This window comes from Hordeum vulgare, chromosome 3H (genome assembly GCF_904849725.1).
Source record: "Hordeum vulgare subsp. vulgare chromosome 3H, MorexV3_pseudomolecules_assembly, whole genome shotgun sequence".
Lineage (NCBI taxonomy): Eukaryota > Viridiplantae > Streptophyta > Magnoliopsida > Poales > Poaceae > Hordeum > Hordeum vulgare.
In genome coordinates this window covers 210,506,731-210,578,819 of record NC_058520.1, presented here as the reverse complement: position 1 = coordinate 210,578,819, position 72,089 = coordinate 210,506,731, and the positions used below count along the sequence as shown (strand labels likewise).

The window sequence follows — 72,089 nt, the reverse complement described above, 5'->3', positions numbered from 1 at the left end:
AAGATCATAAGAAAAATCATTACTCCAATCATGATCATTGCAACAAGTAGTGGACATAGCAAAACTAGCATCCCCAAGCTTAGGGTTTTGCATATTTTTAGCATGATTGACATTAATAGAATTCATAGTGAAACCATTGCAATCATTCTTTTCATTCTAGGAGCCCTCGTGAATCACTTCATAAATTTCTGCATCACGATTTTCAGATTCACGCATCTCAAGCAAAAATCCATAGAGAAAGTCAAGTGCACTCAACTCACTAGCAAATGGTTCAACATAATTGGATCTCTTAAAGAGATTAGCAAGTGGATGAGGATCCATATCAATAGATTTTCAGCAAGCGAAGATGCAAGAATATTGAAGGCACATAGCACACAAGCAAAGGAAAGGCAAACAAAAAGGCAAATATTTTTGTAATTTTTTTCAGAAGTGGGGGAGAGGAAAACAAGAGACAAAAAAACTAAATGCAAGAGATGAGTTTGTGACACTTACTTGGATGAGCTTCACCTAGAACTTGATCCTCCCTGGCAAAGGCGCCAAAAATCCTTCTGCTACGGCGCCAGAAATCGGCACGTTGACGGGAGACTATTCTTGACTCGATACTCCACGGCAACGACGCCAAAAATCTCTCGCGGCCTCTTGAGCTTGCGTTGGTTTTTCCCTTGAAGAGGAAAGGGTGATGCAGCACAGGAGCAGTAAGTATTTCCCTTAGTTGAGAACCAAGGTATCAATCCAGTAGGAGAATCAAGCCAAGTGTCCAGAGTACCTGCGCAAACACAAACGAGCTTGCACCCAACGTTATAAAGGGGTTGTCAATCCCTTCAAGATTGATTGCAAAGTGAGATCTGAAGGCGGAAAGTTCAACGAAGTAAAAGTGTAAGGCTGAAAATATGAAGTGCAGTAGACCCGGGGTCCATAGTGTTCACTAGAGACTTCTCTCGAAATAATAAATATTACGGTGGGTGAACAAATTATTGTCAAGCAATTGATAGAACCGCGCAAAGTCATGACGATATCTAAGGCAATGATCATACATATAGGCATCACGTCCGAGACAAGTAGACCGATACTTTCTGCATATACTACTATTACTCCACACATCAGTCGCTATCCAGCATGCATCTAGTGTATTGATTTCATGACGAACAGAGTAACGCCTTAAGCAAGATAACATGATTTAGAGGGCTAAACTCAAACCAATGATGTAAACCCCATATTTTTACCCTTGATGGCAACAACACGATGTGTGCCTCGCTACCCCTTCTGTCACCCAAAACCAAGCACTTCTCCATTGCAAGAATCATAGATCAAGTTGGCCAAACAAAACCACAACTCGAAGAGAATTACAAGGATATGAAATCATGCATATAAGAGATCAGAAGAAACTCAAATAAGATTCATAGATAATATGATCATAAATCCACAATTCATCGGATCTCGACAAACACACCGCAAAAGAAGATTACATCGGATAGATCTACATGAAGATCGTGGAGAACTTTGTATTGAAGATCCAAGAGAGAGAAGAAGCCATCTAGTTACTAGCTATGGACCCGTAGGTCTATGGTGAACTACTCACGCATCATCGGAGAGATCATGGTGTTGATGAAGAAGCCCTTCGTATCCGAATCTCCCTCCGGCAGCGCACCAGAACGTGCCCCAGATGCGATCTTGCGGAGACAGAAGCTTGCGGCGGCGGAAGAGTATTTTCGTGGATCTCTCCTGTGGTTTCAGATTTTTAGGGAATTTGTAGGCTGAAGAAGTAGGGCAGGGGAGCCACGGGGAGCTCACAAGCCTGCTAGCCCCACCCCTGGGCTGGGCCTGGTGGGCTTGTGACCTCCTCCGAGGTCCCGTGCCTTTGTTCTCAAGTCTCCTGCGTGTCTTCTGTTATGGAAAAAATCATTCCGCGGGTTTTATTCTGTTTGGACTCCGTTCAAAATTCTCCTCTGAAAAAGGTCAAAAACACAGAAAAACAAGAACTGGCACTGGGCACTGAGTTAATAGGTTAGTCCCAAAAAAGATATAAAAGGCATACAAAACATCCAAAGTTTGACAAGATAATAGCATGGAACCATCAAAAATTATAGATACGTTGGAGACGTATCACCAGCTTAATTCTCAAAATCATATAAGGCGCCCATGTTTGAACCGTGCAACGTGGCGACTGGTCCTATTTGGCTTACCAGTGCCCAGTTTTGAAATAAGCGCAGCATGGCGACTTATGCTCTTTGGCCCTCATAGCGTCCATGTTTGGACGACTCATAGAACAATAAAGACTCATGCTTTCCAGAAGCTGAAACGGCAAAGAACCCTGAAGTTCGTGGGTGCCGGCTTTGTTGCTTTATAAATAAAATATTACAAGTTCTGAGGTTTGTAAAAAAGAAAGGAGCCCATGGCTCTAGGTGTAGTAAGGCCGCAGGTGGGCTATATTCTAGGGGCGAGTTGTCCCAACCTCTGTAGTTGGCCTATCTGGGCGAAGATCCACCAAGTAGTATGAGCCATTCCGGAGATTCTTCCTGATGACAAATGGTCCTTCCCATGGAGGTGATAACTTATGCATACTAGTGTGATCCTGAATCAACTGGAGCACTTAGTCGCCCTCTTGGAAAGTACGGCTCTTGACACGGCGACTGTGGTAGCGTCGCAAGTCTTGTTGGTAGATCGCCGACCGTGGCGCAGCCAAGTCACGCTCTTCCTCCAAAGTATCCAACGAATTTTTTCGTGCCAACTCGTTGTCCTCTTCTACATAGGCGGCGACTCGTGGTGAATCGTGTCAGATGTCGCTTGGCAACATCGCCTCTGCCCTGTAGACCAGAAAGAAAGGAGTAAAACCCGTGGAACGGTTGGGAGTGGTCCTGATGCTCCATAATACTGAGGGCAACTCTTCCACCCAACATCCTAGAGTACTTTCCAAAGGCACCATAAGCCGGGGCTTGATCCCCCGCAGTATTTCCTGATTCGCCCTTTCTGCCTGCCCATTAGACTGGGGATGTGCGACTGCAGAAACGTCGAGCCGCATATGCTCTCGACCGCAAAACTCTTGCATTGCGCCCTTCGACAGATTAGTACCATTGTCAATAATGATACTATGAGGATATCCAAACCGGAAAATCATTTTTTTTCAAGAATTTGTCGGTCGTATCAGTATCACAGCTACTAACGGGCTCTACCTCGACCCACTTAGTAAACTTGTCAACCGCCACCAATGGGTGAGTCTTTTCATTGGACGACATCTTGAAAGGGCCAACCATGTCCAGCCCCCAGACTGCAAACGGCCAAGTGATTGGGATCATCCGCAATTCCTGAGCCGGTACATGCATCCGACGTCCAAATTTCTGGCAACCATCACATCGGTGAACTATTTCTTCCGCGTCTGCATGAGTCGTCAACCAATAAAACCCATGTCTAAAGGCCTTAGAAACCAAGGATCGTGACCCGGCATGATGACCACAATCGCTCCTCAGAAGAAACACACCTTTGAAATACCCCTAAGGTGCTTCGCTTGTGCAACTCGCCATTGTGTATGACCATGGATTTGCACCAACCGACGATTTGGCGAGCCAATAATTCATCTGCGGGTAACTCGGCTCGGGTGAGATACGCCATATAGGGAGTCGTCCAATCCGGAGTGGCACCAAGAACCGCCACGAGTTGAGACTCGGGGTCCAGCACCGCCAAGTCTTCCACTGAAGACAGTCTCACCGAAGGGTTATGTAATACATCCAAAAAGACATTGGGAGGAATTGGCTTACGCTGTGAACCAAGACGGGAAAGAGCATCTGCTGCTTCATTAAGTCGTCGGTCGATGTAATCCACTTGATAGCCATGAAAGTGACCCGCTACATCTGACACAGCTCGCCTGTAAGCCGCCATCAAGGGATCTCTTGAATCCCAGGTGCCAGAAACCTGTTGTGCCACCAAATCTGAGTAGCCCAAACATCTGACTTGCGTGAGGTTCATCTCTTTGGCGAGTCGCAATCCATGGAGCAAGGCTTCATACTCTGCTGCATTGTTGATACACGGAAACATGAGCCGGAGGACATAGCAAAATTTGTCACCCTGAGGCGAGGATATCACCACACCAGCCCCCGAGCCTTCCAACTGCCTCGATACGTCGAAAAAGATGGTACAATAGGTATGATCGGGCCTATCCTCTGGGATTTGCAACTCGGTCCAATCATTGATGAAGTCCACTAGTGCTTGAGACATAATGGCCGTACGGGGAATATACCGCACGTGATGGGGCCCTAACTCAATGGCCCACTTAGCAATCCGTCCTGTTGCTTCTCGATTTCGTATAATGTCGCCAAGGGGGGCAAAACTGACAACCGTGATGGGATGTTCCTGGAAGTAGTGCTTCAGCTTCTGACTTGCCATAAACACCCCAAAGACCAGCTTCTGCAAATGCGGGTAGCGTTGTTTGGAGAGGGTCAGGACCTCGCTGATAAAATAAACTGGTCGCTGGACCGGGTATTCCTTTCCTTCTTCCTTCCGCTCGACAACCACTGCCACACTCACTGCCTTGGAATTGGCCGCAATGTACAAAAGCATAGGCTCCTTGTTCGTCGGAGCCGCCAATACTGGCGGCTTAACCAATTGTCACTTCAAGGCTTGAAAGGCTTCGTTGGCTTCGTCTGTCCATACGAATTGATTAGTTTTGTTGAGAAGCTGATAGAGAGGGATGGCCTTCTCCCCGAGGCGACTTATAAAGCGGCTTAGAGCCGCGATACGACCCGCCATACGCTGGACTTGGTTAATATTAGCCGGCTTTCCTAGCGAAGTAATCGCTTCGATTTTGTCCGGGTTAGCTTCAATACCGCGTTCTGACACCAGAAAACCCAATAACTTTCCTGCAGGAACACCAAACACACACTTGGTGGGATTAAGCCTCATGTGGTAGACGCGCAAGTTGTCAAAAGTCTCCTTGAGATCCTCCAAGAGCGACTCTTTCTTTTGAGATTTGACTACAATGTCGTCCACATAAGCGTGGACATTACGACCGATCTGGTTATGCAAACAATTTAGGATGCAACGCTGATAAGTCGCCCCCGCACTCTTGAGCCCGAACGGCATAGACACGTAATAGAAGGCTCCGAAGGGGGTTATGAAGGATGTTTTCTCCTGGTCTGCCACCACCATCTTGATCCGGTGGTACCCTGAATAAGCATACAAGAAACACAAATGCTCGCAACCCACCGTCGAGTCAATGATTTGATCAATGCGGGGAAGCGAAGGGATCCTTCGGATAGGCTCTGCTGAGGTCAGTGTAGTCGATGCACATGCGAAAAGTGCCGTTCTTTTTTAGCACCAGGACCGGGTTAGCCAACCATTCAGGATGGAAAACCTCGTTGATGAACCCGGTGTCCAAAAGCAGGGCGACTTCCTCTCCGATCGCCTTATGATGCTCTTCATTAAACCTGCGCAGGTACTACCAGACTGGCTTTACTTTGGGGTCAGTATTAAGATGGTGCTCAGCGAATTCTCTCGGTACACCTGGCATGTCAGAAGGTTTCCACGCGAAGATGTCCCGATTCTCATGGATGAATTCGATGAGCACGCTTTCCTATTTGGGATCCAGACCCGTCCCAATAGTGAACTGCTTGGTTGAGTCGCCACGCGTGAAGTCTATGACCTTGGTGTCGTCCGTTGGTTTAAACTTGAGGGCGGGTCAGAGTCGATTGTTGGCCTCTTGAGCAGCGTCATGTCTACCGGATCAACATTGGCTTGGTGAAACTTGAGCTCTTCGGCCGCGCAAGCCGACTCGGCATAAGCTACGTCTCCCTCTTCGCAATCTTGGGCTATCTTCCTGTCTCCGCTGATTGTAATAGGTCCCTTAGGACCAGGCATCTTGAGCTTGAGGTAAACATAACATGGACGGGCCATGAATCGGGCGTAAGCCGGCCTTCCAAACAACGTGTGGTAGGGACTCTTGATCTTGACCACCTCAAACATGAGAGACTCGCTCCTGTAATTGGACTCTGTGCCAAAAGCCACGTTAAGTTTAATCCACCCAATTGGATACGCCGACTTACCGGGAACGATGTTGTGGAAGACCGTGGATGATGGCATCAAGTCTTTCTCCAAGAGATTCATCCTTCGAAATGTATCGAAGTATTGGATGTTAATGTTGCTGCCTCCGTCCATGAGGACCTTGGAAAGGGTGTATCCTCCGACTTGGGGAGCCACGACCAAATCCAAGTTGCTAGGGTTATCCACTCGCGGCGGGTGATCCTCCCTGCTCCAGGTTATGGGTTGTTCAGACCAGTGAAGGTACCTGGGGAGCGCCGGCTCAACCACGCTGAAGGTTCTATGCTTCACCTTCTCATCCCTTTTGCAGGTGATGGTGGTAAACACATGATACTACCCGCTATTCAGTTGTTTGGGGTTATTCTGGAAACCGCCACGATCATGGTGTCGCTGGAGATCCCCTTGCGGGGGCGGTTGCTGAAACACTCCTGGCACGTTGTACTGTTGTTGGTTGTGAACTTGGTACTGTCCACTTTTGGGTTGTGACCCGCCCTATGGACCCGGGTTAGGAAAACCGCTGAACGGGCTCTGGCGTGACCCGGGTGCGCCGAACTGTTCCTGTCGCTGGCCCTAATCACCACCCTAGCCTTTCTTGAGCGCCTCAGCCCGGAACTCCTGCATCACGTAGCAATCCTCCCAAGAGTGAGTCATCTACCCCTCAGTCATAGCATGCTATGGACAGGAGCCTTTGAGCATATCATGATAATTGCACGGCTTCTTCCCACTAAAACCTCGCTTCTTCTGGTGCTCGTTCCCGTTACCAGTATTGGTATTAGCAACGAAATATGTGGGACCTTCCTGTTGTCTCTTTTTGCCTTGCCCACCATGGTGGTGGTTGCTCCGGCCCTGAAACTGAGAATTACCCTTTGACGACTCACCCCTCCTGGTGGTGCTAGCCTTGTCGTCGTCCTCTCCAAGATCCTTGGTGTCATCTGACTCGGCATATCTGGTGAGGGTATCCATCAACTCGCCCATGTCTTGCTCTTTTCGCTTTAGCCGCCCCAGCTTCAGCACCAGAGGCTCGTAATGGCAGTTTTTATCCAAGATCAACACTGCCTGAGCCGTCGAGATGCCATCTGATGAATGAATAACTTCCGCAACTTGCCGAGTCCAGTGATGGACTGACTCGTCCAGCCGCTGGATGCAGTGTAGTAGGTCGACAATGGTCATCGGGCGTTTGCAAGTCCCTCTGAAATTCTTGATGAAGCGCTCCTTTAACTCTGCCCAAGTGTTGATGGAGTTAGGCGGCAAGTTTTTCAACCACGCGCGCGCCGTTCCTTCAAGCATCATAGTGAAATACTTGGCGCAGACCGCCTCGTTTACGTCGAGCATGTCCATCGCAAGTTCGTAACTCTCGATCCATGATCCTGGTTCGAGATCGGGTGTGTAATTGGGCACCTTCCTTGGTCCTTTGAAGTCCTTCGGCATTCGCTCATTGCATTGAGCGGGGGTGAGACACGACACCCCAATATGCTTGCCTCCGGCATCGAGAGGTGCGGGAGGTGTCTGGGTGTAAGCCGGATAACCCTAACCCGCTGCGGCTGCCGTTTCCATCTGACGCGCGACTCGCGCTGCGTCCACAATGTCGCCGGTCAGGTTTTACTGAGGCTGTGCCGCCCCTGCCATATAGATGGCAATTTGTCGATGGGATCTCTCAAGGATCTCGGGGTCCATTGCCAGTGACAGCCCTCCGAGTTGTCCTTCGTGAAGAGGATGAACTGAATCTGTCTTGCCCATGGACGACTCGTCGTCAGAATTGACGGGGGTGACCTCCTGGGTCGCCGGTTCGTCTTGTACGCTGTCTCCCTGCGTAAAACCGACAAAATCACGGTGTCTCCTGTCCTGTCGTGTCATGGGGAGGACGTACCTGGCCGGCTTGACGATGTCGGTGGAGATGTCCGGCTCAGGCAAGGGGGTTCCAATCATGTCGATGAAGACGTTGGTCTTGCCGAAGGGGGCTCTGTAACCATATTCGACTGAATCGGCTTCTGGCCCCCACAGCGAGTTGTCGATGTAGTACCTTCTGCGGCGGCTCTTCATCATGATGCCGACCGCATAGCTTTCTGACCCTGGTAGGGCTCCCTTTGAGAACTCAACTCCACCGTGCGTTGGCCCCACGGTGAGCGCCAACTGTCGTGATTTTGTCATGGCAGATGTCCTCGTGAAAGGACTTAAGGATGGAGCCATCGCACCTTGGTGGCGACTCAAAGGGGGTGAGCGAAAGCGAGACTCAGATTTACCCAGGTTCGGCCCCTCATGTGGAGGTAAAAGCCTACGTCCTGCTTTGTGTAGATTGATGATGGTTTCGATTACAAGGAGGGTGTAACTCGCCTGCCCTAGCTCTCGATGATTTCTAAATTGCCCTATCTTCCCCAGGGACTCGCCTTTATATACAGGTCGAGGCCCAAGGATTTACAAGAATCTTGGCTATGCTACAAATCCTAGCTTTCCCTATCTCTAAGTCGTCGTGTTTTCCAAGACTGGAAACCCCCTTGACGGTCTATCTTCTGTATAGCTTCTGAATTGTCATCCGGCTCCTGGGCAAAGGCATGTATTACCAATGAATGAGTCGCCACCTTAGTGACCCGGCCCAATTAGGGCGGGTTACACCGCAGGTAACATCCCCAACACTATCTTCTCCATTTTTACCCCCTTGGTACCTACCACCATATTCTATTCCACCTTATGTTATGTCCATGGTTCACGGTCATCTATTGCGTGAAGAATAAAAAGTTGATTCACATTGAATAAGTACGATCCAATCGCCTGACTTGGACACCGTGGTGCTTGACATCTACTATTCTTAAATAGTTGCAACCCACTACCTATTTTTCCTTCTCATGCAACCATGCCACATCATCAAGTCATGCATTTAGTCATAAGTACTTATTTTTCCTCATGTACCCATGCCACATCATCAAGTCATGCACGTGGTCATAACTTATAATGTTTGCACTAATCTACACATTATTTCACTAATTTTTGTTATGGGCATAAGCGGTATATACTTTAGAGAAAATATATGTAGATCATGTTACACCTTTTTATGCATCTTTTGTCAAATGCTTCATATGAGTTATTATTCTCAAAATATAAAACGAGAGCAACCCTATTATTTTTTTAGCAAATAGTTTTTGTTTTTCAACACCTATTTATATATCCATTTATCATGTTTTCCGCAGCGATGCATGGGGCATCATCTAGTTTATATTAATGTGGTGAATACAAAGCCTTGCCTTGCTAATATTATAAGAAGAATGGGGGTAAAACATTCTTTTATGACTGTATACTATGAAAGATTGATGATTTTGTTGCTTGTGCTTATAATTATTACTATGTTGATGTTTGTTGATTCATCGTTTCTCAATGACCATATATGCAAAATATTACATATTGGGTAGCATGTCACATCAAAAATTCTATTTTTATCATTTACCTAGTAAAGGACGAGCAGGAATTAAGCTTAGGGATGCTTGATACGTCTCCAACGTATCTATAATTTTTATTGTTCCATGCTGGTATATTATCATCCTAGGATACTTTTTGGGTCATAATTCACGAGTTAATATTATTTTAGCACTAACCTATTGACCAAGTGCCTAGTGCTAGTTGTTATTTTTATGTGGTTTTTTATTTTCACGTTTACAGTACCAAACGAAGTCCAGTTGCCGTGGAATTTTTTTATGTTTTTTCTGGACCAAAAGAAGACCTGAAAGCTTCGGGAGAAGGCCGAAAGCCACACCAGGGAGGCACAAGCCAACAGGACGCGGCCAGGGGGTCGGCGTGCCCTGATGGCTTGGCCCTCCCTGGTGGCCCCACTACCTCCGTTGTGTGGCCTATAAATTAACATGTATTCCAAAAACCCTAAAAACCATCGCCAAACACTTTTTCCACCACCTCAAGTCTTTGTTCCATGGCGATCCCATTTGAAGCTCCATTCCGGCACCCAACCAGAGGGGGGAACGATCACGGAGGGCCTCTTCATCAACCTTGCTGCCCTCGTGATGATGTGTGAGTAGTTCACCACAGACCTACGGGTTCGTAGTTAGTACCTAGATGGCTATCTCCCTCTCTCTCTCTCTCTCTCTTGATCTTCAATACAATGATCATCCCATCTTCGCTTTGATCTATCCAATGTAATTCTTTTGTATGATGTGTTTGTTGGGATCCGATGAATTGTGGGTTTATGTTGAGATTATTCATGAAAAGTATTTGAGTCTTCTTTGAGTTTTATGATTCTTATTTGCATGATCATCATAGCATCGTAATTCTCTCCGATCTATTGAATTGCTTTGGTGAAGTAGTTTGGTATTTCTTCAGTGAGAGGGGTGCGTTGTAGTGGGTTCAACCTGATGAGTTTATATATCCGAGTGACAGAACGAGACAAGTTGTGTCTTTCGTTGTTGCCAGTAAGGATGAAACGATGGGGTTTATTCATATTGATTGAGTTTACTTTGTATACATCATGTCATCGTTCTCCAAGCATTACTCTGTTTGTCATGAACTTAATACGTAGAGAGGCAAGCATAGAAGCGCTCTTGAAGTGGAGAAATAGTAGTAGGTGTAGGCAGGAGTTGGCCTAATTGCTTATGGACGGGATGCCTATATACACATGATCGTTGTCATAAAATCTGATAATTATCCTCTTTTCTGTCAATTACCAAGCGTAATTTGTTTACTCACCATATGTTGCTTTCATGAGAGATGCCACTAGACAAAACTATGGCCCCTGGGTCTATTCACTTATATATTGAGAAAACTTATAATTTCCTTGTTATTCTTATTTGTCTTCTATTTTATTTTGCAAGTTACAATTTTCTATAATTATCTACACACCTCATTTGCTTGCAAGTAACGAGATCAAGGGGATTGACAACCTTCTTGACCGTGTTGGGTGCAAGTTGTTTGATCTTTTGTGTGCAGACGCTGAAGATGGTTGAGGATTGATATTCCTATTGGTTCGATAAACCTTGGTTTCTTAATTGAGGGAAATACTTACCCATATTGTGTTGCACTTACCCGTTCCTCTTCACAGGAAACCCAACGCAGATCACAAGTATCAGGTGCAACGCAAAAATGTTGGCCGTCGGAGGAGTTGGTGGAGAGGCAGACGGGCCTACTTCGAGTGAGGGTCCAACCTTCGGAGTGGTGCTCTGCACTGGAGTGGAAGCCTTAGCAGGAGAGGACCTGGTCACTCAGGTGGGAGTAGCGTCCTGCATCACGACATCCTCGACGGTTGAACGGTTTGGTGGGTCAAGCTCAATCACGTCACGCGGCCCTGCAAACCACAGGCATGTCCACACGCATGTCCACCTTGATGCGCGACAGGACGAACCTCCGAGGCTTGGCAGTCGTCGTCTTGGGCTGCTTGGAGACCTTCTCCGACAATGCTACGGGCTCACTCCGCACTCGCTTGGTTGCTTGGATCTGCAAATCGGGGCAGTTGACACGGTTGGCTTTGCGGCACTCGGGGCCTTGACGCCGCCAACAGGGGCCCCAGGATCTTGGCGGGCCTTGAAATGGGTCTCGACTGGGACACCCTCGGGCGGGGAAGACTCCGCCTCGTCCGCGTCCTCCGAGTTGTCGTCGCCCTCCTCGGACTCTTCCTCGTCATCAATATCGTCCTCGCCTCCTGAGCCTTCGGGGCGCTCAGCGTCACTCGCCATGTAGATTGGCGTGTCGTCGACTGCGGGTGATCAACCTCGTGAAGGCGTACCGAATGAAAAACCAAGTCCAAGTCAATTAAGAGAAAGACAACTTCAATGAAATCATTCGGACGAACTAAATCACGGACTACCTCATTCGACAAATTATCAAAAGCGAAAGGGGGCACCAGCCTAGTCCCCTAGGATTGTCGTGCGCTAGAGTGATAGCCATCAGCTTCGCCTCCACCGCCTTCACCCCGGGTTCCTCCGGGTGAGTTCGCATGGGCCATTCGGTCCCTCATACATCCACATGGGATGGGCCCTGGCCTGGAGGGGCTGAATCCTTCGCTGGAAGAAGACCTCCAGCAGATCCATCCTGTTGACGTCTGTCCGCACCAGTGCAACCAGTGCGATCACCAAGATATCAAAATCTACCTTCTCATTCTTCGACATGGTCAAGGAAGGGGCCAACTGCACTCGCTCCACCGAGTACGGCAGGAGGCCCGACTGAGACATCCTGGCAGTAAAATCAGGAGTCTTGCCAACCCTTGACCGAGTCTGGAAACGGCATCTGCGGGAACCTACTCTTCCTAGTGTGGATGCCTAAACCTCCGCAAAGTTGAACTACATTCGTCTTCTCCCCCGGCCGAGAAAATTTCTTCACCGTAATCACTTGACAAGTAAAAAGATGGTTGAACAACCCCTAGTGGGGATGAAAGCCGAGGAAGTTCTCACACAAAGAAACAAAAGTAGCAAAATATGAGATGGTGTTGGGGGGAAGATGATGGAGTTGTGCTCCGTAGAAGTCAAGAAAAGCATGGAAGAAAGGGTGTGGGGGCATGGAGAAACCTCGCTTGACGTGGGTGACGAGGAGCACCCGCTCGTCTCCTCACGACGAGGGCTCGTTCTCACCCTCCTCCGGCGGTTGCCAGCCCCTGGCAACGACAAGCCCCTTGCTCTCCAGCTCCTGCAGGCGGCTCTTGGTGATGCGGGACGGCAACCAGTCACCCTGGATCCACCCCATAGGCGGCGCTCCAGGGCTCGAGGAAGACCCGTGCAAGCCCTTTTTCGCCCGCTCGGCCTTCACGGTCGCGCTCCTCATCATCGTGCGCGGTGGAGTTTGGTCGGAGCGAGAGGTGGCTAGAGGCCCGTCAGGGGAACACTTGAGCAGGGTGGCGGAGAGGGCGAGGGAGGAGAAAACCAGATGTGAGATTACTCTCTCTCTCTCTCTCAAGTGGGAGATCTTCAGCCGTCAATTAGCGGTCAAGAGGACATCTGCAAGACCCCACAAAAAGTGCACGTGCTACACGTGGCAAAATTCCAAGCGTGGAAATCGAGGTGTCGTGCCACTTTGTCCACTATCCACGACGCCGTCGTCCATACACGTGTACGCATTGCCCACAATTTGAAATCTGTGAAAACCCTATGACATTTCAATCCGATTGGATTCCGCATCCACCTTCCAAAAACAAGGCGACGCGGCCCGTCGAACAGTACGTCCCTCTGAAGGACTCGAATCACTCGGATATGTGCAGATGTGATCAAGAAAGTTTCACTCGGACACGAGTGAAATCAGTCCTAACTCCCGTTTAATCACTCAGAGCCCTTGGCTTGCATGTACCCAAGTCGTCAATATGTTTCTTCGAGAGACGATCAAATGTTACCGAATGAGGACCCCCGGGTCAGTCCAATCATTTGGAATCTTCCAATCCTAAATCTGTAGTGGTTTATTTTGGACCCGAGTGGAACATCCCCGAGCAGGCCCGGGCCCAAAGTGGTGCCAACTGTGCGGCCCGCACAAGGTCCAAATTTCTAGGGGCCCTAAATTTTTATGCAAACCTAATATTAAAAAATAATATTATTGGGCCTCGGTTGTTGGAGTGGGCTGCAGGGGGATACAGGCATCGAGCGAGCAGCGAGGAGCACTGAACGGGGAATGGGGATGGGATCGGTCTCAGACTCCTCATGAGTACTGAGTTGTGACTCCTCGTGACTCCTGGATGGCTCGGTCGCTACAGATCCTAAAAAAGAAAAGAAAAAACTCAATCGCTATAGCCTATGGGCAGGAGCCAACATTCATGCATAGAGGGGGCAAGTTTATTCATGGAGGGGGCAAAGTTCATATGGAATCAATTTGTTAGGGGGGGTCTGGCCCCCCTCGTCCACCCCTAAATTCGTCCCTGCCTATGGGCAGGGAATTAGTGATCGGGATCGGGATCGTGAACGTAGCTACGAAAGATCTCGGTCGTGGGCTCGTCACTCCGGGAAAGAACATCTTGTCCCCTTGCCTCGTAGTCGTCGCCTCGTGCCCTCCTCTCGTAGTCGTCGCCTCGTCACTCGGTCCTGTCGTCTTGGTCATTATTCATTAGATTGATCTGAATTCTAATTCACGCTGGCAAGGCATCATGTCGCTGTTGTTGTTGCCTTCCTAGCCTCTTCTCTCAAATTTCAGACTCTTCGACATCGTCTTGTCAGATTGATAGGTAACCAACTCTATCCTCTAGATGTTTAGCAAGTCCTTCTTTTCAATTAACTTCAGTTTCTACTTCTAATTTTTCATTTTCTAGATAACTATTGGCAGAGATTATTACTTCGTTAGAGATTGGTTCTTACCTTCTCGATTAAAGATCACATAATCCAAAACTAGGTAAGTTAGACGGTTCGTTTAGTTGCCAAACATTGACGCGTGTTCAAATAAATAGCAATCGAAAGTTGGATAGGTGTGACTTTTTAAAATGTCTAATTGTTATATAAGACATTATATTATATACATTATATTTTTCTCCAAAATATATATACATTATACTTGCTCGTTAGTTATTTTTATGTGATAGGGCCTCATTTTTTAGTTCGGCGCATGGCCTTGGATTTTGCCGGCCCAGCCTTGTCCCCGAGCTGCTTTCCAAACGTCTTCGAGACGTCGGAGACACCATGAAGTGTCTTCACTCGATCAGTTAAACCTCAACCGATTTGGAGGCTATTGATAGGGTTACCTACTAAGGGTAGGGTCATGGACCTATCATCCAGGGGCCACCTAGGGCCCCACATAGTCATTGAAGTCCCAAAGCTACAGATGCAACTAAGGTTTCAAGCGAACATATGAAGTCACTCGGCCATCCTCAAGTCAATCGGACACACACGAGCACTCGGACCAGGGCAAGCGTGGAGGACGAAAGGGTTGTAACAGCTAAGGGACTTAACATCTCACATAAAGGACAATGAAGACTAATGTTACTAGTAACGTCACAGTTACACTACTATTACAAGTAACTTCCGTAGTTATAATAACTTAATGCGCTTGAAATGGCATGTCGTGGGCCTAGAAAACTCTATATAAGCTGCCCCGACGCTCCTGGACAAGGGTTAAGCATCTCGTGTATTCACACCCGCTATAAGCAACACTAAGCCTCTGGGCTCGAGATGTAGGGTATTTACCATTCCGGAGTGAGGCATGTACTTGTACATCTGAGCGTTACACTTGTGCCGTAGCTAGGCTCCGCCCCCTCATTCGTACCCCCTTGTACTATTGTCAGGATTGTTCCCTCGACAATAGCCACAGCCTAAACCCTAGTAACTCAGCGACATCGATATGACATTCGGTCCCACCGAAGTGCATGTGCCAACCTTCTATAGTTCATTTGTTTCACTTCGAAATCTATGAGTGAAATCGATCGAAGTTGCCGAAATGAGGAATTGCTTAGGTCATCACATTTCGGTGCTTCCGAGCGAAACCATTTGGTCACACCGAAACGTCTAATGCTCGAATCTTTTGCGCTACTCGGTGCCTTCGAGATTATTGATCGGTTCCACCGAGTTGGACATATAGTTAGTAACGCTAGACTTTTGGTGTTTGTTATATATACCCCTCCACCAACACCTACTCTCAGTGAGAGGAACCAGGACGAAGAATACACCTTTCATATCCATTTTCTGAGAGAGAACCACCTACACTTATGTTGAGATCAAGGGATTCAACTCAAACCATATGATCCTTGATTTCTAATCTCCCCAAGTTGCTTCCCACCCAATCCCTTTGTTCTACAAAGCCATATTCTGTGAGAGAGTTATTGAGTGTTGAGGAGACCATCTTTTGAAGCATAAGAGCAAGGACTTCATCATCAACACAACACCTATTATCCTTTGGAGAATGGTATCTCCTAAGTTAGGTGTCGCTTGGGAGCCTCCAAATCATGTGGAGTTGAACCAGGAAATTTGTAAGGGCAAGGAGATCGTATATTTTGTGAAGATCTACACCAAATGAGGCTAGTCCTTCGTGGACGTAAATCATGATGGCATCGACAAGGTTGCTTCTTCATGGATCCTTTGTGGGTTGAGCCCTCCATGGACTTGCGCGGCTGTTATCCTCCGTGGGTTGAAGTATCCATGAACACGGACGTACGGTAGCACCACTTATTGGAACCACGCCAAAAATCATCGTTTCTTCATTGCGTTTGATATTCATATCTCTACCCCTTTTACTTTCTTGCACTTGCATGATATTCACTTTCCTATGCTTCGCTGCAGCCCCGCGCCTGCTTCATCGACGTGCCACTACTTCCACCGCTCGACCTCAAGGTATTCGACGACTTACCCGAAGTAGATTTCCTCGACTTTTCTTGTAAACTTAGTTTAGCAGCTCATAGCTAGTGTGGATGACATAGGATTCACATTATGTGTAGTAAAGCTATTTTTGAGCAATTCATCATTGGATTCGAGCTCCAAGTCCGAGAGTTAAATCATGGATGCCCAAGATGACATGTTCTCTTGATGGTTGATGACTGGATAGCGCCAACCGGCACGAAGACGAAGCGTGCAAGATTATAAGTTGGATGTCCGAAGCGTGCCCCTATTCCCCTGTGATGCTCGCCATCAAGGTCGGAGTAGCCTCGTCTTCGTCGTCATCGACCGATTTTTGGCTTTGGCCAACATGGTTTCCGCGTATCGCTCATTCGGAGGGGCCTTGTCGGGTCGTCCGCGCTGAGTCAGAGTCGCTTGCTCGGGGAGAGGTGATGACGATGGCATTGCTGGCAATCTTGACGGTGTCCTCGCCTCGGTGATGTGTGTGGGTCTTGTAGGTGTCAGGTCGGCCGGGGTATCCTTCTCGTTTGACGTGTTGTAACGGTTTTGGCTCAGTTTTTCATAAATTAACTCGGCAACTCTCTTTTGCTTTTTAAAAAAAAAATCGAGATTTCGAGGGCCGAGTTTTAAAAAAAAACAAGTTGGCTGTACAAAATTTCACCAGAAGAGAATGAAAGGACACGAGAAGCTCATGCACGACTATTTTTTGTACCATGGATGTTCCGTCGGAAATGGATTGTATCATGGATGTTCTGTTGATTTCTAACGATATGGAAGCTAATGAACCTTTGTTCCAGGAACGGAGAAATACCGTCGGTCTTGGGTTTTCCCCGTATCATAAAGTGAATGCGGCACTTCGGATGAGTGCATCTGGCGTGCGTGCAGCTGCATTGGATGACTAACTTCAAATGACTGAAGATAAATCATAAGGGCAACACCAGGGGTCGGCGCGCCGGCCCAAAATTTAGACATGTCACGTCCTAGCCGTTGGATCTCATGTCCCTCAGCCGTAGGATCTTCCTTTATTTTATTTTAGGAGAACACTACATAGCGGCGTCGCATCTATGTCTTGCGGTGCAGCGGCCCAGCTAATCATCCTTCTAATGTAAAAATAATGTTGCTTTACTAATTAGATTACTTTAAAAAGCATTGCCTACCGCCAAACCCTTGTCATGCAAATTCAATGATGTCATCACATTTGGTCTAAAATGACCGAATTTTAACACGTTTTATCTCTTAAACCGTTAATTAAATCGATGATCCGTTTTCATCGTTGATTTTGTTTCGACGAAATCTTCAAAACTAGATCCCATGTCAATATATTTCGACAACTTTTCTTTGCTCGTACTTACCACATTTGATGCACTTACTTGTCATATTAATAACTACTTACTTGTCTGATAAAATATAACTTAATCACCATATTTTTAAAAATTGTGTATAAATATGACGTCTTGACATAATTAAACTGACAATTACAAACAACTTTTTTTGAGTGATTACGTGCAAAAATATGACAAGTCGACATATTTAAAACCGACGACCACAACAAATCTTTTTTGGTAATCGTTTGTAAATATGACAACTCGGCATAGTTAACCTAGCAAGCACACAAAATAATTTTCTAGCAAAGTTGTATGTAAATATGACAAGTTCACATATTTAAATTAGCAAAACACAACCTGTGAGAAAATTATTCACATAGCTTGCCAACAAAATTACACCAAATTACCGGAATTAGTTTTCATATTATGAGTCACTTAGTGGCCAGATTAAAAATAACTTACTTGCCTACTATTTTTACATTTTGGTTGTCTAGTGTTTAGTTGTGTCAAGTTGCCATCTTTAATTCATGTAGCTTGCCAGAAAAAGATTACACACTAGTACTTGTCATTTTTATTGTGCCGAGTTGCCATTTTTAATTCATGTAGCTTGACAGAAAAAAAAATTACACAATGGTACTTGTCATTTTCATTGTGCCGAGTTATCATTTTATTCATATAGCTTGCAAAAATAATTACATCAAATTACCAGAATTATAAGTTGTACTTGCTTAGCTAGTTAGTTATGTTTCTAAAAACTGCACATCTAGTCATATTAAAAATACCTACCTACCAGGTTTAAACCTTTGTAATCCTATACTATAGGCTATGATCGTGTGGCTGTTGCGAAGAAAAAAAGAAAAAAACAGCATTCAGTTTCATGCAAAAGAGAATAGCACTAGCCACGTGCCTGCCTGCAAACGTGTAAAGTGTAGTGCACTGTAGAAGGCTATAGGCAGCGTATTGTGTACCATTTCTCTAACGAGGTTGTTTAGAAAATAAGTACAGCTCAGATGGCACCTGCTTGCACGCAACCCGAGCGGCTGCACGGGACCGCCAGCATGCGGCGCTTCTATTTAGATTTTCCCTTTATTTTATTACTTCTTCTACCTCCCGTTGCCCCTCTATCGCTGCAAAAAAAAAACATTCACGGATGTTTTGCGTTGTAGTCTCGCTCCCCTGCACTCGTCGTCCTCCTCTCCCGTCACCCCCGCCTCCGTTCATCCTCATCGGCCACTGCCTCCTCGTTGGTCGTCCTTACCAGCTGCAAAAAGAGCTATTTGTAGCTTCCTGTAATCGCCCTTTCCAACACTGATAGCCACCCTAATCACGCTCTAGCAACCAACCATGTTCTAGCAACCGCCTGCGAGCTTGCAGCACTCGACACCGGCGGTCACTGCTCGCCGGATCGGTAGTCGCAGTTCATAGCTCTAGCCGGTCACCGGTTGCAGCATCTCACCTCCGTCCGTCGTAGCAATTTTGTTTGCCCGTTGTAGCACTTTTGGTCACTGGTTGTAGCATGTTTTGGTGTCGCCACAGAAAACACTCCGATGACGCAACAAAAATGGATGTTGGTTCCAGCCTCCGGCTTAGTCGGTTGTAGCAATTTCTGATGTTGGTTGAAGCAGCACGCATGACGCCGGTTGTAGCGACAAAAATGCGAGGGCCGTGCGATGTAGCAAAATACGGCACTGGTTGTAGCCGGTTGGGGCACCGGTTGTAGCAATTCATGACACTCGTTGTAGCATGTAAGCAAAAAAATACGTTGATTCTTGAGACGTGGCAAAACTCGACGTCGGTTGTAGCAAAATATGATGCCGGTTGTAGCAAAATATGATACCAAAACTCGACATCGGTTGTAGCAAAATATGATGCCGGTTGTAATAAAATATGATACCGGTTGTAGCAAAATGTGATACCAGTTGTAGCATGTAACAAAAAGTGTTGCTTGTGTTGCTTGTAACAGTGCCATCGTCCGATTGTAGCAAAAATGTGATACCAGTTGTAGCATGTAACAAAAAGTGTTGCTCGTGTTGCTTGTAACAGTGTCGTCGTCCTCACAGCTCACGGTCACCGTGCTCGCCGTCCATGATGGCAGCTCTCCTAGGCACCGGTTGCAACAGACCACGCAGCTCTCCTAGGCACCGGTTCCAGCTTCCGCCTAGGTCGGTTGCAACAAGTCTCACTATAGGCGCATCTTCTCCGGTGACCAGTCGCCGCTCATAGCACATGCTCGTCGGAACGTGCAGCACGACACCAGCAACAGGTGGCTGATGTGTGGTTGGGGGCCATTGCCAGTGAATGCTTGGGGAGGAAAGCCTAGATAGAGGAGAAAGAAAAGCAAAATGAGCGGCTGGAAAAAACTGCGAGAGGATAAGGGATGGGAGATGGGTCTACTAGCAGCAACAGCTAGCGAGTGCTGAAACGTTTTCCAAATCATAAAGTGCACGAAAGTGTTCGCTAAAACAATTGTGAGGGTTTATGCCTTTATGGAGAGCAATATCTCCAAGCACCTAATGTCGAGGATACGGCTAGGGTTCTATCAGTGAATGCAGCAAGACGCTGTCCTAGGATATGAAGAACAAGATTATTGGTTCTTCATGTTGAAATTTGGAGGTGGGCCTTAGGCCCATTAGAGAATTTCAGAAAATCTACAAGGGCCCATGTAGGTGGTGGCATGGCAAGGTGGTGGGAGTTTAGTCCCACCCCGCTAGTGGAGGAGAGTTTGGACCCCTTTATAAGGGTCTCTCTTCCACATGCTATTGGAGAGTGAGAAGAGAAGGTGCCCTCGCGCACTCCTCCTCCGCCGCCCGCCTCGCCACGCCACCCCTCGTCACGACGCGCCGCGGGTTGCGGGAATGAGCCGAGCCGAGCTCATACCTATGAACGATCCGAGACGTCGGATCGTGATCGTTACCGACTCGGACTCTCCACCCAGCCGCCTTTATAAGCACGCGATCGCCTACCCTAGCCGTCACGAAATCAGATCACATCTGCCTCACGCGTTCGTTCCTTGAACTGCTGCTGCCGCCGGCGACTCCGTCCCGTTTACCGCGTACACGGTCGACGGGAGAGCAGGCCTCCGAAACCTCGCCTCTCCCGTTCCTGTACGGGAGAGGGGCGATTAGGTTTTTGGGGAGCGATCACGCGACTGCTCGCCTCCGTCCGTCTGCTTCGTCTACGTCCGCGTCGCCCTCGTCATCGCCATGTCTTCACCAAGCGAAGATGATCGTCTCCGCGAGGAAGCCGAGAAGAAGACGGCAGAGGATACTGCCTCCGCCGCCGCTGCTGCTGCTACGGCCAACTGGCCGATTGGAGGGTATGACTCGTTTATCCTCTTGCTCGTATTTATTCTAGCAGTACTACTTGTTTGCATAGGTGTATCCACTATATGCGTAGTATGTGCTAGGTTAGCTCAAGATCAGTATGTCATTAGTCTAGTCAATGCCATGCTAGTTATTATTTTGTGGATTAATCTACTCGGAAAATTGTCTATTTACTCAACACTCCAAAAACCTAATGTCTGTAGGAATTTTTCGAGTAATGGTTTTGCTGCTGCACTGAAACCGGATAAGTTTACCGGTACTTTTTTCAAGCGTTGGCAAACGAGAACCACCTTATGGCTCACGGCTATGAACGTGTTCTGGGTAGCCGGTGTCACTCCTACGGAAACTATCACTCCTGAACAGGAGAAGATGTTTAAGGAGGCCACCGTCCTATTCCTTGGAGCAGTCATTAGCGTGATCGGAGATAAGCTGGTTGATGCATATTTACATATGCATGTTGCCAAGGACTTGTGGGAGGCGCTCGAATCTAAATTCGGGGCCACCGATGCTGGGAGTGAGATGTATGTTATGGAGCAGTTCCACGATTACAAGATGGTTGACAACCGTTCTGTATTGGAACAAGCTCATGAGATAATATGCATAGCTAAGGAACTTGAGGTTCTTAAGTGCAATTTGCCGGGCAAGTTTGTCGCGGGCTGTATAATTGCTAAGCTCCCTAATTCCTGGAGGAACTTTGCTACTACTCTGAAACATCAGAGGCGTGAGTTCTCAGTAGAGGACATCATCGGCCATCTGAGTGTTGAGCAGAACTCGAGAGCAAAGGACTCCAATGGAAAAGCGGTGGAAAGCTCTTCTGCTGCCAATATGGTACATCAGAGGAACTTCAATTCTCACAAGCCCAAGGGAAAGAACTCTGTCCAACAGAATACCGACTTCAAGAAGAAGGGGAAGAAGCCCTTCAAGAAGAATAAGAAGGGAGATGGCTGCTATACTTGTGGTTCAGAGGAACATTGGGCGAACAAATGCCCAAACAAGTACAAGAAGCCGGCGCAGGACTCCAAGTCTGCAAACATGATTGTGGGCAACAATGAAAGTGGTGCATCTGGGTACGGTAATTTACTTACTGTATTTACAGTTTGTCAGTCCACCGATTGGTGGGTGGACACGGGTGCAAATATTCATGTGTGTGCTGACTTGTCATTGTTCTCTTCTTATCAGGCCACCGGTCGCGGGTCCGTATTGATGGGGAATGGCGCGAGTGCTTCTGTTCTTGGTGTTGGCACGGTCGATCTGAAGTTTACTTCGGGAAGGATCGTGCAGCTGAAGAACGTGCAGCATGTCCCCGCCATCAAGAAGAATCTCGTTAGTGGCTCCCTTCTGTGTAGAGAAGGGTTTAAGTTGGTGTTCGAGTCTAATAAAGTAGTAGTTACGAAATATGGACTTTTCGTTGGAAAAGGTTATGAATGCGGAGGTCTGTTCCGCCTTTCTCTAGCAGATTTTTGTAATAAAGTCGTGAACAATATTCATTCGAGTGTTAATGAATCTGAAGTTTGGCATTCACGTCTTTGTCACATAAGTTTCGGTGTTATGTCGCGGCTAGCAAAACTGAATTTAATCCCAACTTTCACTTTAGCCAAAGGTTCTAAGTGCCACTCGTGTGTGCAAGCAAAGCAACCTCGCAAGCCTCACAAGGCTGCAGAGGAGAGACACTTGGCACCATTAGAACTCATACATTCTGATCTTTGTGAGATGAATGGTGTGTTGACTAAAGGTGGAAAGAAATACTTCATGACATTGATAGATGATTCCACTAGATTTTGCTATGTGTATCTGTTAAATACTAAAGATGAGGCTCTACACTACTTTAAAATCTATAAGGCAGAAGTTGAGAATCAACTTGAAAAGAAAATTAAACGAGTCCGGTCTGATCGTGGTGGAGAGTACTTCTCAAACGAATTTGATTCATTTTGTGCGGAACACGGCATTATTCATGAGAGGACGCCTCCCTATTCACCCCAGTCAAACGGGGTTGCCGAGCGGAAAAACCGTACTCTAACTGATTTGGTTAACGCCATGTTAGATACATCGGGTTTATCCAAGGCATGGTGGGGGGAGGCTATATTGACCGCGTGTCATGTCCTGAATAAAGTTCCTACAAAAGATAATGAGGTCACTCCCTACGAGGAGTGGTCAAAGAGAAGGACGACACTCTCGTACTTACGTACTTGGGGCTGCTTGGCGAAAGTCAATGTACCGATTCCCAAGAAGCGTAAGCTTGGACCAAAGACTGTGGATTGCGTTAATTTGGGATACGCTAAGAATAGCGTAGGCTATAGATTTCTAGTAGTGAAATCTGAGGTACCTGACGTGAAGGTCGGTACAATAATGGAGTCGAGGGATGCTACATTCTTTGAGGATATATTTCCCATGAGAGATATGCAAAGCACTTCTAGACAGGAATCTGAGATAACTCCTGAGCCTGCCATTCCTATGGACTATTATGAACAAACACATGATGAAAATCCTGAGGAGGATGACGAGGAAGCCCGTGGTAGGGGCAAGAGACAAAGGACTGCAAAGACCTTTGGTGATGATTTCTTCGTATACCTCGTGGATGATAATCCCACTTCTATTTCAGAAGCGTATGCTTCTCCAGATGCTGATTACTGGAAAGCTGCTGTCCGTAGCGAGATGGACTCCATCATGGCTAACGGGACATGGGAAATCACTGATCGTCCCTATGGTTGCAAACCATTGGGATGCAAGTGGGTGTTCAAAAAGAAGCTTAGGCCCGACGGTACTATTGAAAAGTACAAGGCTAGGCTTGTGGCCAAGGGCTATGCCCAGAAAGAAGAGGAAGATTTCTTCGATACTTATTCACCTGTGGCTAGACTGACCACCATTAGAGTACTACTCTCATTGGCGGCCTCTCATGGTCTTCTCGTTCATCAAATGGACGTTAAGACGGCTTTCCTGAATGGAGAGCTAAATGAGGAAATCTATATGCAACAGCCAGATGGCTTTGTGATAGAAGGTCAGGAAGGAAAGGTGTGTAAGTTGCTGAAATCTTTATATGGTCTGAGACAAGCACCTAAGCAATGGCATGAGAAGTTTAATACAACTCTGACATCTGTTGGCTTCGTGGTTAATGAAGCTGACAAATGTGTATACTATCGCCATGGTGGGGACGAAGGAGTTATATTGTGCTTGTATGTTGATGACATACTGATATTTGGAACCAACCTCAAAGTAATTGAGGAGGTTAAGTCTTTTCTGTCTCAAAACTTTGAGATGAAGGACCTTGGGGTGGCTGATGTTATCTTGAACATCAAGCTGTTGAGAGATGATGAGGGTGGGATTACACTTCTGCAATCCCACTATGTTGACAAGATTTTGAGTCGCTTTGGATATTCAGACTGCAAGATTTGTCAAACACCATATGATCCTAGTGTGCTTATTCGAAAGTTTAAAGGCACAGCTATAGATCAATTGAGATTCTCTCAAATTATCGGTTCACTTATGTACCTAGCTAGCGCAACGAGGCCCGACATCGCGTTTGCTGTGAGCAAACTTAGTCGGTTTGTTGCAAACCCGGGCGATGTTCATTGGCGTGCTGTTGAAAGAATTATGCGCTACTTGAAAGGTACTGTCAACCACGGGCTTCACTATACGGGATTCCCATCAGTACTTGAAGGGTATAGTGATGCAAATTGGATCTCTGATGCTGATGAGATGAAGGCCACTACTGGGTATATGTTTACTCTTGGGGGTGGTGCTGTTTCCTGGAAGTCTTGCAAGCAAACGATCTTAACAAGATCGACAATGGAAGCAGAATTAACAGCATTAGACACATCTGGTGTCGAAGCAGAATTTCTTCGAGATCTTTTGATGGACTTACCTGTGGTTGAGAAGCCGGTTCCGGCTATCCTTATGAACTGCGATAATCAGACGGTTATTGTTAAAGTGAAGAGTTCAAAGGACAATATGAAGTCCAACAAACATATAAGAATGAGATTGAAGTCTGTCAGACGTTTGAGAAACTCCGGAGTGATAGCGTTGGATTATATCCAAACGGCTAAGAATCTGGCAGATCCCTTTACTAAAGGGCTATCACGTGTTGTGATAGATAGTGCATCGAGGGAGATGGGTATGAGACCCACATGAGTTGCCATGGTAGTAACCTAACCTATATGATCGGAGATCCCGTGAAGTAGGACCTGGGAAAACAAGCCAGTGGTGAACTGAGGAGAGTAACTTTACTAACCCACTCCGTTGGAGATGCAATACTCTCGGATACTGTATGGTAGGATGATTACTGTCTTAATGTGTTCTAAAGCTTATATGTAAGCAAGATGCTGTCCTACAGAGCGATCTTTGGAGGAACACACCTATATGAGCTTGACTGCTGGTCACAGTCTATGAGATTTGGGTGATCTCTAGTAAACTCATGAATAGGCCAGGAGTGTGACTAATATGCTCCACCCGAGGGGTCACCTTCGGCAGCCTAGTACTAGTAAGACTTGTGGTGAAGCTCCTTTACGCCAAACTGACAATTCAAGGCATAGTCCATTGTTCAGTTGTGAAGGGGTGTTGCTACTTGTTCTAGGTGAAGCTCAACCTTAACAGGTCTTCACTGAAATGTTGGTATATTAAAACAGTGATTGGAACGAGGGAACACGATGTGCCCTTGAGATCTGGTGGGGGATTGTTGAAATTTGGAGGTGGGCCTTAGGCCCATTAGAGAATTTCAGAAAATCTACAAGGGCCCATGTAGGTGGTGGCATGGCAAGGTGGTGGGAGTTTAGTCCCACCCCGCTAGTGGAGGAGAGTTTGGACCCCTTTATAAGGGTCTCTCTTCCACATGCTATTGGAGAGTGAGAAGAGAAGGTGCCCTCGCGCACTCCTCCTCCGCCGCCCGCCTCGCCACGCCACGCCTCGTCACGACGCGCCGCGGGTTGCGGGAATGAGCCGAGCCGAGCTCATACCTACGCGCTTATTTTTGCCGGTCAGGAACGGAGAATAGTAACGGACAAGGAAACGATCCGAGACGTCGGATCGTGATCGTTACCGACTCGGACTCTCCACCCAGCCGCCTTTATAAGCACGCGATCGCCTACCCTAGCCGTCACGAAATCAGATCACATCTGCCTCACGCGTTCGTTCCTTGAACTGCTGCTGCCGCCGGCGACTCCGTCCCGTTTACCGCGTACACGGTCGACGGGAGAGCAGGCCTCCGAAACCTCGCCTCTCCGATTCCTGTACGGGAGAGGGGCGATTAGGTTTTTGGGGAGCGATCACGCGACTGCTCGCCTCCGTCCGTCTGCTTCGTCTACGTCCGCGTCGCCCTCGTCATCGCCATGTCTTCACCAAGCGAAGCTGATCGTCTCCGCGAGGAAGCCGAGAAGAAGACGGCAGAGGATACTGCCTCCGCCGCCGCTGCTGCTGCTACGGCCAACTGGCCGATTGGAGGGTATGACTCGTTTATCCTCTTGCTCGTATTTATTCTAGCAGTACTACTTGTTTGCATAGGTGTATCCACTATATGCGTAGTATGTGCTAGGTTAGCTCAAGATCAGTATGTCATTAGTCTAGTCAATGCCATGCTAGTTATTATTTTGTGGATTAATCTACTCGGAAAATTGTCTATTTACTCAACACTTCATATCTCTTGAATACAAATAAAATCAGAGCTCAAATACAGGCACTCTCATCCTGCATTTCTTGTCACAGAAAAAAAAATTATAACAACACTTATTTTGGGACGGAGGGACTATATCAAACAGGCATGTAGACAGATTATTTGTTCAATAATCACAAAGATAATCATAACATACAGTACAGGGTTACAGATGCATGATGTCTGAACATCTCCTTAGGAAATCAACATATTTTGTCCAGGCCGTCAATGCAGTCCATAGGTGTTAAATAATAGTATGTCACAGTATACTAACTGATAAATGCAAACTGAATGAATCATATCAACAAATGGAGAGATTGAAAGAACAGCTGGAGTATATGATACTGCAAATATATCTTCACTTTACCATCGCATACCTAAGAGTACCGATATTTTTTGCATTGCAAGTTCAGATCGGGTTGCCACCATTGGCTAATGCCATGGGCATATTTGAAGTCCGGTGAAGGGCTCACGTTTACAATCAAGTCTGCAGATGGAAGAAGGTGCAGTGGTTCTGATTCCCACCCTAATGCCTTGTAAAACAGGTCTCCGATTGAATTTTGGGTCGCAAGCTTCTCAATAAATCCAGCACCAAGATCCTCCATGTTTTGACGATGCTGGAAGTACCCAATGTACTCCGAACATACATGGTCTCCTGGATTAACAAACAGATATGGCGTCCATGATGACAAAATGTTGAATGATTCTTCAGCAACAGACCTCTGATTGTTCCCCTCGGTTTTTGATTTCATTGCAATTGTTAGTCCCGCGGTAATAACACTTCTTGCAACGCGGAAACCATGCTTTACCCTCTCATCCCTGATTCCCTCTATCGGAGCAGCGACAAAAGGTGGATTGAAGAGAAAACTATCCAAAAGAGCGCCCTTCTTAACCATGTTCCTTCCAGTAAGGATAGCCGTACCTGCACCCAGTGAATGACCAGCTAGCCAAATCGGGGATCCAGGGAAAACTGAGGCTACATTTTGAACAGCTTGCATCGCAATTGTAAATCTTGAGGTCTTATGGAGACCATTTTGAACAAGCTGGAGGTCAAGGGAAAGATCTCTAGAAATGGTTTCCTTCTCAGTTATGGTGCCTCTGAAGGCAATGACAAATCTAGGGGCACCCTTGGCAGAAGCTTCTTTACTTGAAGGAGGGTTGAATTCAAATATTACACCGAATATAGACAAGTCAACATCATCGACAAGCTTGCGGATCATCTCAAAATGGAAGAACTCCCACCAAGGAGGTGCTGCGGCGTCAATAGATTGACGATTTAGTTGCCGGTCTCTCTCCAAAACATACACAGCCTGAACTAAACAGGCAGCCACAGATCTCCTATTATTCTCGCAATTCCTTTTGGGGGTCCATAGAAAAGAGAGAAAGTTACTACCTTATGAGAACAGGACATAAAGTGCAAGCTGAGAACAGGACAACATAGGGGGGCATTTCTTTTGGGGTGTATGGCTGGCTTCTTGAATAAGCGCGCTCGGGGGCAGGGGGCAGCCAGCCATAAGCCCCAAAAGAACTGCCCCATAGTCATGTACTCCCTCCATTCCATATTAGTTGTCGCTAATTCAGTACAACGTTGTCGCTAATCAGTGACAAATTGTAGTAAATCAGTAATCAGAGACAACTAATATGGAAAAGAGGGAGTACGAGAACTCTATCAAAATGCTTCTACCCAACAAGACATCCTTCCTGAAAGGGTAGCTTACTTTATGCCATCCAAACGTAAATGCTTTCGTTTTTTTTATAACCTAACAATAAAATAAGTATGGAAATCCTTCCTTACTTTTCCAGTACTATTCGTATTGCTCAATTCTACTTCCATTTGGTTACAGTAGGCTTCCCTGTCTTGTAATCCTTTTATGGGTCAAGGTACATGATTTTATTGGTAGATAACCCATCCATCGCTAGATGTACGGCTTGGAGATTTGCTAAGCAGCCAATGGAGGCCAACAGTTAGGTACTCCCTCCGTTCCTAAATATAAGTCTTTTAAGAGATATCACTAAATGACTACATACGGAGCAACATGAGTTAATCTATATTATAAAGTATGTCTATATACATCCGTATGTAGTCCTTTAATGGAACCTCTAAAAAGACTTATATTTAGGAACGGAGGGAGTACTATTTTTTGGGTCTCACCAACCCCCAGCGGTGTAATAATATCTATGGCCCCTTACTTGATAGTAGTGGCAAGGGTTGGCATCGAGTTAGGTTGGGAAGATGGTAGAGGCACCCAGCGATTACACTGGGTGGCGGTTTGCTAGACGGAGGTGGAGGTTGAGAAGGTATGCAGATGTGAACGCAGAAGAAAACAGTGGGACAACAAGATTGCGTCGATGTGGAATAAGGTGTGTGTTGGTGCAGTGGTTAGTTATTGCAAATCATGTTCTCATGTAGCGCACCCTACAGTTAAGCCATCCATAGAGATGAAATGCAACTGAGGTAACAAAACATAACTAGTCTGTTCTAGCACTCTACATTAAGCTAAACTTGAACATACTTTTTTTAAGCTAAACTGAACTTAATTTTCAGTGCTTTTGGCATTTTTTTCTTCTCTCCTCCAAGGAGGCAACATTATTGAATTAAACAATAATTACTTGTATTCAGCAAATTCACATGTTAGCACACATCCAGATATGGAATGTTTTAGTGGAACCTAATTCAACAACTACTGCCCTGACAAACAAAACTGCTTATTCCTGAAGCATGCGTTGTGATGAATGTGTAGAGTCGTATTTGTTTTGACCGATAAACGTCAGTGCACAACTGCATATAGTAACATAAGAACCGATAATGAGGATTGCAACTGATGTTGATTGAAGGGGCAATCTCGAGGTTATAAGTATGCTGTCTACCAAGACCATGTTAAATGGTTTTCAATAAAAATGAAAGATATTCATTAGAGAAAAATAGCCTACATAAATGATGGATAATCCAAAGCCAATACTGATGAAGCTTCAGCCCAGTTCGAGTTAGCCCATAACCAGTGCGGAGTTTGCTGGAGATTGATTGTGTAGGATAGCAAATATTAATAAGCAACTAATGCCTGGCCCATTACAGCCATAGTTATGTCCTGGTGTGGATGCCATGTTAAGAACCAGCTGGTGACTTGGGCTCATTAGTGCCTCATATCATAAAATTAATTACTTAAAACCCTATGTTCTTCACTGAAATATAAGAGGTGAATATAGGTCTTGCAAAATTCTTCAATATCTTTTGCATAGTCAAATTTAGTATTAGCTGGAATAGAATGAAGAACATAATTACATAGAGATCTAAGGTGAAAATATACATGAGAAGGAAAGGAGTTTACATCACACATTCCGTTTTCTGAAATATGCTCAACGTGTACTAACTTGCACTCCTTTCTATGTTCTCAGAGGAATCATTGGCAAGAAAATAAACACCATAAACTTGAATACATCACATCTTGTGATCTACCAATTATGACTGATGACTATGATAAGTTCTGTAAACATCACTGGTTTGGTGGGATTAATTACCCGAGCAAATGCTACATTTATGTAATCAGGAAAAAAAAACATGAGATATACAACTATTGGAATCAAATTAAGCACACAAAGTGACAGAACCTTATAAATAAAAGTACACAGGTCTTTGCACCTGGACTTGTATCGGCATTAAACATAGCAAACATATTGGATTCAAATGTAAGTTCTATGCAAGTGCAATCTATCAAACACTCGCAAAACACTGTAGAAAATGTTATGTAACATACCAATTGACAGGATTAAGATATGTCGGCCCTGAGATACCAAAGATGTCTCTCTCCACAGCCATCAGGCTATACAAAGCTTTTTTTTTGCGACGTCAGGCTATACAAAGCTGCTCTTCAGTTGATTGGATTTGGTAGTGAAGAAAAACATAGCACTGAAATAAGTAGAAAAGTTCAGCACATAAAAGTACAAATCTTCAAATTGTTGAATTCTTCAGGCAAAACATATACAGATGAAACATCAGGGGGGCGTTGCGATCAAATACTAAAGAAAGGGGCAACTCTAGTCCTTAGTGTACCAAGTCTAAAACTTCTCAGTTCAGCAGAAAGGTTAAACAAACGAACATCAGTGTTCGTTCAAACTATGGATAGCAACTGACAGCTGTGACATAAGGTAACTAGCGTTCGAGCATTTCAGCCTTTTAGGGCCAATCGGGCAAGAAAAGGTATCAAAGTAGAGGAAGTTGGGAACAAATAAGGTTTTTATAGAAGGTTCAAGGGCGGTCATCAGATAGATGTAGCAGTACACAACAATGTCATTCTCAGAGAGACCCATGCAACGAAGTAAAATAAAAGGTTCAGAAGAAAAAGGTCGATTATTAACAAAATCATGAAAAAAAATTGATTGAATAAAAATCGAACAAGGTATCAACTCCATACTTTAGCAGGTCCGTGTTCTAAGTTGACAATGATGCTAGCAGCTTCAGCTTGATTGGCATGAAACTAGGGCAGTTGTGGATCAAAATCTGAATCAACCCACCTTGTAATTTTCTGACATTTTCCAATATTGAGGGGTAATTAACAATCTGTGACTCCGCCCATTGCCATGTTAGACACAAGCATTGCTGACTTTGTAGTATATATTATCCTTGATTATTTGCCACATTAATTATTCATAGTTTAATTGTTTCATATAAATCAGTTCATGTTCCAACGTGCAAAAGGCAATCTTGCCTGTTAGATTGTTTGCGTAGTTGAAGATGGTGACTGCATGATCGAACAGTGCAGCTTATATGGTTACCAAAGCATCTTTCGTGGATCTAACCTACATCGGCTGGTTGCCTGGTTGTTGTCGCAGAAAACTTCGCCAACTGGTGAGAGTAGGCCGTTGAAGCCAGCATGTGTTGCGCAAGTGGATCTGGAAGCACCGCAATGTTACCATCGTCGACAAAGTGCAGCCCAACGTCGCCGGTTTGCTTGACATGATCATGGCCAAGGCTTAGTCATGGGCAAAGGCAGACGCGCTGGGACTATACATGCTATTTCCAGTGATGTGTAGAACTTAGGCGTGTCGCGTTGTAAATTATGGTGTTGGCCGGTCTCGAGCTTGTACATGTCAGCAACCTGGGCCTCCCTGGGCTCTCAGCCACTACTAAGCCCACGAAGGAGACGTGGACTACATATACAAAGGGAGACGGCTGGGCAATTTGGCTTGGATCAGAACGGCGGCTTCGGCCGAGGCGTGTGTGTGGTTGTGCTCTCGTCTCCCCCTCCTTGTACTGTTCATCTTCCTCCTCTGCTTTTCTCCTTGGATTCCATTGATTAGCTTCCAGTTCCTCCATAGATGAGTTGTAATCTCTGAATTCAGTCTATTGAGTGAGATTGAGTAGTGAGATCCTCACAATTGGCATCAGAGCCGTTCGATTCCCCTCCAAAAATTCACCCAAAAATTCCCCAATCAATTCCATGGAGGATTCCCAGCAAACCAGTTCCGCTTCTCGACGGCGCGCGAAGCTCCTGGCCACCCTCTCGCCGGAGGGTCGGGCGACTTATGATGTTCTCCGGGCCCAGCTAGCTCGCGATGTGGATCGGAGTTTCACCGAGTCCAAGGCCAGGCTAGAGACGGTGTTCGGTGACCTCCACACCAAGTTGGACAGGACTATCCGTGACCTCCGCCAGAAGGTGCGTAGCGATGACGGCCGTAGGTGCGCCCTTGCTGCGGCGGCCTCTGTTTCATCTGCGACGAGTTCTACAACGTCTCTGCATCGCACCACCTCAAAGGACGCAACCTTTGTGCTCACGGCTGTTAGAGCTATAATATAAGTCATGTACCCTTTTGTATTTATCCCAATATATAAGGGGTTTCCTGCATATAGTCCACCACCTATACATGTATATATACTGGCCTATGGCCTCATGGGAATACAAGTTGCTTTCCTAACATGGTATCAGAGCATTAGGTTATTTTTTTCGCACGCGCAACTCGTGCTAATCCAATCCCACGCCGCCGCCGTTTTCTCTCGGCCGACGGTGTTCTCCTGCGTGACCGACCCTCTCCTCTGGTCGGCTCGCTGCGGTTTTCCCCCACCACCGCATCCGCTCGTCCTCCCAGCCGATTCCAGTGCATCGAGTCTGCCCAGATCGAGCTGCGGTTTGCTCCGTCACCCTGCCGTCTTCAGCTCGCGATTCAGCTGCGGTTCGTCCTGCCGTCTTCAGCTCGTGATCCAGGTCTGCAGCTCGCAATCTCATCCCGCACTCCCACTCCAACTGCCCGATCTCCACGACGCGCCGGATCTCCAGGTTCCTGTTGGGATCCCGATCGGATCTCGTTGCCTCCAGCCTCCACCAGCGTTACACATCAACAACGGCTGGTTCTCACGAGTTGTTGATCCCGCTGCTTCCGGATCGAATCCACCAGCCGTTGGTGGGATCCCGCTGCTTCCACCACCTCCCGCTGGATCTCGCCGCCTCCAGCCTCCCGTCCCGATCCCACCTGCTGCTGCTTGGATCGTGATCCTAAAAAAAATGTCGTCCTCATCATCATCAGGCTACATTGTTGTTCCTCGTTGTCCGGTGATCTTCGATGGTACTAACTACACCGAGTTCAGTGGCTTCATGCGCATTCACATGCGCGGGCATCCGTCTCTGGGGAGTTCTCCCTGGTGAGGTCTGTTGTCCGCCACGTCCGGTCCCTCCTGTGGCTCCCACTCCTCCGACTCCACCGGTTCTTCCCGCGGATGCTCCTCGGGCTACAAAGGATGCGGCTAAGGTTGCTGATGAGGCTGCTATTCGTGCTTATGATGAGAAGGTTTTGACTTATGAGGAGGCTCTTCAGGTGTATCATGGTGCTCTATCTGTTTACACCCAGTGGCTTGATGATGATGCCCGTGCTGCAGCTGTTCTCACTGCCAGTGTTCTGCCTCAGTTTGCCTCTGAGTTTCTGGGCCTTCCTACTGTGTTTGAGATTTGGACTCGCCTTCGTCAGCGCTATGAGGCCTCTGGTGATGCCTTATACCTCTCTATGGTCCGTCAGGAGCATGCTCTTCAGCAGGGTGACTCTACTGTTGATGACTTCTATGCACAGAGTTCTGCTATCTGGCGCCAGCTTGATTCTCTCCGCAGTGTTGGTTGTCGTACTTGCCCCTGTTGCCAGGCTGTCCAGGCCGACTTGGAGTTTCATCGCGTCTACGAGTTCCTGTCTCGGCTCCGTAAGGAGTTTGAGCCCCGACGTGCTCAGTTGTTTGCTCGTGGCCGTATTTCTCTCGGGGGGCGCTTTCTGAGATTCGTGCTGAGGAGACTCGCTTACGTGGTGCTAGGTTCCCTCGGTGCTCGTTGCTCGGACTTTTTCTCCGCCACCTGCTGCACCGACCCCTTCTCGCTCGAGTGATCCGCCGCTCTTGCCCACTCATTCTGGAGGCTCAGGTCGCCCCCGTCCACATTGTGACTACTGCAACAATGATGGTCATATTGAGTCCCACTGCTACACGAAGAAGAAACACTTGCGCAAGGCACGCTCATCATCTACAGCGACTTCGTCATCTACCTCGACAGCTTCAGCCATCGCTTTGACTGAGCAGGATATTCTGAGACTTAAGCGTCTGCTCGCTGCTTCAGGTTCTTCCTCGACGGGTACTGCTGGTTCTGTGACTGAGGCTTCCCGCACTGAGCAACCACCCTCTACACAGTCAGGTACATCCCATGGGTTCTGGACTCTGGAGCTTCCTTTCATATGACTTCTAATTCTTCCACTCTATCCTCTCTTCGATCGCTTGATTCTCCTGTTCATGTCCTCACCGCTGATGGTACTCCACTTCCTGTCGTTAGTAGAGGCACTCTTACCACTCCTTATTCTGTTCCTGATGTTGCTCATGTTCCTCGACTTACCATGAATCTGTTTTCCGCTGGTCAACTTGCTGATTCTGGTTGTCGTGTCATCCTTGACCTTGACTCTTGTTTTGTCCAGGACCGTCGCACGCACACTCTGGTTGGGGCTGGTCCTCGCCGCCGTGATTCTGAGGGTCTTTGGGAGTTGGACTGGCTTCATGTTCCTTCCGCTGCCCACTCTATCGCCAGTTCTTCCGCTTTGGTAGCCGCGCTTTGGTCGCCTCGGCTATTGGTTCCTTCCAGCAGTGGCATCATCGACTTGGTCATCTGTGTGGTTCCCGTTTGTCGTCGTTAGTTCGTCGAGGTCTTCTGGGGTCTGTCTCAGGAGATGCCTCTTTAGAGTGTCAGGGTTGTCGTCTTGGCAAGCAGATTCAGTTACCATATCCACATAGTGAGTCAGTGTCTAAGCGTCCTTTTGATTTAGTCCATTCCGATGTATGGGGTCCGGCTCCCTTCGCTTCGAAAGGGGGTCATAATTACTATATTATTTTCATAGATGACTTCTCTCGTTACACATGGCTTTATTTCATGACTTCTCGTAGTGAGGTGTTGTCCATTTATAAGCGTTTTGCTGCCATGGTTCATACTCAGTTCTCTTCTCCCATTCGTGTGTTTCGTGCTGACTCCGCTGGCGAGTATATCTCTAAGATGTTGCGTGGTGTTCTTGCAGAGCAAGGGACTCTCTCTCAATTCTCTTGCCCTGGTGCTCACGCTCAGAATGGCGTGGTTGAGCGCAAGCATCGTCATCTTCTTGAGACGGCTCGTGCATTGATGATTGTTGCCTCTCTCCCGCCTCACTTTTGGGCTGAGGCCGTCTCCACCTCCACCTATCTCATCAATCTCCAGCCTTTCGCTGCTCTACAGGGTGGTGTTCCTTTCGAGCGTCTTTTTGATCGTTCTCCCGATTATTCGATGCTTCGCTTGTTTGGTTGTGTTTGCTATGTTTTTCTTGCCCCCCGCGAACGCACCAAACTGACCGCTCAGTCTGTTGAGTGTGTCTTCTTAGGCTATAGTGATGAGCATAAGGGCTATCGTTGTTGGGATCCTACCGGTCGTCGGATGCGTATCTCTCGGGATGTGACTTTCAATGAGTCTCGTCCCTTCTACCCACGCCCATCTTCCTCGACCTTTTCAGTGGAAGATATCTCTTTCCTCATTTTTCCTGACACACCTATCACACCCGTCGAGCCTTTGCCTATTCGTTCCACTCCCTCTGCTTCTCCACCTCCACTCGATTTGTCGCCACCATCTTCCAGGGTCTCCTCGCCTAGCATGACACCGGATTCTACACCTTCATCTCCGGTGACTTCTTCGTCGCCACTCCCCGATTCTACCTTGGCGATTCCTCCTTCCATTGTTCCATCTTTTCCTCAGTGTTACACTCGTCGTTCACGTTCTGTGGATGCCTCTGTGGATGTGTCGTCATCCTCGTCTCAGCCTACTTATGGCTTGTGTTCTCGTCCTCGTCCGCCTGTTTATCGCTTTGGATTTTCCACCGCTGGTGTTGCTGTTCTTGAGCCGACTACTTATCATCAGGCTGTTGTTCATCCTGAATGGCAGTTTGCGATGGCAGAGGAGATTGCTGCTCTTGAGCGCACTGGTACGTGGGATCTTGTTTCCCTTCCTCCCGAAGTCCGTCCCATCACTTGTAAGTGGGTCTACAAGGTTAAGACTCGCTCTGATGGTTCTCTTGAGCGTCACAAAGCTCGTCTTGTGGCTCGTGGTTTTCAGCAGGAGCATGGTCGTGATTATGACGAGACTTTTGCTCCTGTGGCTCATATGACCACTGTTCGTACACTTCTTGCCGTGGCATCTACACGCCACTGGTCTATCTCTCAGCTTGATGTTAAGAATGCTTTTCTTAATGGTGAGCTGCGTGAGGTGTATATGCAGCCACCACCTGGCTATTCTGTTCCTGATGGCATGGTATGTCGTCTTCGTCGCTCTCTCTATGGCCTTAAGCAAGCCCCTCGCGCATGGTTTGAGCGTTTTGCCTCTGTGGTGACTGCCGCTGGTTTTTCACCCAGTGTTCATGATCCAGCATTGTTCATTCACCTTTCTCCTCGTGGTCGGACTCTTCTTCTTCTCTATGTTGATGACATGGTCATCACTGGGTTGACCCCGAGTATATTGCCTTTGTTAAGGCCCGTCTTAGTGAGCAGTTCCTTATGTCTGATCTTGGACCTCTTCGCTACTTTCTTGGGATTGAAGTCTCTTCTACCTCTGATGGCTTTTTTATATCCCAGGAAAAGTATATCCAGGATCTTCTTGCTCGTGCTGCTCTTACTGATGAGCGCATTGTTGAGACTCCTATGGAGCTCAATGTTCACCTCTCTGCTACTGATGGTGATCCCCTGCCTGACCCGACGCGTTATCGTCATCTTGTTGGCAGTCTTGTTTATCTAGCTGTCACTCGTCCGGATATCTCTTATCCGGTTCATATTCTGAGTCAGTTCGTCTCTGCTCCCACATCGGTTCACTATAGTCATCTCCTCCGTGTTCTCCGATATCTTCGGGGCACGATCTCTCACCGTCTATTCTTTCCTCGCTCCAGTTCTTTACAGCTTCAGGCCTATTCGGATGCTACGTGGGCTAGTGATCCTTCGGATCGCCGTTCACTTTCTGCTTACTGTGTTTTTCTTGGTGGTTCTCTCATTGCCTGGAAGACGAAGAAACAGATTGCAGTTTCCCGTTCGAGTGCAGAGGCTGAGTTGCGAGTGATGGCTTTTTTGACGGCAGAGGTGACTTGGTTACGGTGGTTACTTCAGGATTTTGATGTTTCTGTCACTACACCGACTTTACTCTTATCTGACAGTACAGGTGCTATTAGCATTGCGCGCGATCCTGTGAAGCATGAGCTCACCAAGCGTATTGGTGTTGATGCTTTTTATGTGCGCGTTGTTGTGCAGGATCAGGTCATTGCTCTTCAGTATGTGCCTTCCGAGTTACAGTTGGCGGATTTCCTGAAAGGCCCAGACTAGAGCACAACATGGCTTTTATCTCTCCAAACTCAGTGTTGTTCATCCACCATGAGTTTGAGGGGGGGTGTTAGAGTTATAATATAAGTCATGTACCCTTTTGTATTTATCCCAATATATAAGGGGTTTCCTGCATATAGTCCACCACCTGTACATGTATATATACTGGCCTATGGCCTCATGGGAATACAAGTTGCTTTCCTAACAGCGGCGACACCCAGGCGTGCCCTTGCAGCAGCGTCGTCGCCTTTATCAACGACAAGGTCGGCCGCGTTTCCGACTGTCCCGCATGGCACCGTCTCCACCATTCGATCGACCGCGACACCTCCACGCATCATTGCCGACCCGGCCCCGATCTTCGGGCTGGACGACTTGCTCGATTCCACCGTGACAACTTCCTCAGCAGCAATTTTTTCACCATCAGCGACCAACGCCAGTTGGGTCGCGACCTCCGTGAGTCACGATGGCCACACGTGTCCCCACATTGGTGTAGTTGGTCTCTACATCCACCCCGGTGCTCAACATTGCCCCTGCTGTAGTCGACATCATCAACGACGCCATTGCCATCAGCCACGCCATGAAGATGCCCACCATCTGCTCGGTGAATTGCCAGGGTTTCGACACCAGCAACACGGGCGTTCTAGAGGTGTCAGTGACTCTAAAGGGCATGTCCCATACTGCTCCAACACCTACTGGGAGGACGACCACCCAATTACTACATGTCCTCAAGCAAGTCACAAAGTTGCCTGCTACATGCTCGACCAATTGCTTGAGCAACTATTTGAACACTTCATGCCCTGGGTCCTCGACCACACAAGAGACTGCAACAAAACTGCTGCCAACAACAACATCAGTGTTCAATTCAGAGCTCATGGTACAAGTTCCAGTGTCACCATCGACCTTCTCCACCGTCTCCATGTATGAGAACACCCTCGACACTGACGATGCTAACGACATGGAGGCCATGCCCCTGACCACTTCAGCACCAACAGAGTGCCGGACCTCCCAGTCACTCCGGTTATTTGTTGACCGTGGACTTCACACGCTGCTGCCTACGAAGTGCTTGACTATCGGTACCTACTCGCTCATGTTCTTACTCCCTCCTGTTGCATTGGACACCAATGATACAACAACAACTGAGCGACAGTATATCTACGAGGATAGTAGAAGTTTTGTTCAGAAGGTGACTGAAATTGCTGCCACATTTGTTTGTTTTCCGCAATCGCCATGGGATGAGAAGCAAATATGGCCGCCCCCTTTCTCTCTGAATGTGTTGGCATTTAATCTGCAAGTGTATGAGCAGCAGAATAAGTGCAGATTACTAGACATGAGTGGATATCCCCGTTTGAGCAGAACAACAATAGCAAGGATATAATTCATGTTGAAGCAACAATTGACGCTGACCCACAATTGTCGCTGATAGCTCATATCCAGAGAAAATTGCTATAACTCCTGAGCTTACTGTTCTTGAGAAGGTCCTAATGCACGAACTACTCGCCTTAGTGTCACTGCTGGTGCTTGATGGCCTGCCATTGCAAACGCCATGGCCATTATTCTTGCACCTCAATAACAGAGTTTGTGCGACAATAATTCTATTGCCTAAGTTGCGTCCATTTCCTTAGTTTGGTAAGTTTGATGATTCTTATGCATATGAAACCTTCACTGAATTCTGCATTCCTTGGGCCTATATGTGGAAGTTGTTACAAGGTTTTCCTGCTGGACCATGTCTCTGTTGTGAGATCCTGAAAGTTGATAAGATACGACAGTGTTTTATTTCCCTGACCGAGTTGCAGACCTGGCATTATTGGGAGCTATCTTTGCTGCTTAGTGATAATGACCAATTGTATTCTCCGTTTGTGCAATGGGAAATTGCCTGGGACATTGTCTTGCACCAGAGAGTGTTTGGTTCCAGTCTTGTTATACTGAACATGATTCTTCATATGGTTCCGAGAGTTTATAGTGGACCATTGCATGGTGTCCGAGTTTTCATATACAACCATGGTTGCCGACTCAATGCTTGCAGGAAGGAGCAATGACAGTTTCAGCAATTGATGGCATGACATTTAAATTTCCCTTATCATCATTTACTTGGAGTTCTGATGGTTGGTTGCATGGAAAAAGAACCCGACCGTTCATTGTCATTGATACTTCTATTAGAGATCCATCATTGTCTGGCAAAGTTATCATATTACAAAAAATTTCGTGTGTTGGATACTTGGGATCACCATGGGACCCTGGACAGCAATCACAGATCTCCTTCTGTCAACTTGTTGGACCGATGCAACTGAAGAATGGAGTTCTTCCCGCTGTGAAATTGCAGGGTTCATTAATGGAGTTACTGAAATCACCATTGTGGCTGTACGAGTCCTCCTGTTCAGAAACTACTAATTCTGAAGTTGATCAGCTTGCTGTTGAGTACACGTGCTATACAAGCTTCAGGACTACATGGGCATGTTCCCTTCTCGACAACATGAAGCGCAACAAATGTCAGAAATTGGCACATGCACTCATTCTAGCATTCTTTCTGATCCTTGTTATTGGTGCTGAACTACAAAGCCAGCCTACCACACATCAGTACGTGGAACTCCCCAAGGATAGCAAACGAGACAAAAGCCTCTATGAGCCCCCTTCTTGGCCTACACAGAAAGTGGAAATGGCATGGGATCCTAAAAATTGGAAACTACTCGGCCTTCCAAATGGAAATTACAAACATGTAAAAGCTAAAGGAGGGCAAACTTTTGTGGCCCCGGCATACTGTTGTGGCCATTCCTTCGGCGGTTCGGCCACACGTTTTACCTCAGCGCCTTTTCTAGGGACTCCAACAGCCACAACGATGACCATATCGATTTTGCTGAAGGTAAAGCAAATAACCTGGGATCCCGGCAAGTTGTCATGGTTTCGGCTTGAGGGCAAGCCGAATTTTATGAAGAGAGGATTGTCAGCAAACTGGGCCTCCCTGGGCTCTCATCCACTACTAAGCCCATGAAGGAGACGTGAACTACATATACAGAGGCAGAGGGAGACGGCTGCAGGCAATTTGGCTTGGATCAGAACGGCACCTTCGGCCGAGGCCTGTGTGTGGTTGTGCTCTCGCCTCCCCCTCTTGTACTTTTCATCTTCCTCCTCTGCTTTTCTCCTTGGATTCCATTGATTAGCTTCCAGTTCCTCCATAGATGAGTTGTAATCTCTTAATACAGTCTATTGAGTAGTGAGGTCTGTTAAGCACGCATGACACGGCAGCATGGCTTGTACGCCAAGGAGTCTATCACGGCGGTTGTTATAGGATCTAATTTAGCCTTTCATATCTTTTGGTTGTAACTAGATTATCTCTATCTCTACTTGTCTTGATCTCCAAGATGTAACTTAAACCATGTATGCGCTATCCAGGGTTCTGCGCCCCTGCCTATAACATGCAACGCGTCCCCTCACAACGAGGTAAGACGTTTCCGCCAATGCACATGGTATCAGAGCCCTCCTACTTCCCATCTAGCCATCCTCGATTCCAATCATGCCAAAGCCATGTCTTCCTCCTCCGGCGCCTCTCACCCTAGCCTCAGTGGGCAGGTCATTGAGAAACTCTCCCACACGAACTACGTGCTATGGTGCACACAGATCACGCCACAGTTGCATGGCGCCGGTGTCTTCGGCTATGTTGACGGCACCACGCCGGAGCCGGCCAAGCTTCTCGCCGTCAAGGGCAAAGACGGCAAAGAGAGCTTCGAGCCCAATCCTCTCCACCCCATCTGGGTCCGGGAGGATCAGCAGGTGCTTGGCTACCTGCTAAGCAACCTCTCCAAGGAGGTGCTTGTCACGGTGACCATGATCACCACGGCACAGGGACTCTGGACGACGCTGGCGAGCATGTACTCGTCGCAATCGCTGAGCCGCGTCAACAACATCAGTACCTCGCTCATCAATGCGCAGAAGGGTACCCAGTCCGTCGCCGCCTACTTCGCCTCCATGTGGGGCCTTGCTGACGAGCTGGTTGCGGCAGGCAAACCCATCCAGGATGACGAACTCATCTCGTACATCCTTCACGGGCTGGACCTGGATTATCAACACATGGTCTCGGCCCTCGACGCCCGGGTCAGCCCCGCCTCCCTCGATGAGATCTTCTCCATGCTCAGCAACTTCGACCAACGCATGGCGTAGTTCCACGGCGCGAACGGTAGCAACTTCAAGTCTTCTGCAAACGCCGCCTCTCGTGGTCGCCGTGGCAGTTCTCGCTCTCGTGGAGCTGCCCGTGGCAGGGAGGTCCAACGGTGGTGGCGGTGGACGCTCCGGCAATAAGGGTCGTCGCGGTGGTGCCTCTGGCAGATCGTGCCTCGACACGCTGCGCTGTCAAATCTGCGGTAAGCCGGGCCATACAGCAAAAGATTGTTGGTACCACTACGATGAAGATGAGGACGACTCCCAAGATGATGACAAGGTCGCTGCGGCGGCCGACGACTCCTACGGCATCGACACCAACTGGTATGTCGATAGCGGGGCCACTAATCACATCACCAACGAACTCGAGAAGGTGGCCATGAAGGAAAGGTACCATGGAAAAGATCTAATCCACACGGCCGGTGGAGAAGGTATGCGGATAACTCACATTTGTCATTCAATTTTTAGTACCCCTCGTCGTAAAATTCATCTCAAGAAAAATTTGCATGTTCCTAGTGCCGACAAAAATCTTCTTTCTGTCCATCGTATTGCCATTGATAATCATGTCTTCCTCGAATTTCATCCCTTTTTCTTTTTGATCAAGGATCAGGCAATAAAGAAAATCCTATATCGAGGTAGATGTGTTCGAGGGTTTTATCCGTTGATTCCGACGCATAGAAGATTCAATAAACAAGCCCATGGTGTTGTCAAGCTTTCGTCAACATGGTGGCATGATAGGCTAGGACATAATTCTTTTTCTTTAGTTGAAAGATTGCTTAGGAAAAATAAGCTCCCGTTTGTTGGTGAGCATAATGAAACTATTTGTGATTCTTGTCAAAGAGCTAAGAGTCATCAATTACCATATCATATATCTACTAGTGTTTCTACCAAATCGCTGCAACTTACTTTTTCTGGTGTTTGGGGTCCGGCCCCTAACTCGGTTGGTAGACACACCTACTACGTCAGTTTCATTGATGACTTCGGTAAGTTCACTTGGATCTATCTCCTTAAAAAACGATCCGATGTGTTTCAAGTTTTTATAAACTTTCAAGCTCTTGTTGAACGCAAGTTTGACAGCAAGATCATTGATGTGCAATCTGATTGGGGGGAGAGTATGAGAAATTAAATTCCTTCTTCCAAACCCTTGGCATCTCACATCATGTGTCATGCCCTCATGCACACCAACAAAACGGCACTGCTGAACGCAAGCATCGGCAAATCGTTGAGGTCGGCCTTGCCCTTCTCGCAGACGCCTCCATGCCTCTAAAATTCTGGGATGAAACTTTTCTCACGGCTGTTCATATCATCAATATGCTTCCTAGTCGTGTCATCAACAATGAAACTCCACTAGAAAAACTTCTCCATGAAAAACCAGATTACAAATCTCTTCGTGTTTTCGCATGTGCCTGCTGGCCTAATCTTCGTCCCTACAATCCTCGCAAACTCATGTTTCGCTTGACCCAATGTGTCTTCCTTGGCTACGGTGCCCAACACAAGGGTGTCAAATGCCTAGATGTCTCCTCCGGTCGCGTCTACATATCTCGGGATGTTGTTTTTGACGAAACAAAGTTTCCCTTTGCTGATCTTCATCCTAATGCCGGTGCACTCCTTCGCAAAGAAATTCTTCTTTTACCTTCGCATCTCACCGGTCTCAATCAAGGGGGAAATAATATTGATGATCAATTGTTGATTAATCCCGCTAATACCTTGCATGAGCTTTGTGTTGATGAAACGGGGACTCCCAGCGATAAAACTTCAGAAGAAAACAATGCAATTGCAGAAAACAGCGCCACAGTTGGGCATTATTTCATGTGTCCCAAAACGGGAGACAGATCCTCCTCGGGATCAACGCGCCGCAAGGAAATCGGATCCTCCTTGGGATCTGTTGCCCCAGGTACCGGCGCGCCCGCCTATGAAGGTGCAGATGCACGTGCCGAGGCCTCCGCGGGCGACACGAGTCCGCCTCCTGCCGGCTGCGCGAAGACTTCTGCGTCGCGCCAATCGTCGTCTGCCATCCGGCGTCCTGCGGCTGCTCCAGGCGACGGTCGGTAGCATGGCCAACCAGTCTACTACAAGCGACGGGTGCCCGGCTGCTCCAGCAGCTCCGATCCTGGCACGGAGACCGGTGCAGACCTGTCATCATTAGCGAATGATGAGCTGGTCCAGAGGCCGGGATCCTCTACGGCCGCCACAAACGCCGCCGTCTCGCCCGGTGCCATAGGAGATCGGGTTGATGCTGCTCCTGCCGATGTTGCCGCACAGCCTGGTGGATCCTCTATGGCCACAGGCTTAGCCACACCGTCACCGCGCCGCACACGCTTGCAAAAGGGAGTGGCAAAACCTATAAATTACAAATGTATAACCAAATATGATATGGTTTGTTCTACAGGTGAACCAACTATAGTTGAAGAAGCACTTGGTGATGAAAAGTGGAAGAAAGCTATGCATGATGAATACATGGCACTATAAAAAAACAAAGCATGGCACTTGGTTCCTCCACAGCAAGATAAAAATTTGATTGATTGAGATTGATTGCAAGTGGGTGTTCAGAATTAAAAGAAAGTCTGATGGAACCATTGATTGTTACAAGGCTAGGCTTGTTGCAAAAGGTTTTAAACAAAGATATGGCATAGATTATGAGGACACTTTTAGTCCAGTTGTGAAAGCAGCCACCATTCGCCTTGTTTTGTCCATTGCTGTTTCCAGAGGTTGGAGCCTTAGGCAGTTACATGTACAGTACGCGTTTCTTCATGGTGTTCTGGAAGAGGAAGTGTACATGAAGCAACCTCCTGGGTTTGAAAGTAAAAGTGCTCCATCTTATGTGTGCAAACTTGATAAAGCACTGCATGGGTTGAAGCAGGCTCCAAGAGCATGGTATTCTCGCCTCTCTCATAAAATGCAGGCACTTGGCTTTGTTCCTTCTAAATCTGACACCTCGTTGTTTATTTAAACAAGTCCAACACATGCATATTTGTTCTCATATATGTTAATGACATCATTGTGACAAGCTCATCAAATGAAGCAATCACATGACTCTTGAAGGATTTGAGTGCAGATTTTGCTTTGAAGGATCTTGGAGACTTGCATTTCTTCCTTGGAATTGAGGTGAAGAAACACAAGGGTGGACTTCATCTCTCTCAAGAAAAGTATGCAGCTGATCTAGTAAGAAAGGCTGGTCTAGAAGGATGTATACCCTCACCTACTCCATTATCCAGCTCAGAAAAATTGTCTCTCATGGAAGGGACGCTCTTGAATCAAGAGGATAGCACAAAATACAGAAGTTTAGTGGGAGCATTACAATATCTCACTCTTACTAGACCTGATATTTCTTTTACTGTCAACAAAGTCTGTCAGTTTCTTCATGCACCAAAATGTATAGTCAGATACGTCAAAAACACCTTGAGCATTGGTCTAAATTTCAGTAAGTCACCCTCTACTCTTGTCAGTGCCTTCTCTGACTCTGATTGGACAGGATGCTTGGATGACAGACAGTCAACTGATGGATTTGCTATATTTTTTGGACCTAATTTGATATCATGGTGTGCTAGAAAACAGGCTACTGTCTCAAGGTCAAGTACAGAGGCAGAATACAAAGCATCGGCAAATGCTACAGCAAAGAAATATGGGTTCAGTCCATGTTAAAGGAACTTGGTGTGAAAACTACACGAGCTCCTTGTCTATGGTGTGATAATCTTGGTGCCACCTATCTTTCTGCAAATCCAGTCTTTCATGCTCGAACAAAGCATATAGAAATCGATTTTCACTTTGTCAGAGAAAGAGTTGCTCAGAAGAAGCTTGACATTCGCTTTGTGCATTCCAGAAATCAAATTGCAGATGGATTCACAAAAGCCTTGCTTGTACGAAGCTTTGAAGACTTCAAACATAATCTCAACTTGACCAAGTTGTGATTAAGGGAGGGTGTTAAACACGCATGACACGGCAGCATGGCTTGTACGCCAACGAGTCTATCACGGCGGTTGTTATAGGATATAGTTTAGCCTTTCATATCTTTTGGTTGTAACTAGATTATCTCTATCTCTACTTGCCTTGATCTTCAAGATGTAACTTAAACTATGTATGCGCTATTCAGGGTTCTACGCCCCTGCCTATATCATGCAACGCGTCCCCTCACAATGAGGTAAGACGTTTCCGCCAACGCACAAGATCCTCACAGTACATAACTCAAGCTAGAAAGATAGTTGAAGCAGAGGGAGGAAGGGGGGAGCCCGGTAAGATGTTGGATGGGAAGTGAAGAAGTTAAGAGAAAAACGGAAGGCAGCAGAGTCACCGATTCTGCTGCTCAACGGCAGGGCGGCGCAGTGCTGGAGAAAGGGCTCAACGGCGATGATGCTGTTGCGGTGGAAGGCCGGGGCTCCGGCAACGAGGTGGACAGCTTGTAGCCTGTGCGGTTGAGAGGAAAACTGGCAGCAGCGGCACGAGTCTGGAAGAACAACTTGTAAGCGTTGCAGAGAAAATAACAATGACATTTTCCCCTAAATTGGATCCCCGCCTGAGAAATCAAATCAAAATCCCGCGAACGGGATGAAAAGAAGAGGCAACGGATAGATATTACGCGGGAATGGGGATCCAACGAATCTGGGACAGAGGAAGAAGAGGGTTTACCTTGACGAACAGCGACGAGGACGGGACCGGAGTGGGAGGGGACGAGAGCCGAAACTGAGGGCGGGGGCGCGGACAGATCTCACGGCAACAGGTAACTTGTTCACCCGAAAAAGAAAAAAAAGCAGGTAACTTGTTTAAGAGCGTCTCTCTACCCAAAACTACCTCCTCGAATGATGGGTTGCCCAATTAAAACATGTACATCGGTTCAGTGGCATATGCAGAATGAGGCATGTCACCTATAGACTGTAGTATAAGAGCATGCTTAATAGTATAGCCAACTATCGAATGTTGCTTTTGGCTCCCGAGTTCACTGTTCACTGGAGGTCTTTAAATTCAAACTTCAAATTCAGTGAAAATTTGTATTTTAATATTTTAAAAAATTCTAAAAAAAATACATAGATAAATGAAGGTATAATACACAAGTGTGTAAATTTTCAGAACAAAATACGTTGAAATGAGGGCTGTGCAAAAAAGACAAATCTGAGGCTGTTTAAAAACATGTTACTATTCATCATTTCAGACCATGAATTTGTCTTTTTTGTACAGATCACGTTTTAAAGTATTTTGACCTGAAATTTTACACAGATGTCGGTTACATCGTTACATACATGCATATTTTTTTCAGAATTTTTTGAACCATAAAAATTTGAATTTGAATTTTTCAAAAATAAAGGCCTCCATGGAGCTCGGCCTCCAAAACGCCATTCTCGCCAACTGCTGGCTATAAACAGTCTTATAGCCCATCTTATAGCTAGCTTGTACAATAGTTAGCTATAAAAGAGTACTACTTTTATCATATATGACCCACCTTTTATTCTCACAAAGCACCTTGGAGCACGTGCTAGAGCTAGCTCTTCACGAAGAGTCCGCTTCCCTTCTCTCTCTTCTTCCCTCTCATCCAACTCAGCAAAAATATAATATTTTAATCCTTACAACGTGCTGACTGTACTTTATTGTACTTGCTCTAAATAAAATGTACAGTACAACAGACTGATGATTCGGTCGGCAGTAAAAAAATTTAGGAGCGTGTAATCCATTATAATCAATTCAGAGTATATCTCTGTGGTCACCGTGTGTTTCCATTATTATAAGACCAAGGGGAAACTGATTTCTTAAAGTATAAGATCCATCCGGCCCGCACATAATAGGAAACGAAATCATACAACGGAAAATAGGTCGTCCGCAAGTCACGATTTCTAAGGTAATATTTTATTTATTTATTGCGGAGAATTTCTAAAAGCTCTATTCAACGAATGCATTCGCTCAGCAGTCAGGCTAGGGATAGAGTCTAACCAGTTGTCGGTCACATTAAGCGTACAAGCACGCTTAGCATAAAGATGTGCAGGACCATTTGCTAATTTTATTGCATGTTGAATACAAAATGATGTAAAACTAAGAGCTAGCTCTCCAATTTCTATGAGAATTGGTGCCACCACCGAGCGATCGATGTGGCGAGAATTCCAGAGGTTAACTGCCTCTAGACAGTCGGTTTCCATGATCACATGCGTGTAGCCTCGAAGTATGGCAAAAATAACGCCTTCCTTCAAAGAGAGAGTTTCAGCGATGAGTGGGTCTATGACACCCGCAAAAGGCTTACACCAAGCACCCGATGCAGAACGAGCAACACCGCGAGCGCCGGCATTGCCATCATCAAAATGGATTGCAGCGTCCGTGTTTATTTTGACATGCAATACATCCGGAGGCTCCCAGCCAAACCCGGGTAGCCCCAGGGCCTGCTCACGAGGCAAATCTAGAAGCGCCAGATCCTTCCTAATTTTTCTGATTGACATAACCGGGTCAATCCGCTCCTTCTCATGTGTCCATCTGTTGCGCGACATCCAAATAGCCCACATCACCGTAATGATGATTGGTCGGTCTTTCGTCCATGTAGCAGGATGGAGCCGGGGAATATGTATATCGAATAATAATATGGCTTCCTCCGAGAAACGATGTGCATGAGAGCAAAGTAGCAGTGCATGTTCCAAGTCCTCGTCCATTGCTACGAAAGTTTTGCAGGTGATGTCTTCTTTAATGTGGCGATGCTTCAATGTGCACTCTTCCGGCACAATACGCATTACACACCACTAGAAAACCCTCACTTTTGGGACTACCTTGAGTTTCCAAATAGCATTCCACATATGTTGTTGGTCCACTGAAGTGTTTGTAATCTGCCCCTCATCTAGAGCCAAACGCTCTTTTTGATTCACAAGAGCACGATACACCGATTTAACAGAGTAAATGTCGGATCTCTCATAAGCTCATGCTAGAAAATCCTCACTGCCACCTTGCCGTAATGGGATGTTTAATATGGCAGTTGCGTCCGATGTTATAAATGTGTTTTGTACAAGCTCATGTCACCATGTCCAGTTTTCTATATCAATTAGATCATTGACTGTTTGTACGCTTGTTGCAGCTCGCCGTATCATCGGCGTCATAGTGATGGTAGAGGGGATCCACTTGTCTCCCCACACCGAGATTGTTGAACCATCCCCGACTCGTTTTATGAACCCCATTTGAAGTGCATCTCGCCCCTCAACAATCGCCCTCCATGTGGTCGAGGATGATCGAGGGATAGTGGCATGTAAAAAATCGGAGTCTGGAAAATACCGGCCCTTCATGATCCTGGCACACACGGAGTTGGGATTCATCATGAATCTCCAGCCATGCTTCCCAAGGAGTGCCAAGTTGAAGAGGCCTAAATCACGGAAACCCATTCCGCCTTTTGCATAGGAGTTGCTAGTTTTTCCCCATAAATCCAATGGAGAGATCTTCTGTCAAGAGAGCTGCCCCACCAGAATTTTGCCATGCTCGAAGTCAAACCCTTGCAAAAAAAATTATGAAGAGAGAACAACTCAGTTGTATGTGTAACACCCTATGTTTAGCTTTCCTGACTAATTAACTTATTTCAAAAATTAGGACCAATTAAAAAAAATTGTGAATGCTTGTCATGCTTGAAGTGACCATTGCTTGCTTGCTTGCATGCCTGTGTTTGATTTTATATAATTTCCTGTTACTCTCCAGCCACACTTCCTTGATCCAAACCTTGTCTAATGATCATGCCATGTGTTTAGGACCAGAAACTATTTTTACCAAATATTATTTTCACCAAAAAGACGTTTCTTTGAATTAAGCTTTCAAAACCCCTGAGATGGGATTTGTACTACAAGTCCTCAAATTAGTGAATTTATTTTGCACTAATTATTTTATTTAAAACCCATTATCAAAATGACTTTCCAAAACCACAATGTTATTATTTTAAAAAGTTATTTTACTATTTTATTTAAAAGCCTTCATGTGAGGCCAGAAGTGACCTCTTATGAAGGAAAGTTATTTTTGTTGCTTTTAAAATATTTGAGAAAAATTAGGGAAACTCACTGGACATATATATTCCATATATATGAGTTTCAACACATGGTCATGTTCAAATTATTGGGCAAAAACCTTCAAAACCCTTCCTGGCTATTTCAAGCTTTTGGAATATTTCTATAAGAAATATTCTCAATAAATTCCAGTAAAATTCTAGCATGTCACATATGATATTTTGGATGATCTTGCCAAGTTTAATCTCAATACCAGTTGATTTGACACCCCTAATTATTCTAAAACCCTATTTGTCCAGAACTAAATTTGAGCAACTCTACATTGTCAAGTTTCTCCAATTCTGCTCAAATTTGGTGTACATGTTCTGATACTCCAATAATGCATCCACACCAAGTGGTGCATCAAGGAGAACAGAAGAACTTGTCCTAACACCCTCAAAACCCTCTCTGTTGATTTCTGACTATGGGAAACTTTACATTATAAAGTTTCTCCAATTGACCCCAAACTTTTTGTGCATGCCTTAATGCTCAAATAATGTCCCCACACTAAATATTGGATTTGTGGAAATTGATTTGAATAGTTTTGTAAGCAGAAAGCCCTTTCTGCCCATTTCATAGGTTTTCCAAGTCTACATTGGAAAACTTCTCCAGCAAATCTCAAATTTGGCGTACGAGCTTATTTTCATCTATCATTTGATCATGTTAAGTTTCATAGCCATTGGAATTCATCTGATGGCCTAACCACAGATCAAACACCTTGTGTGCACTCACTAAATTGGCTTCTTTGACCCCTATCACTTTTACCATGGAACTCAACTTTATACCACAACTATATCTAGTTACCTTTTACCTCCAGTAACATTCCCATGGCCACTGGTCAATTATTCGAGAGGGACCCTTTGTAACTACCTCTCATTTTCACCCTTGGCAGCACTGTTTTACCTCTCTTACCATACATCTGCTTAACCCAAAGCCCCCAATTCTTTCCAAAGCATCTCTAGTATGTCAATGCTTCATTTCAAACCAAGAGATGGCATTCTCATGTGGAGAAAATGAGCAGCACATCTACAAGTTAATTTAGGCTGAGATATGGCTTTGTACAGCAAGTACAAGCTACCCTTCATTTCTTGAGCTCAAACTTGGCAGTGTTGTAGTTCTTGCATAGGTAGCACTGCCAGACATCATGTTTCCCCAATACTCCCCATTTGAGACCCACTTTATTTAGCTCTAAGTTTGCTGCTACAAACTTAACCTCAATCAAAGTCCAGTCAAACCAACTCCACTAGTAGCCAAACTCCAGAGTTACCTTCCTGCATGTGTGCCTTAAGTGTTGTACATGTTTGATTGGTCATTAGGACCCTGTAGGCACAGGTGGTCGTGGTGACCACCACCCTGGAGTGCAGAAATGGTGCTCTGCACTTTGTCTCCTTCCTCCAGACCACTTCTAACCGAACCAGCATGTCTCAGTATGTTTGAGAGCCTCATTTTGACTGTTCAAACCACTCCCCACCATAAGCTAGCCTCCAAGCTCCTCCTGGGGTGCGTGGCAACCATGCACCACTAGAGAGCTCCCGAGCTCTCTCGGCCTTCCCCTCTCTTATCTCCTCACCCCCGAGCCTCTCTGGCTCCCTCAGACCCTCCTCCTCTTCTTCTGTGAAGCCCCTCGAGCCCGCTCTCCTCTTGGGCTCTCTCCTCTCCCCCATGGTCGTGGGGCAGAGCTCCGGCCTCCGCATGCGCTGGCGTGCCCAGAGCCTCCCCTCGCATCCTTCCGCCCCTGCCGGAGTCCCCCACACCACCACAACTCCTTCCCTGCACCTCCAGCTCCATCCCTTCGCCCCTGGTGCCAAAACCAGAGAGGGTCGATGGCCTCCCCGCAGCCTCATCGCCGGCGCCCTTGCGGGCCTCTACTGCAGGTGCCGAGCAGGGGAACGGGTGCGGCTAGGTCCCCTGAGCCCGCCGGTGCGCTCACCTCGGCTGGGGATGGCCGGAGGCACCGGGGCCGGCGCGCTCACCTCGGCTGGGGATGGCCGGAGGCACCGGGGCCGGCGCGGCTTCCCCCTCCCTCTGCTGCTGCTCCCTGCCGTCGTGAGGAAGAAGGAGAAGCAGGGAGAGAGGAGAGAGAGAGAGCCGGCGGGACCCACCGTCAGAGAGAGGAGCCTCGGGCCCGCGCGGTCAAGTGGAAACGGTTTCCCCTTGTGTCGCCTCCCCGTTGCGAAGGCGTACTTCCCAGAAAGTGCCTTTGACGTGGCCTCCTCCCTGGCCAGACCGAGCCTTTGGGCCGGCCCAAGGACTATCAAATGCCCATAGCGCATGATAGCCCAAATCTGGAGGCCATCCTTTCCTTTTTAATTATCAGTCAACTTCAAAAGTCTATATTATATTCATATGAGCTCCAAATCTGATGATTCAAATTTCTATAGGTTCCTAAATTCAAGCTCTATCCACATATGTGCTTTGCACATTTTTCCAAGAAGATTTTCTGTAGTGTTGTTATTCAAATATGGATGTAATTGTCCCACCTTTCAAAAATCCTATAGGTTCCAAATCAACTCCAAATGGAGTGATTCCAAATTCCAGAGACTCCTAGAATATTGTTCTAAATTCCTAAATTTATTCAACATTTTTGCTTACCATATTTCTGCTGCTATAAATAAGTAGCCCCCTTTTTCTATTTATCCATTATTAGAAAATCTCTACAATATTCATATAAACTCCAAATCCAGTGAAACAACTTCCTAAATATTTCTAAAATCATGCTCTGTTTATTGAGTGCCTCCACTCATTTTTAAGAGAATGATTTATGTAGGCTTGTTCAATAATCACCTATTCCTCCTATCATCCATTCAAAAATTCTTGATGATTCAAATCTCCTATGGAAAGCTTCAGGTATTTTTCTTATGACCAGAGAGGTCCAAGAAAAATAAAACTTCTATTTATAGGACACTTTTGTTTCTGCTTGCTGTGTGGCTTACTGTGATTGTTTCCGACGATAGTTGACGGGTAGACGGAGTACTCGGAGTTGGAGCAGAAGACCTCGACGACCCCGAGGACTTACGTGAGCAAGGCAAACAGCCCTTTGACCATGACTGAGCATATGTTATATTGCATGTTAAGATAGCAAGTATTCCCGTTGCATTTGATCTTAAGTGCCGGTAAATCATTTGATGTGATGTTACCGATGGCTCCTCCGGAGCACATGCATTGAGCTTGATCCTACCCCTTGAGAGTCACGCTATTATCATGATGACAAGTACTACTAGAATAATAGCATGAGCATGTTGTTGACATAAATCAAAGGTTTATGAAAACCCCGTCGGGTGCCACTAATGCCCGAGGGTGATGATGAGTTAGGTGGCCACTTTTGGTGAAGTGGTGCACCCGGTATTTGTGTGAGTATGGTTTCGGAAATGGGATTAGATTTATGATGTGTCGACCGTCCCAACCTTACCAGTACGACCACGTTACCCCTTATGGGATGGGGATATGTTAATTACTCTGGTCAGTTCTAGCAAAGAGCCACTTTACTAGTGGCGGGAGTGATGAGTGGTCACTCTCGTGATGGGGTCGTGCCAGGTAGGACGACTATGCCATTTTTAGGAGTTCCAGGCACACCGTTGGTCCTGCATGGTTGATACTATCCAGAGTCGGTGCTCGTAAGACGTACAACATGTGGGTTGGGTACCAATCGAGTGGACCTCTTTGTCTAGTATCGTCAGGGGAAAGGCATTGATCGGGTATTTACCTCGGGTATATTATATACTGCGAGTCGTGGATGACACGGAAGTTTCCCGGATCTCGTGGGTCCAGCGTACTACCTCTACAGAGTGTAAAACTATTCAAATAGCCGTGTCCATGGTCAAGGACAGTTGGGTAATCCTACTTAAACTACGTCCAGTCGTTTCTGCATAAACCAAGTGTGAGTGTGTGTGTCGTGAATGGTGTTAATAACAATAAACAGTTGATATGACCAAGTTTGGTGACTTGGCATATAGGGTGAACCCGGAGTGTTCAACCCTTGACAGAAATGTTGACATCTGTAACATGTTCCTCTTGAACAACATTTAGCTTATGTTGCACATCCATGATCATGTTTATTTACAACCAAGATGTTATCCACCCGATGCACATTATTGTTACCCTTTAATTGTATTGTTCATATCATGAGCTGTTTGCGAGTACATTCAAAGTACTCATTGGCTTGCCACCGGTTATTTCATTGACCAGGTATGAGAGAACAAGATATGGTGAAGAGTACCTTGATGACGTTCCTGCGAGCTAGGACGCTTCCCAGTCAGAATGCCTGTAGGTTTAGGCTGATGGCATGGGTTCACGCTTTTGACCAATATTTCCGCTATTGGTCAAGTTTGGAGTGTTGGCCTTCCAGGCCTATATATGTAAGACTTGACCACAATGGTCATTTATTGTATTAAACGGTATGTATGGATGTAAGACTCTTGTTATTCAGTTTATGTGTGTTCGGTGAGCATTGATCTCTGGGATCACTGAGCACGTTCATTCGGCGATCTCGACTCGTAAGTCGGGGTCCCCACAGTATGTCGGGATTGCCTGTATCACAGATTTTAATAAGGTCTCTCTGCCCGCGCAAGCAAACAGTCCCCCTGACCATCCTTGCATCTTTCCTCTAGCCTGATCACCTATATGCTCGAAAGTGTCGCTGGTAATCCTACCAATAGCAGTGGGTAGACCAAGATAGCACTCTAAAAAAGCTTCCACTTGTTCTCCAAGTAGATGCTTCAAGTTGTTCCCGAGAGTCGTTGGTGTGTTGGGGCTGAAATAAATTGAGCTTTTGAACCTGTTTACACATTGCCCTGATGTTGCACCATAAATCTCAAGTATCTCATTTAATCTAGTTGCACTCTCCATGCTCGCCTTGATGAAAATGAGACTATCATCAGCGAAAAGCAGGTGGTTCACCCATGGTGATCTGAAGCTGACTCGTACTCCTCTGCAATGAAATTACTATAGTACTTCGGAAGTGAGGAGAAACCTTCGGCGCACATAAAAAAAAAGAAATGTTGACATTGGGTCGCCGTGTCGAAGTCCTTTCTAAGGGGTGAAATAAGGTAACAGTTCTCCATTTACACGAACTGAGAATCATACTGATGTCACACATTTCATAATTAATCTAACCAGATTGACACAAAAACCAAGTTTCAACAGAATAGCTTCCAAAAAGTGCCACTCTACTCTGTCAAAAGCCTTCATCATGTCAAGTTTAACTGCACATGAAAAATTCCTTCCTTTCTTCCGTCTCTTAATCGTATGAATACTTTCATAAGCAGCAAGAACATTATCTGTAATCAAACGACCTGGGACGAAAGCACTTTGTTCCTCACTAATGATATCATCCATGCAACTCCTCAAACGGTTTGTGATCACCTTTGCAGCTAGCTTGTACAGAACTGGGCATAAAGTAATGGGACGATATTGTGAGATGTTTTGTTGGTGGCATAACTTTGGTATCAATATTATGGATGTGTCATTCAGTCCTGTTGGTAGTTCACCCCCATTGAGGAAAGCAAGCACCGCCTGGGTTACATCATGTTGAAGTAATTTCCAGTGGCGCTGAAAAAAGCCTGCAGTAAAACTGTCCACTCCAGGCGCCTTCAAAGGGGCCATCTGGAAGAGAGCATCATGTACTTCATACGGTTCGTATGATTTACTCAGGAGTTCATTCATATCGGGCGTAACTCGATTGGGAACATATGATAATAGCTCTTCCGTGTTATTGAAACCTTGTCACATATACAAAGCTTGATAGAAGGCTAGAACCTCCGCCTTGTCTTCCTCTTCACTTGCACAATTAGAACCGTCAGCTCGCTTGAGCCCAACAATTCTATTATTTCATTGTGAGTTAATCACGTTACCCTATACACATAGGATTACGAAAGAAAGTCAAACCGAGTCCTGGTAGTATTAGGATACCTAGTCCTAGTCTATTTTCATAGTCCCTTGTGGATGTGTATAAAAGGCGCCCTAGGGGTGGTACTTGTAACACCATAAAAACGAAAAGCAATACAAAGTTTGAAATGCTCGACACGAGCTTGTGGCCATACATCGATTCATGCCTTCGTGTTCGTTCCACCGAAATCGTGTCATGTCGATCGTAACCGGTTCAAGAAACGATCCGGCTGCACACACACACACGTACATGGTACATGCTTGCTAGCTTGCTAGCTTTGCACGTACGTATGTGTGTTGCTGTTCTCGTGTTTTGATCTATTGATTAAAAGCCAACAATTGGTATCTAGAGCCTCGATGATCTACGATCTACGATGACGAACAGCGGCGCTGAGTTGGTCAAGTCCGGCAAAGGCGGTCCCAAGGAGAACAAGAATGGCAACAAGGTGAAGAAGGGCGGCAAGTCAGCAACGAGTGGTGGAGGGACGAGCGGCGCCAAAGTCCGGGCGCATCGCAACATCCCCATCCAGTACCCGATGCTCACTGATGCCAACTATGGCGTGTGGGCGGTGAAGATGAAGATTATTCTCCGAACGCTCCTAGTGTGGCAGGCAATCACGGACGACGACGTCGGTGATGAGTCCAACGAAGGTGCCATGGCCGCCATAGCCCAGTCCGTGCCGGATTCCGTGCTGATGACATTGGCGGAGTTCGATACGGCAAGAGAGGCGTGTAACACACTGAAGGAGATGAGGATCGGAGAAGGTCGCGTCACCAAGGCTCGGGCACAAGTGCTGAAGCGCCAATTTCACAAGTTACAGATGGAGGAAACTGAATCGGTGAATGATAACCCACAAGTGTAGGGGATCGCAACAGTTTTCGAGGGTAGAGTATTCAACCCAAATTTATTGATTCGACACAAGGGGAAGCGAAAGAATATTCTCAAGTATTAGCAGCTGAGTTGTCAATTCAACCACACCTGAAAGATTAGTGTCTGCAAGTAAAGTATCAGTAGCAAAGTGGTATGATAGCAACGGTGCCAGAAAAAGGTCTGTTGACGACAGACTATTCCTAACTTGTTGTATTAATGGAAACTACGGGATATTAAGGTTCTCCTTTAATAAGGAACCGGACCAACGGATTAACACTTGGTGAATACATGAACTCCTCATACTATGGTCATCTCCGGGACTGGTTCCGGCTATTGTCACTCCGGGGTTGCCGGGTCATAACACATAGTAGGTGACTACAACTTGGAAGATAGGATCTAAAACACACATATATTGGCGACAACATAATAGGTTCAGATCTGAAATCATGGCACTCGGGCCCTAGTGACAAGCATTAAGCATGGCAAAGTAGTAGCAACATCAATCTCAGAACACAGTGGATACTAGGGATCAATCCCCGTCAAAACTAACTCGATTACATGATAGATCTCATCCAACTCATCACCGTCCAGCAAGCCTACGATGAGATTACTCATGAACGATGAAGAGCATCATGGAATTGGCGATGGAGGAAGGTTGATGATGACGATGGCGACGATTTCCCCTCTCCGGAGCCCAGAACAGACTCCAGATCTGCCCTCCAGATGAAGAACAGGGGGTGGCGGCGCCTCCGTATTGTAAAACGCGATGAATCCTTCTCTCTGATTTTTTCCGGGCGAAACGAAATATATAGAGCTGAGTTTGGAGGCGGTGGCGCCACATGGGCCCCACAAGCCTGGTTGGTGCGGCCTGGGGGGTGGTCGCGCCCCTTGGGCTTGTGGCTCAGCCCCTCCGGTGGATCTTTACGCAGGTATTTTTCATTAATTCCAGAAAAATTCTCTGAAAATTTTTAGGACATTCCGAGAACTTCTATTTCTGCACAAAAACAACACCATGGCAATTCTGTTGAAAACAGCGTTAGTCCGGGTTAGTTCCATTCAAATCATGCAAATTAGAGTCCAAAACAAGGGCAAAAGAGTTCGGAAAAGTAGATACGACGGAGACGTATCAACTCCCCCAAGCTTAAAGCCTTGCTTGTCCTCAAGCAATTCAGTTGAGAAACTGAAAGAGACAAAAGAAAAACTTTGACGAACTCTGTTTGATCTTGTTGTTGCAACTATGTCTAACTCATAACGAGAGTTTCAGCAAGATCACAAGCAAATGACATCTAGGTCTCACGGTAAACTCATATCAATGGCATAATCAACTAGCGAGCAAATAATAAGTCTCAAATGTAAACACTTCAATCAAAACAAGATGAAGTAGTGCGAACAGATGGTATCTCACTAACGCTTTCTGAGACCGCAAAACATAAATGCAGAGCACCTTCAAAGACCAAGGGCTGATTAAACATTGTAATTCATGGCAAAGAAGATCTAGTCACAGTCATACTCAACACAGTTAAAAGCAAAGCATAAAAATGACAGAGGTGCTCTCTAATTGGTGCTTTTATAAGAGGAGGATGACTCAACAGGAACATAAATAGACAGGCCCTTCGCAGAGGGAAGCATTGATTTGTAGAGGTGCCAGAGCTCAACGTTTGAAAACAGAGTTAATAATTTTGGGTGGCATGCTTTCATTGTCAACGCAATGACTAAGAGTTCTCAAAATCCATGCTACACATGGTATAGGCGGTTCCCAAACAGAAAAGTAAATTTTTGACTCCCCCACCACCAATCAATCACAGTCCACGGCTAGCTGAATCCTCGGGTACCGTCCATACCAACATCAATCCTGGGGGAGTTTGTTTGCAATTATCTTTTCGATTTGAGCATGGAACTGGGAATTTCAATTACCGGCCCCTTTCTCGTGAATGATAGTGAATAAACACATATCGAGGATAACACGCCTAGCATGGAAGATACTAATAGCCCCCTATCACCACATGAGCGGTTCAGGCACGCAAAACAGATTATTTCTTGAAGATTTAGAGAGTGGCACATGCAAATTTACTTGGAACGACAGGTAGATACCGCACATAGGTAGGTATGGTGGACTCATATGGCACAACTTTGGGTTTATGGAAGTGGATGCACAAGCAGTATTCCCGCTTAGTACAAGTGAAGTCTAGCAAAAGACTGGGAAGCGACCAACTAGAGAGCGACAACAGCCATCAAAATGCATTGAGATTAACTAACATTGAGTGCAAGCATGAGTAGGACATAAATCACCATGAACATGAATAACATAGAGGCCATGTTGATTTTGTTTCAACTACATGAGTGAACATGCGCCATGTCAAGCCACTTGAATCATTCAAAGGAGGATACCATCCTATCATACTACAACACAGTCATCTCAACATTCATGTTGGCAACAAAGGCAAACCATTATAAGCTCCTAGCTAAGTAAGCATGGCATCAACAACTATGATCTCTAAGTTGACATTGCAAACATGTTTCTCTCACAACAAAGCTGAACTAGGAACAATGAGCTAGTCATATTTATAAAAACAAAATAGATCGAATTCATACCAGCTTTTCCAGGCTCAGTCACTTCATCATATATCGTCATTATTGCCTTTCACTTGCACGACCGATCGATGTGAACAATAATAAGCGTGCTCGTGCATTGGACTAAAGATGGAATCTGCACGCAAACACAAAGGAGAAGACAGATTAACATGGCTCTTTGAAAGCTAAACAGGTATGCATGCAAGAGCCACTAAACATTGTAACCATGGTCTTCTACCTTGACCCAAAGAAAAAGAAAACTATTTACACGGGAAAGCGCCAACAAGAAAAAGAAGAAAAGAAAATATTTTTGGTTTTTCTCAAACTAGACAGACACGCGAAAAGAAAACGAGAAAAAGAAAATAAATTAGCATGGATGATACAGTGGCAAAGTGTAAACACCGACGAACAAAGTGAAAGCATAAGCAAGAATGTAAGGTCGGTGAGAACACATACTCCCCCAAGCTTAGGATTTTGGCCTAAGTTGGTCTACTCCCAAGGAGGGAAATAACCAGCTCCGGGGTGTTGGAAATATGCCCTAGAGGCAATAATAAATTAGTTATTATTATATTTCTTTGTTCATGATAATCGTTTATTATCCATGCTATAATTGTATTGATCGGAAACACAATACTTGTGTGGATACATAGACAAAACACTGTCCCTAGTAAGCCTCTAGTTGACTAGCTCGTTGATCAAAGATGGCCAAGGTTTCCTGGCCATAGGCAAGTGTTGTTACTTGATAACGGGATCACATCATTAGGAGAATCATGTGATGGACTAGACCCAAACTAATAGACGTAGCATGTTGATCGTGTCATTTTGTTGCTACTGTTTTCTGCGTGTCAAGTATTTGTTCCTATGACCATGAGATCATATAACTCACTGACACCGGAGGAATGCTTTGTGTGTATCAAACGTCGCAATGTAACTGGGTGACTATAAAGATGCTCTACAGGTATCTCCGAAGGTGTTAGTTGAGTTAGTATGGATCGAGACTGGGATTTGTCACTCCGTGTGACGGATAGGTATCTCGGGGCCCACTCGGTAATACAACATCACACACAAGCCTTGCAAGCAATGTGACTTAGTGTAAGTTGCGGGATCTTGTATTACGGAACGAGTAAAGAGACTTGCCGGTAAACGAGATTGAAATAGGTATGCGGACACTGACGATCGAATCTCGGGAAAAAACATACCGAAGGACAAAGGGAATGACATACGGGATTATATGAATCCTTGGCACTGAGGTTCAAACGATAAGATCTTCGTAGAATATGTGGGATCCAATATGGGCATCCAGGTCCCGCTATTGGATATTGACCGAGGAGTCTCTCGGGTCATGTCCACATAGTTCTCGAACCCGCAGGGTCTGCACACTTAAGGTTCGACGTTGTTTTATGCCTATTTGAGTTATATGGTTGGTTACCGAATGTTGTTCAGAGTCCCGGATAAGATCACGGACACCACGAGGGTTTCCGGAATGGTCCGGAAACGAAGATTGATATATAGGATGACCTCATTTGATTACCAGAAGGTTTTCGGAGTTACCGGAAATGTACCGGGAATGACGAATGGGTTCCAGGTGTTCACCGGGGGGGGGGGGGCAACCCACCCCGGGGAAGCCCATAGGCCTTGGGGGTGGCACACCAGCCCTTAGTGGGCTGGTGGGACAGCCCAAAAGAGCCATATGCGCCATAGGAAGAAAAATCAAAGAGAAAAAAAAGAGGAGGTGGGAAAAGGGAGAAGGACTCCACCTTCCAAACCAAGTTGGATTCAGTTTGGAAGGGGAGACCTTCCCCCCTTTGGCTCGGCCGACCCCCTTGGGGCTCCCCCTCTTCCCCCTATATATACGGAGGTTTTAGGGCTGATTTGAGACGACTTTTCCACGGCATCCCGACCACATATCTCCACGGTTTTACCTCTAGATCGCGTTTCTGTGGAGCTCGGGCGGAGCCCTGCCGAGACAAGATCATCACCAACCTCCGGAGCCCCGTCACGCTGCCGGAGAACTCTTCTACCACTCCGTCTCTCTTGCTGAATCAAGAAGGCCGAGATCATCGTCGAGCTGTACGTGTGCTGAGCGTGAAGGTGCCGTCCGTTCGGCACTAGATCGTGGGACTGATCGCGGGACGGTTCGCGGGGCGGATCGAGGGACGTGAGGACGTTCCACTACATCAACCGCGTTCACTAACGCTTCTGATGTACGGTCTACAAGGGTACGTAGATCATACATCACCTCTCGTAGATGGACATCACCATGATAGGTCTTCGTGCGTGTAGGAAATTTTTTGTTTCCCATGCGACGTTCCCCAACAGTGGTATCAGAGCTAGGTTCATGCGTAGATGTCTTCTCGAGTAGAACACAAAAGTTTTTGTGGGCGGTGATGTGCGTTTTGCTGCCCTCCTTAGTCTTTTCTTGATTCCGCGGTATTGTTGGATCGAAGCGGCTCGGACCGACATTACTCGTACGCTTACGAGAGACTGGTTTCATCGCTACGAGTAACTCAGTTGCTCAAAGATGAGTGGCGGGTGTCAGTTTCTCCAACTTTAGTTGAATCGGAATTGACCGAGGAGGTCCTTGGATGAGGTTAAATAGCAACTCATATATCTCCGTTGTGGTGTTTGCGTAAGTAAGATGCGATCCTACTAGATACCCATGGTCACCACGTAAAACTTGCAACAACAAAATTAGAGGACGTCTAACTTGTTTTTGCAGGGTATGCTTGTGATGTGATATGGCCAACGATGTGATGTGATATATTGGATGTATGAGATGATCATGTTGTAATAGTTAATATCGACTTGCACGTCGATGGTACGGCAACCGGCAGGAGCCATAGGGTTGTCTTTATAACTAACGTTTGTGCTTGCAGATGCGTTTACTATTTTGCTAGGATGTAGCTTTAGTAGTAATAGCATGAGTAGCACGACAACCCCGATGACGACACATTGATGGAGATAATGGTGTGACGCCGGTGACAAGAAGATCGTGCCGGTGCTTTGGTGATGGAGATCAAGAAGCACGTGATGATGGCCATATCATGTCACTTATGAATTGCATGTGATGTTAATCCTTTTATGCACCTTATTTTGCTTAGAACGACGGTAGCATTATGAGGTGATCTCTCACTAAAATTTCAAGACGAAATTGTGTTCTCCCTGACTGTGCACCGTTGCTACAGTTCGTCGTTTCGAGACACCACGTGATGATCGGGTGTGATAGACTCAACGTTCACATACAACGGGTGCAAAACAGTTGCGCACGCGGAACACTCGGGTTAAGCTTGACGAGCCTAGCATGTGCAGACATGGCCTCGGAACACATGAGACCGAAAGGTCGAGAATGAATCGTATAGTTGATATGATTAGCATAGAGATGCTTACCACTGAAATATTCTCGACTCACGTGATGATCGGACTTGAGATAGTGGATTTGGATCATGTACCACTCAAATGACTAGAGAGATGTACTTTTTGAGTGGGAGTTCTTAAGTAATATGATTAATTGAACTAATTGTCATGAACATAGTCTAATGGTCTTTGCGAATTACGATGTAGCTTGCGCTATAGCTCTACTGTTTTTATATGTTCCTAGAGAAAATTTAGTTGAAAGTTGATAGTAGCAAACTTTGAAGAGGATTGTCCTCGTTGCTGCGCAGAAGGCTTATGTCCTTAATGCACCACTCGGTGTGCTGCACCTCGAGCGTCGTCTGTGGATGCTGTGAACATCCGACATACACGTTTCTAATGACTACACGATATTTCAGTGCAAAGTACTTAATGGCTTAGAAGCAAGGCACCGAAGACGTTTTGAAACGTCACAGAACATAAGTGATGTTCTAAAGAGATGAAATTGTGATTTCATGCTCGTGCCCTTGTTGAGAGGTACAAGACCTCCGACAAGATTCTTTGTCCACAAAGTAAAGGAGAAAAGCTCAATCGTTGAGCGTGTGCTCAGATTGTCTGAGTACGACAATCACTTGAATCAAGTGGGAGTTAATCTTCCAGATGAGATAGTGATGGTTCTCCAAAGTCACTGCCACCAAGCTGTGAGAGCTTCGTGATGAACTATAACATATCAAGGATAGATACAATGATCCTTGAGCGATTCACGATGTTTGACACTGCGAAAGTGGAAATCAAGAAGGAGCATCAATAGTTGATGGTTTGTAAGACCACTAAGTTTCAAGAAAGGCAAGGGCTAGAAGGGATACTTCGTGAAATGACAAAACAGTTGCTGCACTAATGAAGAGACCCAAGATTAAACCCAAACCCGAGACTAAGTGCTTCTGTAATGAGGGGAATAGTCACCGAGGCGGAGCAACTCTAGATACTTGGTAGATAAGAAGGCTGGCAAAAGTCGAAAGAAGTATATTCGATATACATGATGTTGATGTGTACTTTACTAGTACTCCTAGTAGCATGAGGGTATTGGATACCGGTTCGGTTGCTAAGTGATTAGTAACATGAAATGAAAGCTACGGCATAAACGGAGACTAGCTAAAGGCGAGGTGACGATACGTGTTGGAAGTGTTTCCAAGGTTGATATGATCAAACGTCGCACGCTCCCTCTACCATCGGGATTGGTGTTAAACCTAAATAATTGTTATTTGGTGCTTGCGTTAAGCATGAACATGATTGGATCGTGTTTATTGCAATACGATTATTCATTTAAAGAGAATAATGGTTACTCTATTTTCTTGAATAATCACCTTCAATGGTTTATTGAATCTCGATCGTAGTGTTACACATGTTCATGATATTGGTGCCAAAAGATACGAGGTAATGATGATAGTACCACTTACTTGTGGCACTGCCGCTTGAGTCATGTTGGTATAAATTGCATCAAGAGGCTCCATGCTGATGGATCTTTATACTCACTTGATTTTGAATCACTAGTGACATGCAAATCATACCACATGAGCAAGGCCTTGTTTTCATTGAGATGAAATAAGATAGTAACTTGTTGGAAGTGATACATTTTGATGTATGCAGTCCAATGGGTGCTGAGGCACGCAGTGGATATCATTATGTTCTTACTTCAATGACGATTTGAGTAGATACTAGAGTATTTGCTTAATGAATCACAAGTCTGAAATATTGAAAAGTTCAATTCTGTTTCGGAGTGAAGTTCGTTGTAACAAGAGGATAAACTGTCTACGATATGATTATAGAAATGAATATCTGAGTTACGAGTTTTGGTACGCAGTTAAGACAATGTGGAAATTGTTTCGCAGTTCATGCCACCTAGAACATCATAGTGTGATGATGTGTCTGAACGTCATAGCCACACACTATTTGGTATGGTGCATGCTATGATGTCTCTTATCGAATTACCACTATCGTTTATGGGTTAAGCATTAGAGACAACCGCATTCACTTTAAATAGGGCACCACGTATTTTCGTTGAGATGACACAGTATAGAGTGAGGTTTAGAGAAATCTAAACTGTCGTTTCTTGAAAGTTTGGGGTTTCGACACTTATGTGAAAAGGTTTCAGTCTGATAAGCTCGAACCCAAAGCGGATAAATGCATCTTCATAGGATATCCAAAACAGTTGGGTACATCTCCTATCTCAGATCCGAAAGCAAAGTGTTTGTTTCTAGAAACGGATCCTTTCTCGAGGAAAGGTTTCTCTCGAAAGAATTGAGTGGGAGGGTGGTAGAACTTGATGAGGTTATTGAACCATCACTTCGACCAGTGTGTAGCAGGGCGCAGGAAGTTGTTCCTGTGGCGCCTACACCAATTGAAGTAAAAGCTGATGATGGTGATCATCGAGCATCGGATCAAGTTACTACAAGCCTCGTAGGTTGACAAGGTCGCGCACTACTACAGAGTGGTACGGTAATCCTGTCTTGGAGGTCATGTTGTTGAGCAACAGTGAACCTACGAGTTATGGAGAAAGCAATGGTGGGCCCAGATTCCGACAAATGGCTGAAAGCCATGAAATCCGAGAGAGGATCCATGTATGAAAACAAAAGTGTAGACTTTGGAAGAACTACTTGATGGTTATAGGACTATTGAGTAAAGATGGATCTTTAAAAGGAAGACAGACGATGATAGTGATAAGTCACTATTAAGAAAAGCTCGACTTGTCACAAAGATGTTTCCGACAAGATCAAACAGTTGACTATGATGAGACTTTCTCACTCGTAGCGATGCTAAAAGTCTGTTAGAATTATGTTAGTAGTTGCTGCATTATTTATGAAATATTGCATGTAGGATGTCAAAACATTGTTTCCTCGACGGTTTCGTTGAGCAAACATTGTATGAGATACAACCATGAGATTTTGTCGATCCTAAAGATACTAGCAAGTATGCAAACTCCAGCGATCCTTAAATGGACTGGTGCAAGCATCTCGGAGTTGGAATATACACTTTGATGAGATGATAAAGGATTTTGGGTTTGTACAAGGTTTATGAGAAACTTGTATTTCCAAAGAAGTGAGTGGGAGCACTATAGAATTTCTGATAAGTATATGTGGTTGACATATTGTGGATCAAAAGTAATGTAGAATTTCTGTAAAGCATACAAGGTTGTTTGAAAGGAGTTTTCAAAGGAATACCTGGATTGAGCTACTTGAACGTTGAGCATCAAAGATCTATGGAGATAGATCGAAAGCGCTTAATGGAAGTTTCAACAAGATGCATGCCTTGACAAGTTTTGAAGGAGTTCAAAATAGATCAGCAAAGAAGGAGTTCTTGGTTGGGTTGTAAGGTGTGAATTTGAGTAAGACTCAAAACCCGACCACGGCAGAATAAAGAGAATAGACGAAGGTCGTCTTCTATGCCTTAGCCGTAGACTCTAAAGTATGCCATGCTGAGTACCGCACCTGATGTGTGCCTTGCAGCAAGTCTGTTGAGAGGTACAGAGAGTGATCCATGATTGAATCACTAGCAGCGGTCAAAATTTATCCTTAGTAACTGATGGACTAAGGAATTTGTCTCGATTATGGAGGTGGTTAAAGAGTTCGTCGTAAAGGGTTACGTCGATGTGAGCTTTGACACTAATCCGAATAACTATGAGTAGTGAAACAGATTCGTATAGTAGAGTAGATATTTGGAGTATTTCCGAATAGCACATAGTAGCAGCATCTATAAGATGACATAAATATTTGTAAAGAACACACGGATCTGAAAATTTCACAACCGTTGACTAAAAGCTCTCTCATGAGCAAGACGTGATCAGACCCCATAACTATATGGGTGTTGGATTCGTTGGAATCACATGGTGATGTGAACTAGATTATTGACTCTAGTGCAAGTGGGAGACTGTTGGAAATATGCCCTAGAGGCAATAATAAATTAGTTATTATTATATTTCTTTGTTCATGATAATCGTTTATTATCCATGCTATAATTGTATTGATCGGAAACACAATACTTGTGTGGATACATAGACAAAACACTGTCCCTAGTAAGCCTCTAGTTGACTAGCTCGTTGATCAAAGATGGCCAAGGTTTCCTGGCCATAGGCAAGTGTTGTTACTTGATAACGGGATCACATCATTAGGAGAATCATGTGATGGACTAGACCCAAACTAATAGACGTAGCATGTTGATCGTGTCATTTTGTTGCTACTGTTTTCTGCGTGTCAAGTATTTGTTCCTATGACCATGAGATCATATAACTCACTGACACCGGAGGAATGCTTTGTGTGTATCAAACATCGCAACGTAACTGGGTGACTATAAAGATGCTCTACAGGTATCTCCGAAGGTGTTAGTTGAGTTAGTATGGATCGAGACTGGGATTTGTCACTCCGTGTGACGGATAGGTATCTCGGGGCCCACTCGGTAATACAACATCACACACAAGCCTTGCAAGCAATGTGACTTAGTGTAAGTTGCAATATCTTGTATTACGGAACGAGTCAAGAGACTTGCCGGTAAACGAGATTGAAATAGGTATGCGGATACTGACGATCGAATCTCGGGCAAGTAACATACCGAAGGACAAAGGGAATGACATACGGGATTATATGAATCCTTGGCACTGAGGTTCAAACGATAAGATCTTCGTGGAATATGTGGGATCCAATATGGGCATCCAGGTCCCACTATTGGATATTGACCGAGCAGTCTCTCGGGTCATGTCTACATAGTTCTCGAACCCGCAGGGTCTGCACACTTAAGGTTCGACGTTGTTTTATGCGTATTTGAGTTATATGGTTGGTTACCGAATGTTGTTCAGAGTGCCGGATGAGATCACAGACGTCACGAGGGTTTCCGGAATGGTCCGGAAACGAAGATTGATATATAGGATGACCTCATTTGATTACCGGAAGGTTTTCGGAGTTACCAGGAATGACAATGGGTTCCGGGTGTTCACCGGGGGGGGCAACCCACCCCGGGGAAGCCCATAGGCCTTGGGGGTGGCACACCAGCCCTTAGTGGGCTGGTGGGACAGCCCAAAAGAGCCCTATGCGCCATAGGAAGAAAAATCAAAGAGAAAAGAAAAAAAAAAGAGGAGGTGGGAAAAGGGAGAAGGACTCCACCTTCCAAACCAAGTTGGATTCGGTTTGGAAGGGGAGACCTTCCCCCCTTTGGCTCGGCCGACCCCCTTGGGGCTCCTTGAGCCCCAAGGCAAGGTTCCCCCTCTTCCCCCTATATATACGGAGGTTTTAGGGCTGATTTGAGACGACTTTTCCACGGCAGCCCGACCACATATCTCCACGGTTTTACCTCTAGATCGCGTTCCTGCGGAGCTCGGGCGGAGCCCTGCCGAGACAAGATCATCACCAACCTCCGGAGCGCCGTCACGCTGCCGGAGAACTCTTCTACCACTTCGTCTCTCTTGCTGGATCAAGAAGGCCGAGATCATCGTCGAGCTGTACGTGTGCTGAACGGGGAGGTGCCGTCCGTTCGGCACTAGATCGTGGGACTGATCGCGGGACGGTTCGCGGGGCAGATCGAGGGACGTGAGGAAGTTCCACTACATCAACCGCGTTCACTAACGCTTCTGTTGTACGGTCTACAAGGGTACGTAGATCACACATCCCCTCTCGTAGATGGACATCACCATGATAGGTCTTCGTGCGCGTAGGAAAATTTTTGTTTCCCATGCGACGTTCCCCAACACGGGGTACTCCGGAGTGGACAGAGGATGCCACTGTTGTGTGAGCTCCTCTGGCTCCCACTGATAAACTGGTGTGTGGTAGTCGACTAGTGGCTCGGGCACGAGCACCTGTGGTTGGGCCAAGCCCCAATATGCGTAGATGTCCGAGGGCATAATAATGTACCTGCCTGCATGAAGATTGAACAAAGAAAGAGCAGGCAAAGTATGTTGGGGAACGTCGCATGGGAAACCAAAAATTTTCCTACGCGCACAAAGACCTATCATGGTGATGTCCATCTACGAGGGGGATTTCAGATCTACGTACCCTTGTAGATCGCACAACAGAAGCATTAATAAACACGGTTGATGTAGTGGAACGTCCTCACGTCCCTCGATCCGCCCCGCTCTAGTGTCGAACAGACGGCACCTCCGCGTTCAGCACACGTACAACTCGACGATGATCTCGGCCTTCTTGATCCAGCAAGAGAGACGGAGAGGTAGATGAGTTCTCTGGCAGCGTGATGACGCTCCGGAGGTTGGCGGTGATCTAATATCAGCAGGGCTCCGCCCGAGCTCCGCAGAAACGCGATCTAGAGGAAAAACCGTGGAGGTATGTGGTCGGGCTGCCGTGGAAAAGTTGTCTCAAATCAGCCCTAAAACCTCCGTATATATAGGTGGGAGGGGAGGGGCCTTGCCTTGGGGCTCAAGGAGCCCCAAGGGGTTCGACCGAAGGGGGGAGGAGGATTCCTCCTCCAATCCTAGTCCAACTCGGATTGGAAGGTGGAGTCCTTCCCTTCATTCCCACTTCCCCTTTATTTTCTCTTTGATTTTCTTATCTCCTTGCACAGGGGCCTCTTTGGGCTTGCCCACCAGCCCACTAAGGGCTGGTGCGGCACCCCTAAGGCCTATGGGCTTCCCGGGGGTGGGCTGCCCCCCCGGTGAACATCCGGAACCCATTCGTCTTTCCCGGTACATTCCCGGTAATTCCGAAAACCTTCCGGTAATCAAATGAGGTCATCCTATATATCAATCTTCGTCTCCGGACCATTCCGGAAACCCTCGTGATGTCCATGATCTCATCCGGGACTCCGAGCAACATTCGATAACCAACCATATAACTCAAATACGCATAAAACAACGTCGAACCTTAAGTGTGCAGACCCTGCGGATTCGAGAACTATGTAGACATGACCCGAGGGACTCCTCGGTCAATATCCAATAGCGGGACCTGGATGCCCATATTGGATCCTACATATTCTACGAAGATCTTATCGTTTGAACCTCAGTGCCAAGGATTCATATAATCCCGTATGTCATTCCCTTTGTCCTTCGGTATGTTACTTGCCCGGGATTCGATCGTGAGCATCCGCATACCTATTTCAATCTCGTTTACCGGCAAGGCTCTTTACTTGTTCCGTAATACAAGATCCCGCAACTTACACTAAGTCACATTGCTTGCAAGGCTTGTGTGTGATGTTGTATTACCGAGTGGGCCCCGAGATACCTCTCCGTCACACGGAGTGACAAATCCCAGTCTTGATCCATACTAACTCAACGAAAACCTTCGTAGATACCTGTAGAGCATCTTTATAGTCACCCAGTTACGTTGCGATGTTTGATACACACAAAGCATTCCTTCGGTGTCAGTGAGTTATATGATCTCATGGTCATAGGAATAAATACTTGACACGCAGAAAACAGTAGCAACAAAACGACACGATCAACATGCTACGTCTATTAGTTTGGGTCTAGTCCATCACATGATTCTCCCAATGACGTGATCCAGTTATCAAGCAACAACACCTTGTACATAGTGAGAAGACCCTGACTATCCTTGATCAACTGGCTAGCCAACTAGAGGCTTGCTAGGGATAGTGTTTTGTCTATGTATCCACACATGTATCTAAGTCTTCATTCAATAAAATTATAGCATGGATAATAAATGATTATCTTGATACAGGAATTATAATAATAACTTATTTATCATTGCCTCTAGGGCATAATTCCAACAAAGTAATAGTCTCACGAGTACCCTGACTAAATACCAGGTTATAAATCATCCTTCTATTTATATCTCTATCAAGAAAGTCATGGCGAACCATGCTATCGTAATCTAGATATCTCTCGGGAAGAAGAATCTCTTCTTCCTCGTCCAGTCTAATAGGTATCTCAAAGTGTCTAGCAAGATGAGTAGCATAGATACCTCCATAGACAATGCCCTTAGAACGGTTTGTGTTCAACCGTTGAGCTACTATAGCGCCCAAGCTATAAGTTTTATCATTATAAAGGGCTTCGCGCAAGACCGCAAGGTCTGGGGAACTAAGTGACCCAGCTTTCCCACGGCCAATCAAACATTTTCCCAAAAATAATGAGAAGTACCGAAGCACGGGAAAATGTATGCTAGCAGCTCTAGCGCAAGACACTCCTTTGTCCTCTCCTATAGCAATTATACCGATGAAAGCCTTCAAGTCCCGTGGACGAGGTTCATGAATATCCCCAACGTAAGGTAATTTGCAAACATTGCAAAAATCCTATAGTGACATGAGCTGGGGGATATCATTAATTTTGAACTCAACCACAGGAGGATTCTTCCTCAGATAGAAGTTAAAGCTTTATACGAAGATATTAGTGAGGAGGAGGTATTGCGGACACTTATCTTCAACGAAGGCGGTAAGGCCTGCTTTCTCCACCAAGTGATAAATTACTCATAAATTCCAGCGGTGCGTAAGAACACGTCGCTTGGCCACTCGCACTCTCGAACGTCTGCGACTCGAGGGACCGGATACTTGGGCTTCGTCTCACTCCCATCATCCTTGGGTTCACGGCTGGAAGAGCCTCTTAAGAACCTCCTCATCTTTTCCCTTTTCTATCTGTGAAAAATTCTGAATTTTTTAGTGTTTCTAAGGAAAACTGAATAAGGCTCAACAAAACTCGTAGCAACTACTCCAACCAGTGCCTAGAGGCCATATTACGTATCAAAACTACTTGGGACCAGCTAAAATTAGCATGCAAAGCTCAAGAACAGGGTCACCAAGGTAGCAAAAATACGCGAAGTATAAGGCACTAGAGCAAAAACTAATTGGACCAATGGAGGAGTCACTTACCAAGGAGTAATTTCCCCAAAACAGTTCGGAGAATGATGCTTTGAGCAAAGAGATCGAAAATCCCAGCAAGAGGAGCAAGAACACGGGTTTGAGCTGCGAAACGTTTTTTTCTGGAGGTAGGAGAACCAGATGAGAGCAAGAATGAGTGGAGGGGGTGCCTGTGGGCCCCACAAGCCTGGGTGGCGCGGCCAGGGGGGTGCCCGCGTCCCTGGGCTTGTGGCCCACTAGTGCAGCCTCTAGACAAGCTCTTCATCTCAGTATTTTTCAAAAAATCCAGAAAAAATCATACTTGATTTTCAGGACGTTCGAAGAACTTCTATTTTCAGGGTACTTTTCTACCGGACGCTAAAACAGAAAACAGAGAAAACTAAACTAAATCTATCATTTTTCTTCTAAGCAACTGAAGGTGAAAACTTGGAAGATAGGTTTGTGACTCCTTGATTCATCCATCTCATGGTCATCGAAAGAAATCCGTCAATGGGGTTGGTCAAATCCCCTCGACAAAACTTTTCGAATCGCAAAAGAAGACGGAGAATTTTCGAACAGTCACTAGGTTACCTCAATGGGGATATGTATCTCCCCAACAAGCAAATCATACTTCATCTTGACAGGAGGAATAGGGCATTCAAAGCTCCCAATAAGAATTGATGAAGTTTTTTCGATGGCATTGATGCAATGTACTCGATATTGTTTCTTCGGAAAGTGCACCATATGCTCATTACCGTTGACATGGAAGTGACATTTCCTTTGTTGCAATCTATAACAGCCCCTGCGGTGTTTAAAAAGGGTCTTCTGAGGATGACAGCCATGCAATCGTCCTCAGGAATATCCAAGATAACGAAGTCTGTTAAGATAGTGACGTTAGCAACCACAACAGGCACATCCTCGCAAATGCCGATGGGGAAACAGTTGATTTGTCGGCCATTTGCAGAGAGATTTTAGTGGGTGTCAACTTATCCAGTTCAAGTTACGATAAAGAGAGAGAGGCATAACACTAACACCGGCTCCAAGGTCGCATAAAGCAGTTCTAACATAGTTGCCTTTAATGGAGCAAGGTATAGTGGGCACACCGGGATCACCTAGTTTCTTGGGAGTTCCACC

General features: G+C 46.1%; 1 protein-coding gene across 2 annotated transcripts; it reads right to left on the bottom strand.

Annotated features, from left to right (window-relative positions):
* Positions 1 to 26,630: 26,630 nt before the first annotated feature.
* On the bottom strand, positions 26,631 to 46,373 carry LOC123443535 (GDSL esterase/lipase At4g10955-like). Of its 2 annotated transcripts, XM_045119947.1 has the most exons (4): positions 46,140 to 46,251; positions 45,805 to 45,957; positions 30,289 to 30,440; positions 26,631 to 27,892 (listed from the first exon to the last, which is right to left on the bottom strand). In XM_045119947.1, the coding sequence occupies exons 3-4, from the start codon at positions 30,348 to 30,350 to the stop codon at positions 26,914 to 26,916; spliced, it is 1,041 nt and encodes a 346-aa protein (XP_044975882.1). In that variant the 5' UTR covers positions 30,351 to 30,440; positions 45,805 to 45,957; positions 46,140 to 46,251; the 3' UTR covers positions 26,631 to 26,913. The 2 variants fall into 2 exon arrangements, with proteins under 2 accessions (XP_044975882.1, XP_044975880.1); XM_045119945.1 differs by lacking the exon at positions 45,805 to 45,957 and having other exon boundaries at positions 46,140 to 46,373.
* Positions 46,374 to 72,089: the final 25,716 nt, after the last annotated feature.

Coding starts and splice junctions, on each gene's coding strand:
- LOC123443535 (XM_045119945.1), bottom strand. CDS start 30,350: ATGGCTGTGGAGAGAGACATCTTTGGTATCTCAGGGCCGACATATCTT. Junction 27,893..30,288: donor TATCTTAATCCTGTCAATTG/GTATGTTACATA, acceptor GACCCCCAAAAG/GAATTGCGAGAATAATAGGA.